This window comes from Aethalodelphis obliquidens, unplaced genomic scaffold (genome assembly GCF_003676395.1).
Source record: "Aethalodelphis obliquidens isolate GAN/ISIS:26980383/991018 unplaced genomic scaffold, ASM367639v1 scaffold18, whole genome shotgun sequence".
Taxonomy (NCBI): Eukaryota; Metazoa; Chordata; class Mammalia; order Artiodactyla; family Delphinidae; genus Aethalodelphis; species Aethalodelphis obliquidens.
This window is the reverse complement of record NW_020837962.1, coordinates 29717175-29788815: the sequence shown is the minus strand read 5'-3', so window position 1 is coordinate 29788815 and position 71641 is coordinate 29717175. Positions and strand designations below refer to the sequence as shown.

Sequence of the window (71641 nt, the reverse complement as noted above, 5' to 3'; positions counted from 1 at the left end):
TCAGCCACTTCCAATGTGATCTGGGGCATGTTAATTTCTCCTTCATTTTTATCTTCTTAAAGTAGAAATAATAATACCTGCCTCAGAATGTTGTTCTGAAGATTAAATGAGATTTCATTATGTACTTAACATAGTTAACACAATGTGCTGTTATTTTGAAGTATTTTGACAAATTTTTGGATAACTTTGAAGAAATAGGAGAAAATGTGAGAGACCGAATAGTAGCTGTACCAGAGGTAAAGAACTGAGGTTTTGAAGTGCATTGTATTAGAAAAATTGATCTTGTCACGCTTATCTCTTCACCTAGGCTTTGGGCTCTAGGAGAATTTAACAGTTTTTCTTTCTGCCTTTAATATGTTAATTAGAAAGCTGGGAAAAGTATAGAGTTCCTCAGGAGTTCTTTGTCCTTAAACCCTTAGAGATGTCCTTTGAATAGATGGCCATCCAAACCCACCCTGGGAGAGAGGGTGCTCTGAGCTAGGGTGGCGATGTGATCTGGTGATAAATGTTGGGGTGGTGAGTGGTCTGTAGCAGGTGGCCAAGGAACACCCTGGTTGAGGACCAAAACACCTCTTTGATTGGTACCTCTTACCAGTTATAAATAAAAATGAACATTTGCAGTGGTCCTTCTTCTGTCATACTTAAGGAAGATAAGTTAGTATGAAAAACCTGGGTTTCCTTCCTACAGTTTGCTTTTACCTTTTAGTTCTAAGTTTGTGATTCCAACATCAAAACTTGAATTTTTCATGGTCCTCCATTTGTGAATCTTGCAGGGGTTGGCAAACTAGGCAGGCTGCTTGTTTTGGTAAATAAAGTTTTTATTAGAGCACAGCCCCACCCATTTATTTACAAATTGTTGGCTTTGACAAAAGTTGGGTAGTTGTGACCCAGACAGTAAAACTGAAACTATTTACTTTCTGGCCCTTTAGGAAAAATGTTGTCAACCCTTGCTAGATTAATTGAGGCCTATGAAAAGAGAACGGAGAAGACAATAGAAGGCTGTTTTAGTTTAGGTTCCTTCAGAAGCAATGATTTGCATAAATGTAGTTTCTTTGGGAGGTGATCCCCAGAAATACTGGGAGGAGAATGGGGAAGTGAGACAGAGAAGGGAGGGCAGTTAGTGTATGGTACCTTAATGGAGGCTTAATAAAGGCTTAATCCTTCTGAGGCCTCTGGGACACTTGACTATAGAGCTAGCCTCAGTATTTTTCCATCTAAGGGCCTAGATTTGGGGCTGCTCCTGAGAATATTAGACATCCGAGCACTTCTGGCCTGCCCAGCCTGCCTGCTGATGATGCTTCTGCAGCCACAGAAAGCCCTTTGGCAGACAGGTGCAGGTGCTTGGTAAGAGGCCAGCAGTGATCATGCAGGAGCACGCTGAACAATGATTGCCAAGGGGAAGTGGCAGGACACCAACTTCTGTGTTGACATGTATTAACAGGGATAATGATTCACAGTTAACTGATTATATCTCTTCCTCCCTGTCCTTTTTGTTCCTGTTTATATAATTGATAAATGGGAACTACTTCTTTATATTCAACATAATACTTTATATATTCATATATGGCCTTATTTATTCTGATTCTTTGAACTGAAAAAATGAAATTTTATCCCTTTATTATGTACTCATTTCACCCTTTAGTCTCCTTCATTCAGTGACTTGGCTGCACAGGTCTAAAGATGTCTATTCATGTAAAATAGAATGTAATTTGATATCCTAAAGCCTAAAGTAGAAGACCATAATTATGATCTTTTTTTTTTTTTTTTTTTTTTTTTGTGGCGCTTCATGTGGCATGAGGGATCTTAGTTACCTGACCAGGGATAGAACCCTCGCCCCCTGCATTGGAAGCGTGGAGTCTTAACCACTGGATCACTAGGGAGGTCCCTATGATGCATTTTAAAGGCTAGTAATATAAATGCTTTACAAGTGTCCTGCCTCCCTTACACAGGCACACTTTTTAAAACATTCTTCCCTTTATAGATTCACCAAGAATTTTGATAAATTTACTGTTAGAATAAAATTTCTTGAGTTGTTTGAGGAGATGTAAATTTTTATTTTTTACTATTTTCTTTTGATGCTAAATAAAGCAAGTTAAGCAAATTGTAAAGTAGATCTTCTAGTGTATCACTGAAATGTAAGTTAGAATTTATAAGTCATATTCTGTTTTTCAGCTCGCTTTGCCCTGTCATTTTTGGTCATGAAGTAAGTATTTTACTTCCTCTTTGCTCAAAAATACATAAATTTGGCAAAAATAGTATATAGAGATATCACAAATAATAGTCATTTCTGTTGGACAGTTATTCATATTTTATTTATTTATTTAAAGCAATTAAGTTTAGTATTTTTTTTTAACATCTTTATTGGGGTATAATTGCTTTACAGTGGTGTGTTAGTTTCTGCTTTATAACAAAGTGAATCAGTCATACATAAACATATGTTCCCATATGTCTTCCCTCTTGCGTCTCCCTCCCTCCCACCCTCCCTATCCCACCCCTCCAGGCTGTCACAAAGCACCGAGCCAATATCCCTGTGCCATGCGGCTGCTTCCCACTAGCTATCTACCTTACTGTGTTTATTAGTGTGTATATGTCCATGACTCTCTCTCGCCCTGTCACAGCTCACCCTTCCCCCTCCCCATAACCTCAAGTCCGTTCTCTAGGAGGTCTGCGTCTTTATTCCTGCCTTACCCCTAGGTTCTTCATGACATTTTTTTTCTTAAATTCCATATATATGTGTTAGCATATGGTATTTGTCTTTTTCTTTCTGACTTACTTCACTCTGTATGACAGACTCTAGGTCTATCCACCTCATTACAAATAGCTCAATTTCGTTTCTTTTTATGGCTGAGTAATATTCCATTGTATATATGTGCCACATCTTCTTTATCCATTCATCCGATGATGGGCACTTAGGTTGTTTCCATCTCCGGGCTATTGTAAATAGAGCTGCAATGAACATTTTGGTACATGACTCTTTGAATTTTGGTTTTCTCAGGGTATATGCCCAGTAGTGGGATTGCTGGGTCATATGGTAGTTCTATTTGTAGTTTTTTAAGGAACCTCCATACTGTTCTCCATAGTGGCTGAACCAATTCACATTCCCACCAGCAGTGCAAGAGTGTTCCCTTTTCTCCACACCCTCTCCAGCATGTATTGTTTCTAGATTTTTTGATGATGGCCATTCTGACTGGTGTGAGATGATATCTCATTGTAGTTTTGATTTGCATTTCTCTAATGACTAATGATGTTGAGGATTCTTTCATGTGTTTGTTGGCAGTCTGTATATCTTCTTTGGAGAAATGTCTGTTTAGGTCTTCTGCCCATTTTTGGATTGGGTTGTTTGTTTTTTTGTTATTGAGCTGCATGAGCTGCTTGTAAATTTTGGAGATTAATCCTTTGTCGGTTGCTTCATTTGCAAATATTTTCTCCCTTTCTGAGGGCTGTCTTTTGGTCTTGTTTATAGTTTCCTTTGCTGTGCAAAAGCTTTTAAGTTTCATTAGGTCCCATTTGTTTATTTTTGTTTTTATTTCCATTTCTCTAGGAGGTGGGTCAGAAAGGATCTTGCTGTGATTTATGTCATAGAGTGTTCTGCCTATGTTTTCCTCTAAGAGTTTGATAGTTTCTTGCCTTACATTTAGGTCTTTAATCCATTTTGAGCTTATTTTTGTGTATGGTGTTAGGGAGTGATCTAATCTCATACTTTTACATGTACCTGTCCAGTTTTCCCAGCACCACTTATTGAAGAGGCTGTCCTTTCTCCACTGTACATTCCTGCCACCTTTATCAAAGATAAGGTGTCCATATATGCGTGGGTTTATCTCTGGGCTTTCTATCCTGTTCCATTGATCTATCTTTCTGTTTTTGTGCCAGTACCATACTGTCTTGATAACTGTAGCTTTGTAGTATAGTCTGAAGTCAGGGAGCCTGATCCCTCCAGTTCCTTTTTTCGTTCTCAAGATTGCTTTGGCTATTCGGGGTCTTTTGTGTTTCCATACAAATTGCAAAATTTTTTGTTCTAGTTCTGTGAAAAATGCCAGTGGTAGTTTGATAGGGATTGCATTGAATCTATAGATTGCTTTGGGTAGTAGAGTCATTTTCACAATGTTGATTCTTCCAATCCAGGAACATGGTATATCTCTCCATCTATTTGTATCATCTTTAATTTCTTTCATCAGTGTCTTATAATTTTCTGCATACAGGTCTTTTGTCTCCTTAGGTAGGTTTATTCCTAGATATTTTATTCTTTTTGTTGCAATGGTAAAGGGGAGTGTTTTCTTGATTTCACTTTCAGATTTTTCATCATTAGTATATAGGAATGCCAGAGATTTCTGTGCATTAATTTTGTATCCTGCCACTTTACCAAATTCATTGATTAGCTCTAAGTATTTTTTTTAAATTAATTAATTTTCTTTGTCTCTGTTGGGTCTTCATTGATGTGCATGGGCTTTTCTCTGGTTGCGGCAAGCAGAGGCTACTCTTTGTTGCCGTGCGCGGGCTTCTCATTGCGGTGGCTTCTCCTGTTGCAGAGTGTGGGCTCTAGGTGCGCGGACTTCAGTAGTTGTGGCGTGTGGGCTCTGTAGTTGTTGCTTGCGGGCTCTGGAATGCAGGCTTATTAGTTGTGGCACACACGCTTAGTTGCTCCGTAGCATGTGGGATCTTCCCGGACCAGGGCTCAAACCTGTGTCCCCTGCATTGGCAGGTGGATTCTTAACCACTGCGCCACCAAGGAGGTCTCTCATATTTTAATATGAATCATTATATGAAAGATAAACTACAGTCCCTTGTAAGACAGAGCTGCTTACCAGTTAGAGTCAATAGGAATGACCTTTTTTTAAAGTGACTCTGGACACTGTAAATGTTAAAGCAGAAGATAACAAAGATTTCTCAGTTTTGTGGAATGGATTCAATGCCTGGCAAGGTAGGTCTTCACTCAGTGACTTTTAAGATAACCTGATTTTATATGCTTTCTAATTTAAGCTTTTTATTGTTTTTGTTTTTGTTTTGCGGTATGCGGGCCTCTCACCGTTGTGGCCTCTCCCGTTGCGGAGCACAGGCTCTGGACGCGCAGGCTCAGCGGCCCTGGCTCACGGGCCCAGCCGCTCCGCGGCATGTGGGATCTTCCTGGACCGGGGCACAAACCCATGTCCCCTGCATCGGCAGGCGGACTCTCAACCACTGCGCCACCAGGGAAGCCCTAAGCTTTTTAATCATTTACATTAAAGAAGTTTATATTTTTAGACTTACTTTTCTTAGGAAAAGAAAAAAAAACAGAGTTCAATTATGCTTTAAAAAAAAAGAATCCACACACAAATGTTGTAAACATCGGAGGAGCACCCCTTTTGCTAGTCATCTTTATGTTTTTCTCACTTGTTTCTTCTCTCTCTTCTTTCACATCTGAGCTTGTTAAAGCAGGTTTGGCGTTAGCACTCTTTGGAGGAAGCCAGAAATATGTAGATGACAAAAACAGAATTCCAATTCGAGGAGACCCACATGTCCTTGTTGTTGGAGACCCAGGCTTGGGAAAGAGTCAGATGCTACAGGTAGGAAATCAGACATTTAGTATTTGACCTTTTGCTTATAAAATGCATGACTAATTCACAAGTGAATTTTCTTAAAACATACAGTGTTTGTGTTCCAGAGGGTATTATTTGTCAGGTAGTGTGAGTGAGTTGGGGTTTGTGTGAATAATATATAACTTGTATCTGGCCATCCTTTCAAATTGAGCCAGTCTCCTGTCACTCAGGCTGCACAAGCATGCTGCTCTGTTAAGATGTCAACTATTGTGAAATATTAACCATTTCCCTAACCCCCTTTTTTGTATCCAGCGTTGCTTTGCTAGTCTTTGTTGTTGTGACCTCACCTATGAAAAGAATAGTTCAAGAAAGTAAAGCAGGGTAACCTGTTATCTCTTCATACAGCTACATAAACACTGTATTGGGCTTTAAGAATAGTCTGATAAAGGTAAGAGGTCTGTCCTATCCATCTCCACTGCTTCTTTCTGAGTCTAAAACAAGGAAACTTCTATGACCAGTCTGTTGTTGGTCCCCAAGATGATTTTGGCTGTGCCAATCAGAGCCTAGTAGTTCTCCCCTCCAGGGCTTATGCTGGCCCTAGAAAATGCAGCTGGTTGGAGTGCTTCTGGTTTCCTTGGAGTGATACCTGGTAAGCCAGCAATGCATATCACTATCACCTTTGGAGATTTTCGAAAATACCGTGGCCGTCCCTGGTATTAAGAATTAAGAATCTCTGGGTTAGGATCCTAGCATCTGCACGTTTATAAACACAGGTGATTCTGAAGTGCAGCCAGGATTGAAAACTCTTGATCTCATTGTATTATAAACCTACTGTCCTTCATGTCAGAGTCATTATTTATTCCCTATGGCTGAGTGTTAAATCACTTATCATTTTAATTCCTAATCTGATATTTATTTAATCCTGTGTTTCCCAGTTTTGTTCATTTTGGCCAATTGGGTCAACTTTTTTTTTTTAATTCTCTTCTGAACACATGCTATAAGCCTGACAACTGAGGCATAGAGTACCCAGTTATAGCTGAAACAGAGTTGATAGTAAAAATGAAAACAGTATATACTTAGGCAGAATATGCATGTAAAAGTGCATGTGGGGATCTGAATTGCATTTAAGTCTGCTAGCCCCACTAAGCCAAGGTTTTTAAAAATTAGGCTAACACTAACAGTTATGAGTTGTTTATATTTTTAAATTATGTTTTCCTTTGACCATTTAGCAAGCCATCATACTCTGAAACTAACAACTAAGGAATTACAAGTAACAAAAATAATGATAGCTACCATTTATTTAGCTAGGCACCGAAGCATCACTTGGGTTGTATGCTACGCAAGTCCAGAGCGCACTATTGACATAGATAGCAGTGTAAGTGCTGTCTCCTAAGGTTGTGGGGTGCACAGCTGTGTACAGCAGCCTTGCACAGGGCATGTATTGTATGCCAGGTACCAGGTTAAGTGCCTTGCATATACGATCTCATTTATTCCTCAAGGCAGTATGTGATAAAATATAAGGAAGCTGAGGCTCCGAGAGGTTCAAGGCAGCACCACCAGTAGATGCGTGGTAGAGCCAGGATTTAAACAGGTCTGTCTGACTCCAGAGATCCATACTTTTAGCTGTTGTGTCATTTAACTACTTTTCTGTCGTGCCGTATCTTATTTACTCAGAAGGTGAGCACTGTTGAGCCATTTTATTACCTGATGTTTAAAGAAGCATTGGAGTCTCTGAAACTAAACTTAGTACTTACATTTTTGCTATTTCAACTTGAAAATGAAGCATAAAATGGAATTGTGTAGAGTATTCACATGACCACAGACTTCAGAATCAGGCTGCCTGGGTTTGATTGAATCCTAACGTCACACCTTCATAGCTGTGTAAGTTACTCTCTTCAGACCTTAGTTTCTACATCAGTAATAGGAGTGTTACCTTCGTCTTACTGTGGTGGTGAAGATTGTACAGTAAAGCTCTTAGAAGAATACCTGGCATATAGCTAATATTTGTGAGCAACTACTATAGCTATTATTTCCCTTTTACTTTGGTTGATTCTCTTAAACTCTTTGTTTCATTAGGCAGTGTGCAGTGTTGCTCCACGTGGCGTGTATGTTTGTGGTAATACCACAACCACCTCTGGTTTGACTGTAACTCTTTCAAAAGATAGTTCCTCTGGAGATTTTGCTTTGGAAGCTGGTGCCCTGGTACTTGGTGATCAAGGTAAGAGGCCAAAGCAAATAATAATTTTGGGGCTTTTTTTTTTTAAGCCCTTTCCTTTTCAGTTAATTTCTTTACAGTCTGTTCTAAGAGTCATTTGGACAACACCGTCCCAACCAGTGAGTTGAGAATGAGTGCCAGAAAAACTAGAAATGCACATCTCATCATTTTGTTTGTTTGTTTTTTTAGGATATGATGGATAGTTTATAAGAAATCTAGTTGGAAGGCTCAGCAGGAAGAGATCGCCAGTTGGGCTTTGCTACCTAAATTTCTCTTTGTGATGCTTTAACCCGATTGGGAAAACATATTCCTGTGCATGTATCAGGCAGTGCCCAGGTTCCAGTCCAGCTGAGGTCATTCATTCCTTCCAGTTTGCCAGTGACATCACATTTCTAAATCTAGTACCTGTCAGCCATGTTTGACACAGCTGATCACTGCTGCCTCAGTGAATACTGTATCTCCTTGGTTTCAAGGACACTGCACTCTTCTGGTTTTCCTCTTACTTTTATTCACTGTTCAGTCTCAGTCTTTACTTGTTCTTCGTCTCCCCAACGTTTTAACTGGTTGGCTCCTCAGGATAACTTAGTTTTTGTACTATTTTCTTCTCAGTCTGTACTTACCTTCTTGATGATCTTATCTAGCTTCATAGCTCTTTACCTACTTATATCCTGAAATTTTCCAAATTTATGTTTCCTCCCCCTTGAACTCCAGGCACATATTTCCCCTTGCCTATGCAGTATCTCTACAGCTTTCTCAAACTTAGCGTGTCCAAAACCAAAATCTTGATCTTCCCCTTCAACCTATTCTTCTTACAGTGTTTCCCATCTTAGTAAATGACACTTCCATCCTTTTATTTGCTCATATCAGAAAACGTGAAGACATTCTTGACTTTTTCTCATACCTCACATCCAGTCTGTCAGCAAATCTTATTGGCTCTACCTTCCAGATATAACCAGTATCCAACCACCTCTCCACTGCTGCTACCCCAATCCAAGACGCCATCATCTCTCACGTGGATTATTACTGTGATCTCCTAGTTGGCATACCTGTGACCACCTTTGCCCTTCTATTGTTTTTAATAAGGCAGAGCAATCCCATTAAAACTTAGATCACATTATTCTTCTATTCAAAACCCTCCAGTGCCTTCCCATCTCACACAGTGAAAGCCCAAGTTTGATAGTGGCCCAGGCACCCTTTAATCACCTCTTTTGCCTCATTACCTGCTACTTTCCTCTTAGTTCCTCTTCCCCAGCTACACTGGCCTCCCTGCTATACCTTGAATACCATCAGCACTCCAGGCACATCACATTCCTGCATCGCAGCCTTTGTACTTTGGAACCTTCTTACCCCAGATAGTCTGCAAGGCTTATTTCCTTTCCTCCTTCAAATTTTTGTTCAAAAGTCCTGACCCCAGCGAGGCCTTCCTTTAACACCACATTTTACACTGTAACCACCCCCACCACCACCACCAGCAGACCCTGTTCTCCTACCCTACTCTACCTTTCTTTCCAGAGCATTTCTTACCTTCTAATATACCATATGGTCTACTTTTTTAATTGTCTTCCTCCCAACACTGAATAGAATGTAACCTTCACAAGGACAGAGAATATTGTCTTCGCAGTGCTATATCCCGCATGCCTAGAACATAGTATTGATATATAAAAAGCATTCAGTAAATATTTGATGAATGCATAAATTCAACAAACATATATCTGGTTATTATATAGCTCATTAGAAGTGACAGTATTTTTGCTAGGTTACCAGGTGAAGAAAATAATAAATAGGAAGAGGTTACTCATTATTAAGCTGTCAGACTTTCCATTAAATAGAAGTTGAAGGTGATACAGGGTTTAGCTGTGCAGATAGCTAATGTGATTTAAGATGCACAGCGTTAAAAGTCCATGGCCAGGGCTTCCCTGGTGGCACAGTGGTTAAGAATCCGCCGGCCAATGCAGGGGACACGGCTTCGAGCCCTGGTCCAGGAAGATCCCACATGCCGCGGAGCAACTAAGCCCATGCACCACAACTACTGAGCCTGCGCTCTAGAGCCTGCGAGCCACAACTACTGAAGCCTGCGCTCCTAGAGCCCGTGCTCTGCAACAAGAGAAGCCACTGCAATGAGAAGCCTGTGAACTGCAACGAAGAGTAGCCCCCGCTTGCTGCAACCAGAGAAAAGCCCGCGTGCAGCAATGAAGACCCAACGCAGCCAAAAATAATAAAATAAAGTTAAAAAAAAAAAGCCAATGGCCTTCTCTTTCAAATCTATGTAGATGAGCCAAGCACAATGATGGTAAAAATATCACTGTTAAAATACAAAAGAATATTAGCCGAGACCAGATTCTAGAAACAAATAGAATCCTACTAAAAAATAGGATCCTACTAAAATCTTTACTGAAGACTTTCAGGGGAAAAAAAACGAGAAATAGAGCTGTTTTGTAATATTTCCCTTCTTCAATATCTAATGAAATGACCAAAAAGTTGTTTGAAAAAAAAGCAACAAGATATACCAATTGTAGCCAAACAAGAAAAAGAGTAAAATTTTCACAACTTAAACTATATGCTTTAAAACCAGGGGTTGGCAAAGTTTAGTCCACAAGTCAACCCACCCTTCAGCCTATTTTAGTGTAGTCCACAAGCTATTTTAAAGGATTGTAAAGGACAAACAAAAACCCAAGAATACGTGACAGACTATATGTGGCCCACAAAACATAAAAAATTTCATCTGCCCGTTTATAGGAAAAGTTTGCCAGCTCCTGCGTTAAACTTTGAAAAGTGGCAAAGAGGTAGCCTGACTTTGTTCCTACCCTGTCCACACCTCTGAGGAACTGTACTAGTAATCTTGAGAACTTCCAATAATACCATCAATTCCAGAGAGTCCTGGACCTACTGATCATAAAGTAGATATAGAGACATTTAACCATAGCAAAGTCCTCAGGACATGACCACCAAATTGCTCATGGTATGGGCAGAAGCGGAGGAAAAATATTACAAGGTAATGTTAGAGGGCTTCCAGAAACCTGTGGTTTAGACGTAATATACCTGGCGCATAAAATGTTTTATCGGGCTTCCCTGGTGGCGCAGTGGTTGAGAGTCCGCCTGCTGATGCGGGGGACACGGGTTCGTGCCCCGGTCCGGGAGGATTCCACATGCCGCGGAGCGGCTGGGCCCGTGAGCCATGGCCGCTGAGCCTGTGCTTCCGGAGCCTGTGCTCCGCAACGGGAGGGACCACAACAGTGAGAGGCCCGCGTACCGCAAAAAAAAAAAAAAAAAATAGTTTTATCTAGGATGGACCTAGGTACGATCATACTAAGTGACATAAGTCAGACAGAGAAGGAGACTTATCGTATGATCACTTATAGGTGGAATCTAAAAACTGATACTCCTTACCGCTGCTCCTCCCTGTTCAGTGGTGGGCCTTCATGTGGTGTTTAAAGAGGTTAAGTGTACAGTTAACTCTACAGTTGTACAGTCAACACCTGGCATTGCTGAGAACTGCACTCTAGACAGATTCTGACTTTAGAGGCTTTGTGTTCCTTCCCAAATCATGCTGTCCACTGTTCCCAAAGGACCCAGCTCAAATAGCACCTTTTTCTTGAAACCTTTCCAGATTCTCCTGCCTCTTTTAACTCCATCCCACCCCCAGAAAATTCATATGATTATGCATATATATTATAGTTGTTAAAATATACTATCTTAAATGTGTATATATATATTATCTGTTCAAATTTAAGCCTTTGAGCTTTTTGAGGGTCACTCTCATATCTTCATTTTTGTAACCCTCACCACATAGTGCCTTGCCCAAGGAAAATGCTAAATGACTAAATATTATATAACAGTTAAATAAGATAAATATTTTATTTGCTGTAAAACAAGCACAAAGTTTGTACTGTATGACATTTTATAATCTTAACTGTTGGAAACTAATGGAAATATGCTTTATTGTGGAATAATTTCTATCTTGTCAGGTTTGAAACTTGACGAAAGGAATATTTTTTGTCTGAATTATTTTACTGTGGTTGTAGGTATCTGTGGAATAGATGAATTTGATAAGATGGGGAATCAACATCAAGCCTTGTTAGAAGCCATGGAACAGCAATGTATTAGTCTCGCTAAGGCTGGCGTAGTTTGCAGCCTTCCTGCAAGAACTTCCATTATTGCTGCTGCCAATCCAGTAGGAGGACACTACAATAAAGCTAAAACAGTTTCTGAGAATTTAAAGTAAGCCTCTTCAAATATTTATACTTTAGTATATTGAATGCCTATAGATATGAAGAAGATAACTGAGGACATAAATGGAAAGTTCACAGAAGTTGCAAGTTTCCAATAAATGGACAAAAATGTATTAGAACACTGCACGTTAAAACAGTGAAGTGCTGGGACCTCCCTGGCAGTCCAATGGTTAAGACTCCACGCCCCCAATGCAGAGGGCACGGGTTCGATCCCTTATCAGGGAACTAAGATCCTGCATGCCACATGGCAAGCCCAAAATAAAATAAAAGAATAAAACAATGAAGTGCTCTTGACATCTACCAGATTGGCAGATATTTTAAATATTAATCATTATTGGCAATGGGGTGGCGAAATGGGTTCTCACATACATAGTTTAGCATTTTGAAGGACAGCTTGACATGTTTATCACTATTTTAAATATATTCTGTTTGTTCCAGCCAATTCTTTTGGGAATTATACTCACAGAAATAGGCACAAGAGTGCACAAAGATATGTTGGCAGGGTGGGTCTTACGGCATTATTTATCACGCCAAAGATTGTAAATAACGTGAAGTGCCCCCATCGGTAGGGAAGTGCTTGAACTAGATAATAAGACTGTACTGTGGAAAGTAGCAATTAGGAGAATGAAGGTAGCTTTGTATGTACTGTGATAGGGGAACATGTCTGTGCTTTATGGTTAAGTGAGAGGAGCACATTACACACTTATCTGTATATGTGGATCCCACTTTTTTCCAAAACCAATGTTTATATCTGGGTGTGTGTATGCTTTCTCTTCTAATTTGTTCTGTACAGGTTGGACAAAATGTATGGGGAGGGGAAAATAGCCTCAAGTGATGCATAAGTGAGAAAAAGACAAAAAGATGCCTCATGTAAAAAATTGGAACTTTAAATTCTAGTGGGAAACAAAAAGCTAATTTTCTAATATTTAATAATAAATACTTTTATTGTAGGAATGGTACATAGTAAAAAACACAATTGTACTTTTAGATCCTGGGTATTTCTGTACTACCACCAAAAAAGCCGTCTGTTAGTGTTTCTTAATAAAATGACCAAGTCCTGTAATTGGAAAGATCAGAAAGATCTTATTGAACAAGGATCCAGGGAACTTGGATTCTGGTTTTTAGTGGTACCACTAGGATGTTGGTCCAATTCTTTAACCTCTCTGGATTTCAGTTTGTTGGTCTCAAATAAAGGAGTTATCTGGTTGGTAAATTTAGAAATGACTAAGTAAAACACAGCACTTTTACTATAATGATTAATAGACATATAAATGCCCCTTTAAGAAAAAGTGGTATTTTTGCTTCTAAATGGGCTTAGGTACTTTGAGAGACTCAATGTTTTGGTGAGACAGGAAATATAAAAGATTAAGAACTACTCATCCAGATAACCTTCGATGTATCATGTAGCATTCTAGCTTACAAGTTCAATGATCCTAAATCATAGGGAGTGATATAGAACATAGAGAAGAATTTAGTGGTTTTGCTGGTGTGAGAAAAGACTGCGTCCTCAACATACCGATATAGGTACATATAAGGCTGTGCACATGTGACCTGGTGTGTCTCTGGAGTTGGTGGGTATATTGAATCCAGAAGCTATTGCTTGTTTCTTTAACCTAAAGCTTCATTTTCTTTTTTTTAAGTTCTACCTGGAACTTGATTAGTAAGCAAGTGAGTAAACAGTTTTCTAGGTTTTCTGTTTGTTTTAATTCCGATCACTGTTTCTTCTTTCTTTCACACCTTTAGAATGGGGAGTGCCCTACTATCCAGATTTGATTTAGTCTTTATCCTGTTAGACACCCCAAATGAGGATCATGATCATTTACTCTCTGAACATGTGATTGCAATAAGGGCTGGAAAGCAGAGAGCTGTTAGCAGTGCCACAGTAGCTCGTATGAATAGTCAAGATTCAAATACTTCTATACTTGAAGTGGTTTCTGATAAACCACTATCAGAAAGACTAAAGGTATGCTTCTTCTTAATCATTCAGTTCAGTTTTGTTTGAATGTCAGAGTTCAGTGTGTTGCTTGTTGTAGAGCAGTAGTATGTAAACTTTCATAGCAAATACCTTTTATATTATAATACTAGAGTTTATATAAAGTTCAGTTGAAATAATCTGAGTCAACTAGACTGAGAGCTAGAACTACAGTGTTTGGCTTATTTGGTCTATTTATCTAAACAAGTTATTTTAGCAGAAAGATTTTATTTGCTACTTATCCTTGTAATCTTGGGCCTTTTTATCATGCTTTAGGTGGTTCCTGGAGAAACAATAGATCCAATTCCCCACCAGCTATTGAGAAAGTACATTGGTTATGCTCGGCAGTATGTCTCTCCAAGGCTATCCACAGAAGCTACTCAAATTCTTCAGGATTTTTACCTTGAGCTCCGGAAACAGAGCCAGCGGTTAAATAGCTCACCAATCACTACTAGGCAGCTGGAATCTTTGATTCGTTTAACAGAGGTTCGTTGATTTTAAGTTCACATTCTTTTGGCTTAAAAAGGAAGTAGAGGGTAATAAGATTTCTCTCAATTTTCTGTGTAATGATTTGCTTTTCTTCCTACTGAGAGACATTAGAAATGGGTAGATACATTTTTTTTAAAAGGGTTGTCATATACTTAACAATCAAAGTTTAACCACTTTTTTCGAAGCAGGACCAGTTACTTATGCAATGGGTTTTTTTCCTTTAATGACACTTAGGAGACTCTTGAAGTTTGAAGATTGCTTAGGTTAACTAAGGATTTGGGAATTCAAAAGTGAGCATGTGGGAACATGGAATGTGTCAAATATCTTAGGAGTATTTGATTTTATATACAACAGGTCTGTAAGTGCCTGTTTTTCTAACGGCAGTAACATCTATTCACAATTATGGAATGCTAAGAGAACTCCGGCAGTTAAAATTAACTGGATCAGAGTTTGAGCTTTTTTGCTCCTAGAATCTGAGTAACTCATCTTTGTTGTTTTAACAAATTAGTTAGGCATGATTTCCTGAAAGTACAAGGCAAGTCTATTTCATAATCAAATCTTCTAGAATGAGCATTCAGAAAGATGTTCAAAAAATTTTTATCTACTAAAATCTATTTTAGTAGATAACAATAGATTTTAAAATGAGTGATAATTTTCATACTCAAGTTTTCAGATAATTTTTTAAAATTGTGACTTTTCATACTACAGCCCCTCTTCCCAAAAAAGTTTTGTGTAAAATGAATAAATGAAATAAACTTAGACATACTATACCTGCTCAATCAGTGTTAAATATATTTATCTTTTGTTATCTGAAGATGGTTGTTTTCTTTAAAAGGCACGAGCAAGGTTGGAATTGAGAGAGGAAGCAACCAAAGAAGATGCTGAGGACATAGTTGAAATTATGAAATATAGGTAAGATTACATTTTAAATGCTGTTTTAAGTGAAATACCAGTCATCTTTCCATCTCAAATTATATATTTAACTGGGACAAGCAATATTATTTTTATTTAGCCCATTTGATCACTTATTTTCCTTGGAACAAATTGTACTTTACTGGTTTAAAATATTCCTGTGTAAATAATCTTTACATTAAAAAAAAAGGTTTTTTTGAATGGGTAATACATTCACATAGTTCTAAAATCAATTCAAAAACATACTTTGAGAAGGCTTGCCTCCATCCTGTTTACCATCCACCCTTCCTCTTTACCAGGACACCCATTACTTTCTTGTAAATAGCATATAACTTACTCTGTTCTGTACCTTTTTTTTTTCAATTGAGATATAATTAACATATACCATTATTAGTTTCAGGTGTACAACATAATGATATTATATATATATGTGATATACGTATATCAAAATGATCACCACAGTAAGTCTAGGTAACATTCATCACTGCACAGTTACAATTTATTTTCTTGTGATGACAACTTTAAAGATCTCCTCTCTGGAGACTTCCCTGGTAGTCCAGTGGTTAAGACAGCTGCTAGTGCAGGGGGCGCAGGTTCCATCCCTGGTCAGGGAACTAAGATCCCACACGTTGCGTGGTGTGGCTAAAAAAAAAAAAAAAAAGAATTGACAGCTTATAATTTTTTATTGCTGGCCCCAGAGTAACTAACTGCCTCATAATGAATAAAATTATTAACAATTAATGACTACCAATGCTTTCGACCAATTCCTAACATATTACCCTCTATATCTTAATATCTTACTGGTTTAGCATCACACAGCACTTGAACCATCAATTTTCTCTTTTACGTGACTCACTACTAGGGTTCGAGGGGTCTTGTAGGTGAAAATTTTACCAGGCTGGCTTCATTGTGCTGGAGACCCTCCAGTTGATCATTTATAAGCAAACAGATAGGAATTACTAGACTTTCTCATACAACATGCTGCCAGGGCTCAGTGTACCAGCATATGAAGTAAAGGAATGGCCACAAAAACCAGCTGCCTGCCTGACTTCTCGTAGGTCTAACTTCCTGGGAGACGAGACCAATAAGAAACTGAGAGTCCTAATAGAGATCCTTTTTTTCACTAGGAAAGTAAGTCACTGAACCCAACCAAAATTCTAGAAATCTTGGATTCTAAAATTTTTTCCTAATTGAAAACAAGCACCAACAACAGGGACTTCTCATTTAATGACAAGAAGCTGCCTCTTTGCTCACAATCTTGAGTATGTGTATCTTTCTCTTTCTGTGCATTGTACCCTTAAGTGCTTCACCTTTGGAAGTGGAGCCAAGATTGCCGCTCCTGGTTTTCTTTTCTTTTTAATGCTCTCTCGCCCTTTCTTTGGGTTTTCTGGTGCCTGGCTCTACTGAAGAGTGTCATGTGCTTCTACTTCATAGACTGTTGGCAGTCAAGCAAATCAAGGGTCAGACTACCCCAGCCACTCTCCTTCACCTGTAGCATTTGGTTTTTGAGGCTTTACCCTTTGTCACTCTCCCAAGGCCTCAGACCCCAAACTTTGCCTCAAGCAGCCAATCTGGTGTTTCTCTACAGTAAATCCACAGGTCTGTGGACAACATGGATTAGTTCTCATATCTGAGCATTATACTTAAGCAAGGTATATTATGTTCTAATTGCCTTTTCAATAAAAATACTACAGTGCTCATTTATGAATAGTTATGCATGTCTGAATACTCATGTCAGACAGTATTTACATGGGCTTTTCCTTGTGGAACTTGTATTTGTTTCTACTTCTCAAAGTTGCCTTGCTGGTAAAACTGAATTAGCATCAGGCTGTCAGTTTTCTTCAGGGCTCCTGAAAAAAGAGTTCTCATTATTAAGTGTAAATAGCACCCACATGAGATTTCCAGTTTGTTTCCCTGAATTGCTTGAGTGTTTATTAACTTTTATAAAAATTTTCAGGGAAAAAAGAGGCTAGTTTGATTCCAAATGATTGGAGTTACCTGGCATTATTTCCATGGTAGAGATCAAGACCCAGTTAAACATGTTGAGACTAGATCGTGAATTACCTGCTTTGTGATACTTAACATGCTTTCTGTTCTCAGTCTAAACTCTGAGAGAAGGGACCTTATCTGTCGCATTTACCATGTACTCCCAGGGCCCAGACTGATGCCTAGCACACAGTAGGCCCTCAGTAAATGTACTGCATTAATGGTAAGGTTGATCTTAGTAATCATTTTTCATTCATTAAATCTTCCATTTGAGAGTTTCTTTTGTTTTTGTTTTGTTTTTTGGCTGCACTGTGTGGCATGTGGGATCTTAGTTCCCTGACCAGGGATGGAACATGTGCCACCTGCAGTGGAAGCATAGAGTCTTAACCCCTAGACCACCAGGGAAGTCCCCATTTCAGAGTTTCTGTCTCCTCAACTTTTGAATGTTTGCCCTTAACGTGGTCTGGAACCTGTAAAATTACATTTTAACTGGGAAGCAGAAGCCTAAATAATAAAAATCTAAACTGTGACAATACATCACAATTATCAGAGCACATAGCTATAAAAACCACATATTTATGGGCAACAGTTCACATAAGCTTTCTCTTAGAATTGGAAATAAACTAGGAAGCAGAAGAGAACAGAGCCACCTTCAAAGGTTAAGAGATCATTGTGAGAGTTTTTTCTATTTAAGGAAAGTAACTCATATTTTACATACTTTTCTTCAAATCACAGATATGCCACTCAGTAGCTGTGTAACTTTGGCAAGTCACTTAACCTTCCAAGGCTTTGTTTCTTCATCTATAAAATGGGAATAAGAATAGTCCCTAAGTCTTAGGGTTGCTGGAAGGACTAAGTAGGATAGCACATGGTAAATAAATATAATTAAGGTAAATATTAGCTATTATAATTAACATAGTAGCCTAAAGCATTTGTGATAACTGTTTTATGAGAAATAAGTATATGGTAAATTATATGGTAAAGTAGTTAATCATAAATAAGATTATACTATATATCTAGGGGAAACACACATTCATCAAATTGTTTTATCAATTATTACAATCTTGGATGACTCATATTCCTATTTGTACAGTTCATTCTCTTTCATGTGAGCTCCTGTCTATTCAGGGAACAAAATGAAGCTGTGTTTTTAGTAACCCTTTAAACTCATTCCTGTGAGCTCCTTAAAGGCAGGGATTGCACCTATTTTGTTCACCACGATAAGCCTACTGCCTCGGAAGTGACCAATGTATATTTGATTAATTAATTCCTGATTAAATAACATCTTTGCCTATGAGCCTGGCTGTGAGACTATATATGTCTCATTTATAGGCAGAGAATTCAGGCAGGGAATCAGCAACAGGGCTGGCTAATTGTATGTCTAACCAGTACTATCAGACTTCTGACTAAAATTTACTGTCAAGTACATATTTCTTTCCTTAATGATACTGTGAAAATAGGAGGAAAGCAGCAGAGAGCTGGAGTAATAGGCATATCCTTTAATATCTATCATTACTGCAACTCAGCAGAACCTTTCTAGTTCATTATCCAGAGTATTTTTCAACACCTTTTATTTGCCAGGTGCTCCACTAGGAGCTGGAACACATCTTTACCAAGTGAAGCCTAAATTTAGTATATTTAGAATTTCTTTTTTCATGAATCAAAAAGCATGTTCCAGGACTTCCCTGGTGGCGCAGTGGTCGAGAGTCCTCCTGCCGATGCAGGGGACATGGGTTCGTGCCCCAGTCCGGGAGTATCCCACATGCCGCAGAGCGGCTGGGCCTGTGAGCCATGGCCGCTGAGCCTGCGCGTCCGGAGTGCTCTGCAACTGGAAAAGCCACAGCAGTGAAAGGCCCGCGTACCGCAAAAAAAAAAAAAAAAAAAAAAAAGAATGTTCCAGGTATTTATATTGTAGCCTATCAACTTTGTATTTTTATGCATTTCTCTTTGCAAATACAGGGAGTTTCTTAAAAGTGGTAACTGTCCAAAATATTTTTATCCCCAAACTGTTAATACATAGTGAATTACACAGTGGCCACTCAATAAATAAACATGTTTAAATCTTTGTTATGTGAGCCTCAGGGCTACTTCCACAATTTTTTTTTGTTTGTTTTTTTTTGTTTTTGCGGTACGCGGGCCTCTCACTGTTGTGGCCTCTCCCGTTGCGGGGCACAGGCTCTGGACGCGCAGGCTCAGCGGCCATGGCTCACGGGACCAGCCGCTCTGCGGCATGTGGGATCTTCCCGGACCAGGGCACGAACCCGTATCCCTCGCATCGGCAGGCGAACTCTCAATCACTGCGCCTCCAGGGAAGCCCCATATTTTTCTTCTTATAACCTGGAGGCCTGGGACAAAAATTTCTTTAGCTGTGCCACACTGGGTAACTTTGTTTTTTCTTCCTTCCCATAAGCATGTTAGGAACTTACTCTGATGAATTTGGGAACCTAGATTTTGAACGATCCCAGCATGGTTCTGGAATGAGCAACAGGTCAACAGCAAAAAGATTTATTTCCGCTCTCAACAACATTGCTGAAAGAACTTACAATAATTTATTTCAATTTCATCAACTTCGGCAGATTGCCAAAGAGCTAAACATTCAGGTATGATAAACCAAATAATTAGTAAATCTTTTTATAATAATTTCAGGAGGCCTTTATTAATATTGTAGAATATTTAAATATTAAAAGATTTGGATTAAAAGAACAGAATAGGTGTCTTTGGAGTACTTAAAAATACAGGCTTGTTTTCTTTAAGATATAAAATTAGCTGCTCAGAGCTTCAGAAAAACAGTTTTTATCTAAAATTCATACCTACTAAAGAGTTTTCAACATCTTGATAGGGGAAAACATCATAGCAAGACTCAGTTTCCATGTTTTCCTGACAATCCCTGTGGGCAAGTCATCCTTATAAATCGTTGAACCTCAGTTTTCTCATTTGTTAAATAGACATGATTCCACCTGCTCTACCTACTTAAAAGTTTTAGTGAAAATAGGTGTAATAGCACTTTAAACACATAAAACAGTTTATACAGAAAATTGCTCACTCAATTGCAAAAGTTAGTCTGATTTTTGTTTGGAAGCTAAGCTAAAACAAATATAAAAGATTCTCTGCAAACTGGAGTTATTTATTTTTAAATGTACAGCCTGTAATCCTTTTTTTTTTTTTTAAGAAGATGTTGGGGGGCTTCCCTGGTGGCGCAGTGGTTGAGGGTCCGCCTGCTGATGCAGGGGACACGGATTCCTGCCCCGGTCCGGGAAGATCCCACATGCCGCGGAGCGGCTGGGCCCGTGAGCCATGGCCGCTGAGCCTGCACGTCTGGAGCCTGTGCTCCGCAACAGGAGAGGCCACAACAGTGAGAGGCCCGCGTACCGCAAAAAAAAAAAAAAGAAGATGTTGGGGGTAGGAGTTTATTAATTAATTAATTTATTTTTGCTGTGTTGGGTCTTCATTTCTGTGCGAGGGCTTTCTCTAGTTGTGGCAAGCCAGGGCCACTCTTCATCGCGGTGCGCGGGCCTCTTACTATCGCGGCCTCTATTGTTGCGGAGCACAGGCTCCAGACGCGCAGGCTCAGTAGTTGTGGCTCACGGGCCTAGTTGCTCCGCAACATGTGGGATCCTCCCAGATCAGGGCTCAAACCCGTGTCCCCTGCATTAGCAGGCAGATTCTTAACCACTGCGCCACCAGGGAAGCCCCACTGGAGTTATTTTTGACTAGCTAGGCATTATAGAATCCAAGATTTATATGTAGGCAGTTTTTTCTGTAAGAAGTACAAATAATTTTATTTGCATAAGAAACTTAACAATTGTATATTACTGTTTGAGAGATTCATTTTAAAAATCATATTTTTGTATATTACTTAATGAGCTAATAACTCTTTTGATATTTTCTTCCAGGTAGCTGATTTTGAAAGTTTTATTGGATCACTAAATGACCAAGGTTACCTCTTGAAAAAAGGCCCAAAGGTTTACCAGCTTCAAACTATGTAAAAGAGCTACCAAGCCAGGCCCTCCTGGGTTTATTATGAAGAATATGCACCCAAAAAAAAAAAAAAAAAAAGTTATCTGAAAAATAACATCCCAAAAGTAATGCAATAGGAAAAGAGTGTTGAACTAATTTAAGAAGTGATAAAGTCATGTGTTAATTTTTTACTTCTCCAAAAGGCTAAAAATAAATTGTTTATATTTTATCTAAATGATGTAATTAGAAATTATTTATAGTTTTATTTTTGACCTGTCTTTCATTCTTATAAATATTTCATAGTCTTGCATATCACATGTGCATCTGGGTAAGCATTTACAAAGTTACATTTAAATGTTTAAATAGTTCTGACACACAAAATTGAATATCTTTTAGAAATAAATTGAAACCAACTTTCAATTCCCAAAAAATTTGGAAATTTTTTTTTTCCTGCAGTACGCGGGCCTCTCACTGTTGTGGCCTCTCCCGTTGCGGAGCACAGGCTCCGGACGCACAGGTTCAGCAGCCATGGTTTACGGGCCAGCCGCTCCGCGGCATATGGGATCTTCCCGGACCGGGGCACAAACTCGTGTCCTCTGCATCGACAGGTGGACTCTCAACCACTGCGCCACCAGGGAAGCCCATAATTTGGAAATTTTTATATTGACTTTTTTTTGACTTTGGTTTATAACATTATATACGTCTCATGTATATAATATTACAATTAGACTTCTGTATATACTACTGCAAGCTTACCAAAAGTCTAGTTTCCATCCTTATATTGACATACTAAGCTTAACATCTTAGCTACTGAAAAAAATTTTAAATAAATAGCTGTGCGAGACTAATAGTTTTTTCAAAGTATATTTTATTTATTTATTTATATATTTTTTTAGTTGGTTTTTTTTGGCCATGCTGTGCATCTTGCGGGATCTTAGTTACCCTACCAGGGATCAAATTCATGCCCCCTGCAGTGGAAGCGTGGAGTCTTAACCACTGACCACTGGACTGCCAGGGATGTCTGTTGTGCAAGACTAATATTAAAACCTAGCAGCATCTGTTCCACTCTTCCACATTCCCTATTTTTCTGTTCAGTCTCAACTGTTCTCGCATTTACCTCCATTTTTCTAAAGGACACGCTAGTAATGCTAATTCTTTTTTTTTTTAATTGAAGTATAGCTGTTTTACAATGTTGTGTTAATTTCAGGTGTACAGCAAAGTGATTCGGTTATACATATATATGTATATATTCTTTTTTATTATTCTTTTTTTTCTATTCTTTTACATTATAGTATATTATAAGATACGAATATAGTTCCCTGTGCTATACAGTAAATTCTTGTTATCTATTTATAGTAATGCTCATTCTTGAGTTTTCAGTTTCAAAAATTATATTGACTTTTTACCTTAGAAGATAAGAACGTGGTTCTCTTAAATCCTTCTACATACATACATAAATACATACATACAGACTTCCCCATTTCTCTCCAATTTAGTTATATATCATAATTTTTAGTTAAATCTGTATTTGGCGTTAATCTTATTATGACTGTTGAATATATTCATCTCCTTTCTTGTACAAATTTTGTTTTCCTTAGAATTAATAATTTGTTTCTCAACCACTTAGCTTTGACCCCAAGGCTCCACTGTAAATCTGAATCTCCTCACAGAATACACAGACAAATCAAATAGTCTATTTTAACTTCTTGGAGACATCTCTTTTGGAGTTCTCCAGCCTTTTCCATTCTGAACTACACATCTGTCATCATGAGATGTCTCATTTTCTCTCCCATTTCCTGGCTCCTATGTCTTTCTCTTTCTTGTTTTACTCCTTTATTTTGGTGGAATCCATTTTCTAGTAGCTTCCTGAGGAAGATTTTATAAGGCACATTCTATCCTATCCTTAGTCATGGATCGATAGTTTGGGCATAGAATTTTAGTTTGGAAATCATTTTCACTCAGAATTTTAGATATTACTCTGTTGCTTTTAGTTTTCAGTTTTTCTGTTTGGAAATCCAAAGCCATTCTGATTTTGATTCTTGGTATGTGACCTTTACTTTCTCTGACAGGCTATTTGTACCTTCCCTTTTCCATGGTGTTCTGAAATTTTATAGTGTTTAAAAACTCTATGCTGCTGGTTTCTTATGCCAAAAATATTGGAGTTATCTTAACTCTCTCTCTTATCCCCTAATCAATCCATCAACAAATCCTCTCAGCACTATCTTCAAAATGCCTGAAATCTGATTACTTTTCTTTACTTCCAGTTCCACTATTCTGGCCCAAGCCATCATCTGTTGTTCAGCTTCATAAGGACAAGGACTTTGCTTTATTCACCACTACTGCCCTAGCATGTAAAACAGATTTTGACCACATACCCCTATGAGGTAAACACACATGAAGTGGGTGATTATACCACTTATAAATAAGGACACAGAGTGATACAGAACTTAATCAGAGTGGTTAAGCAACTTGATTTAAGAATATAGAAAAAGAATAAGAGAATAAATGAGAAAGGAGTTTCTAGTTACAAGGAGGCATTCTCCCCTGTTTCTCTCTGGGAAGTTGCTCAAAAGCAATGAGGAAACTGAAGAACAAAAATATATAGTCCAGGGCTTCCCTGGTGGTGCAGTGGTTGAGAGTCCGCCTGCCGATGCAGGGGACACGGGTTCGTGCCCCGGTCCGGGAAGATCCCACATGGCCGCGGAGCAGCTGGGCCACTGAGCCTGCGCGTCCAGAGCCTGTGCTCTGCAACGGGAGAGGCCACAGCAGTGAGAGGCCTGCGTACATATAAATATATATATATATTTATATATATATATTTATATTTATATAGTTCATCTTCTGTGAACTAGGAAACAACTTGAGACCCAAACCCCAACACTAGGAAGGACTCTCAAGAGCTGTCAGGATGACCCAAGCAGCCTTGCATGAGGGAGGAGGCAGAGATGATGCTATGGCTGAAGATTTCCAAAGGAAGCAACGAGGTGTTTCTCAGAGTGTACTTTGCAAACCTCTTGGAGAAGAATGTAAAACCCCACCGTTGCAATAGTGTGAATATGGCATACAGATTGGCGGCAGCACCTTCTAAGGAGAGGTTAAATGAGAAGTTATACAGATGCCACTTTGAAGGAGAAAAAAAAATCTGGCTGTCCTCAGATTTCTCCAAAACAACACTCATCATTGAAACATGTAGAGCAATGCCCACAAAAAAAATTTTTTTTCTTTTTTTTTAAAATTCTGTCTGCATTGGGTCTTTGTTGCTGCACGCAGGCTTTCTCTGGTTGCGGTGAGAGGTGGCTACTCTTCATTGCAGTGCACGGGCTTCATTGCAGTGGCTTCTCTTGTGGAGCACAGGCTCTAGGCACACGGGCTTCAGTAGTTGCAGCACGTGGGCTCAGTAGTTGTGGCTTGCGGGCTCTAGAGCGCAGGCTCAGTAGTTGTGGTGCACGGGCTTAGTTGCTCCGTGGCATGTGGGATCTTCCCGGACCAGGGCTCGAACCCATGTACCCTGCATTGGCAGGCGGATTCTTAACCACTGCGCCACCAGGGAAGCCCACAAAAACTTCTAAAAAATAATTTTATACCCAGATGTTTAGATCAGGTTTCTTAGTTGCAAACCAGGAGTCAACAAACTTTTTCTGTAAGGGGCCAGATAGGAAAAACTTTAGGCTTTCTGGGTCATATGACCTCTGTCACAGCTATTCAGCTCTGCCATTGTTACACTACATAAACAAATGAGTGTGGCTGTGTGCCAATAAAACTTTATTAATAGACACTGACATTTTAATTTCATAAAATTTTCATGTGTCTAGAATGATAATCTTTAATTTTTTTAATCCATTGAATAATGACAGATAGCGGGTCCAATTTGGCCCATGAACTGTGGTTTGCAGACTCTTGGTTGCAAACAGTAGAAACTGACTCACTTGATTAAGCAGAAAAAGGAGATTTTTGAAAGAATTTTCGTTAGCTCACAGGATTGTTGGAAGGCTGGTGAGTTAAGAGGATAAGCTTCAAGGAGCAATTTCTGAAATTGGCCTTAAGAGGAAGCTGCTACCACCCTACTGCCTCACAAGGCACATGTTGCCTTCATGTCCCATGGATGTCACTTCTGTACCAGGGACATGGGGAAACCAAAACACAACTTACAGCAAACTAGATGACTGGAAAATTAAAACCAAAAAAAAAAAAAAGGCAATGTACACTGAACGTTTAACTGTAGGACCAATAAATGTGATTATTGCCATAGAACAGAATGTAAATATTAAGTCCTGATTTTAAAAAAGGAAGGAAGGAAAAGGTAGATAGTAGTGTAAATATGATGTCTTTGTGGGATAGAGGGTTAAAAGGTATTTAAAGATGATAAATCTATTAATAGTATAAAAAGTACATTTCACAAAAGTCAGCACAGATAACATCAAACAAAGTAAGGTGATAGACGAGAGAGAGAAGGAAGAGGAAATATACTACATAAATAGTATACACATCTACTATATGTTTATATAATATATACTTATGTAGTATAAATATACTATGTTAACATACATTGTTCAAAGAGGAAAATAACAGATACTGTTTAAAAGGTCAGATGTTAAAACTATTAGATGAAATTATAAACCTAAATTATCAGAAGAAACTCTTCTGTGTTTCTTAGATCCTCTGTTGTCTACTTGGCATCCATTAATCGCAAGGCCAAACTAATGTCCAAAGTTGTTTACATCTCTGCTGGGATCCAGCTTTCTCTGATTACAAACCTTCCAACAACAAATGCCAGTATCTATGTTTCACTTCTTGCCCAATAGGGGACATCCTCACCTCACCAGTTCCCACAACCACAGCAATAAACACTTAGGCTTCCCCCTTGCTCCCGCCTTCTGACCAGCCTTGATGCTAACCCCTGTGGCCCTTTGTGGTGTGGTATTGCCCACTTCTCTTGGGAAGTGTAAGTAATAAATTCTTTCAAAGGCAGTTGCCTCATGTCTGTTAGCTTACCATTCCTGATTAAAATAAATCCCAGGTACAAATTTTAGAACAGAAACATACAAAGCAAAACAAGAAAACATATCGTGGAAAGTTTTAGAAGTAAGAAAAGAGCCTAACATATTCATGACAGAAGTAAACCTAAACCTAAATATGTCAAATCAATAAACGCAAATGGGCTAAACTCGCCTATTGAAACAAAAGTCTTTCAGATGGGATCACAAACTCTTGTATGCAAGATGCACTTAAAGTCAACTAGAAAGTTGAAAATAAAAGTATGGAAAAAGGTGTACCAGGAAAATACAAACAGAAAGCAAGGGTGTCATCTTAATATAAAAGGAGACTGAAGTCAAGGCAAAGCTTTATTAAACAAAGAATATTTTCTATAATTCTAGGCAGAGCAGTTCATAAAATTATATAATAATTATGGATATGTTGCAAATAGCGTTAGGAAGCAGAAACTATAAGAGAGACCAGGAAATGCAGAAGTCAAGTAGTAAGAGACTGGTTTACTTCTCTCAGTTCATGGTAGTCAAGTGGATAAAAATTAAGAATAAAGAAGACATTCTCTAATAACACCATATACAAAAATAAACTCAAAATGGATTAAAGACCTAAATATAAGACTGGAAACCATAAAACTCCTAGAAGAAAACACAGGCAGTACACTCTGACATAAATCGTAGTGGTATTTTTTTTTGGATCTGTTTCCTAAAGCAAAGGAAATAAAAGAACAAATAAATAAATGGGACCTAGGGACTTCCCTGGTGGTCCAGTAGTTAAGACTCCACACTCCCAATGCAGGTATCACAGGTTCGATCCCTGGTCAGGAAACTAAGATCCCGCATGTGGTGCAGTGTGGCCAAAAATATATATATATATATAAATAACTAAATAAAAATAGGGACTTCCCTGGCAGCCCAGTTGTTGGGACTCCATGTTCCCAGTGCAGGGAGCGGGAATGCGGGTTCAATCCCTGATCAGGGAAATGGGATCCTGCATGCCCCATGGGGAGGCCAAAAATATATATGTATATATAATGGAATACTACCTAGCCATAAAAAAGAATGAAAATTTGCCATTTGCAACAAAATGGATGAACTTCGAGGATATTGAGCAGAATATCACTGTAGATTACAGTTGAGTGGAGGGTGGGGTATAGCTATTGGAGTCAGGTAGTAAATAGATTTTGGGCCCAAGTCCATCTTACAGTGGACCAATGGGTCCCTGAACCTACCCTATAGTTACTTCAGTTCCTGAATGCCTAATTGGAGCAGACATACTTAACTTAAAAAATCTCCACTTGGCTCCCTAATTTGTGGATCAAGGCTATTCTGATAGGAAGGCCATATATTATTATCATAGTATCGTAAGGCCAAAATGGTAAACCAAAGGCAATGCTGCATTGCTGGAGGAATCACAGAGATTACTGCCACCATTTCCTTTGGAAGATAAAGTGCACTATTTAATTCATTTTATTATAGAAGATGTCTTAGAAAGACAGCAGTAGAATGTTTTAAATTACTCTAATTGCAGCTGCAATTCCAATTGTATCCTCTTTACTAGAGCAAATCAGCGTAGCCCCTAGAACTTGGCAGGAAGCTATACATTTGGCAAATGCTATTTTCTCTCTCTCATTAATAAGAGAACACTGGCAGCAGTTTGCTTTCACCTGTCAAGAACAATATTTCTTCATTGTCTTATCTCAGGTCCGTGACAGCTATGACTCTCTGTCATAATTTAGTGTACAGAGACTTGGACCATCTCCCCATCCCATGGGATGCCAATTCTTGTCCATACACTGATGACATCATGCTGATAGAATGATAAATGAGCAGACTATACTGGCTACCCTAGATACCTTGGCAGGTCATCCATACCATAACCTTGGAGGTAAATCCCACAAAAATTTAGGGGTCTGTCTCCTCAGTGAAGCTTCTGGATTCCAGTACTTAGGAGCATATCAGAATATACCCTGCAAAGTGAAAGACAAGTTGCTGTACTTTGCACCCCGTTACACTCTGAAAGAGTCACAATACTTGTCCTGCTTCTTTGGATTTTGGAAGCCAGATACAACACACTAGGTGTGCTACTTATACAATAAGTATAATCCATAATACTTTTAGTTTTGAGTGTGGCTCAGGGATACTGTGATTTATGAATTATATATTCATCCCTGTTTCTGGCACAGAGTTTCCCAAACCTTTGGAATTTCCTGAGCAATAAGCAAAAAAATGGAAGCATTTTTTTTGTCATAATACTTGGTCTCTTGTCCTCAGTTCCCGAAATCACTTCAGAGCCATAAAAGTGAAATGGGTGTCTTATCACCTTTCCATCACTACGGGGTTTATGTTACTGAAGGGACTTTTGGAAAGCACCTAAGGGTTACTAGGGAAGCAACTACACAATCGGGGGTTGGAACTTTCAGTCCTACCCCCTGATTTCCAAAGAGGGGAGGGAGACTGGCGGTTGAATCAATGGCCAATGGCTAATGATTTAATCAATCACGACTATGTAATGAAGCCTATAAAAGTCCAAAAGGAGAGGGTTAGGGGCGCTTCTGGATTGGCGAACATGTGGAGATTTGGGGTGAGGACATGGAAGCTCCACATCCTTTCACCGTACCTTGCCCTATGCATCTCGTCCATCTGGCTGTCCCTGAGTTATATCCTTTTACAATAAACTAGTTATCTAGTGAGTAAATGGGTTTCTGGAGTTCTGTGAGCAGCTTTAGCTAATTATTCACACCCAAGGAAGGGATTTGTGGGAACCTCTGATTTATAGCCAACTAGAGGCACAGGTAACAACCTGGGCTTGGGATTTGTATCTGAGGTAGAGGGCAGTCTTGTGGGACTTCACCTGTGGAATCTGATACTATCTCCAGGTTGATAGTGTCAGAATTGAGCCAAATTGTAGGATACCCAGCTGGTGTCCAGAGACTTGCTTGGTTGTGTGGGAAAATTCCACCCCCCACACTGGAATTTGATCCAGGACCCAAATAGGCTCAGAGCAAGAGTAGGCTCGCCAGTTGGTTCAGGCTGCAGTGCAAACATCTTAGTGATGTTGGTGCTGTAAGTTTCTGTGTCAGATTACTCGATGGAACCTGGTCCCGGCAGGTCCTCATAGGCCAATCACGACATAGGCCTCCAGAATTGGCAGAAGTCCTGGTTCTCTTCAGCCAATAACTACTCCTCCTCTTCAGAAACAGCTCCAAGCCCTCTACTGAGCCCTCATCTACTGGCCACAGGACACTAAGAGGTATTCTCCGATCCACCAAGCCGTAATGTTGAGTGGGTGTAGTGGCATTCATCATAAAGTGAAAGGGGTGTATGGAAGAACAGGCTTGAGTTGGTCCCAAAGGCCCAGTATGTTTTCAGGAATGTGACTCACACTCCCAGTGAGTCTGGTCCTGTCATACTGCTCTTTCCCTTCCATATCTGAGGCCTCACAGGGTAGTTCAGCTGAGAAAGAAACATTTTGAACCTGGCTTATAGGTGGTTCTGCATGACATCTGGCAGTAGCCAAAAGTGGTGTGCTGCTATATTACAGAATCTCTAAGGAGAACACAGTGTTCTGAAGAACACTGGGAAAAGGATTTTTTCCCCAGTGGGCATAACTTCAAGCATACATCATGTGGCTTAGCCAGTCAGGATGTATAAGAAACAAGATGGTCAAGCCTGTGCTTAACTTAGAATAAAAGCAAAAATACATGAAATGGCTTACAATGCCTTTCATACCTTGCCCCATGTTCACACTCTAACCTCAACTCCTACTGCGCTCATTCCTCTCACTCACTCTGTTGCAGCCGCACTGGTCTCCTTGCTGGCCCTTGTACAAACCAGGCACATTCTACCAGAGAGTCTTTGCACATGCTGTTTCTCCTCTCTGATCTGCTTTTCAGTCAAAGGGCCACATGGGTCATCCCCTCAACTCATTTGGGTCATTACTCAAGTATCACCTTCTTAGTGACATCTTCCCTGGACATTGTTTAAAATTGCACTTCCCCAACCCTATCTTCCATCTCTGTTTCTCTGTTGACAATCTAATATACTATATAGTTTATTCATCTTGTTTATGTCTGTTTCCTCATCCCACTAGAATGTAAGTTCCATGGGGATAGGAATTTTTAACTATTATCTTCACTGTTAAGTCCCCTTTTCCTATAATAGTACCTGGCACTGACAGGCACTCAATAAGTATTTGCTGAATGAATGAACATCAGTCTGGGGAAGAGGCTTGTGAATAAGTTTCTAAGAATGTACTGAGTCTGGGTGTACTCTGTACACCTGGGTCCACATGAATGCGCACCAAAGGAGCTTTGCAACTAAACAGATATCACCTATTCCGTGGATGTCAGCTAGTCTCTTTCTACAGCCACCTCAGCCCTTGGCCAATGAGTTCATGAACAAAGTGACCACGGGGCCTGGGGTTGCAGTAGGCATGTGCTCAACAACATGAACTTCACCAAGACTGACCTAGACTATCACCATTGCTGAGGGTCTAAGTTGACAGCAGAGCAACTTATCTGAGACAACACAGTGCCAAACTTCAGGGGGATGAGCTTGCCACTTGGTGGCAGATCAATTACTTTGGGCCGCAAGAGGGCAGCAATTTGTTTTCTCTGGAAGAAGTGAGCTTATTTTGGATAGGTCTGCTCTTGCTGCCTTACTTCTTTCAGCAATGCCATATGTGAATTTATTAAACTTATTTACTGTCACGATATCCCACGTATTACTTCTCACTAAGGAAGTCATTTTACAACTGAAGAAGTAAGGCAATGGGTTGAAGTTCATGGGTACTGTCTTTACCATGTACCCCATCACCTAAGAGCATCTGGCCTGAGGGAACACTGGAATGGACAATGAAAAATCAGTTATGATGCCAGCTAGTTGATAATATCTAGCAAGTCTGGGGTACTGTCCTACAGGATGAATTATTTTCTCCAAGCCAGTGACCACTTTATGGTGCTGTTTCTTACACAGCCAGAACACATTGGTCTAGGAACCAAGGTCTAGGAACACCATGTCACTGTTACTTCTAATGATCCCTTCATAAAGTTTTTGCTTTGCATGCCCATAAAATTGGGCTTTACTAGCTAGAGGTCTTACTATCCAAGGGAGGAATACTTCTACCAGAAGACAGGACAATGAATCCATTGAACTGGATGTTGAAACTACCACCTAAACATTTTGGCTCTTGTGCCTATGATGTAGAAAACATAAAGAGGATTAGTGGGCTTCCACTTGATAATTAGGAGAAAACTGGGTCACTGGTATAAATTGGGGCATGGAAGACATTTCCAGAACTTAGAGGGTCTTCTAGGGCAGTTCCTAATATGTTCACATCCACTAATAGAAGGTGGTAGAAACTATAGGCAGGATCATTATGGGCTCAGACACCTCAGGATGAAGCTTTGAGTCATCCTACCAGGTAGAGAATCCAGACCAGCTGAGATGCTGACCGAGTAAAAAGGGAATACAGAGTGGGAATGGAGAAAGATAGTTCTAAATATTAACTGGAACCTCAAGACCAGTTGCAGAAAGAAGGCCTGTATTTGTACATTAAGCAACTTGCCTCCCCCCTTACTTCCCCTATTATTTGAAATAAAATGTATTGGTAGTAGTCAACTTGATAATTTAGTCCTTTGGATAGAGGTTATCAAGCAGAGTGTAGGAATAAACACCACACAGTGAGTGATAGATCTTTATAGCTTCCTTTTATAAAGAAGGGAAATATGTTTTTTACGTTGTCATGTTAAGTTGCCGTTGTTATACAGATGTTTATGAATGGGTAGAATGAACATGTATGCATAGTGACTAGCCAAAGAGGTGAATGGTAGTAAATAAAGTGATTTTGATACCCGACACCCAATCCATCCTCCTAGTGTGCCTTCTTATAATGCAGAAGTTGGAAAGCAAAGAAACGTTTCCCAAAGTTTTTTTTTTTTTTTTGGCTGTGCCGCGTGGCTTTTGGGATCTTAGTTTTCCCACCAGGGATGGAACCCCAGGCCCATGGCAGTGAAAGTACGGAGTCCTAACCACTGGACCGCCAGGGAATTCCCTCCCAAAGTCCTTTTGCCACTTGAATTCTGAGTGTGAATTGGAGTCCACTCATTAGATTTGGAAGGTAGAATTGGAGAGCCGTCTTCCTCCTTCTTGCTGTTTTCTGCTGGCACATGTAGTTGAGGAGACATTTAATTTAACTTCTCTGCAGCAACATTCTAGCAGTTGTTAAGAGGCAGTTGTGTGATGTTGGCAGGCCCCAATTCTCCACCTTTCTTGTTGTGGGGGTAGAAGCTCCCCTGGCAAGCCAGGCCTGTAGAGTTTTTCTGGGAGTCAGCCCTGGAGACCCAGCATGCAGCCCATTCCTCCAGCCCTTCCAACAATATTACAATCATCTCTGTTTTACAATCCTTCTTTTTAATGTGCCGAGAATGGTCTGCATTTCCCGTAACTAAATCCTCACTGATATACCTTTATCCAAAGCACTCTACCCAGCTCACCTACTACATACTTAAAAAGTTATGAGGCAATATTAATTCATAAAAACTACATACTAGTTTTATTTGAAGTTATAGAGGTCAGTATCAGAAGAATTAAAAAAAGCTATACCAGGTTTGCTCTGGAGCATGGGCCTAGGGGTGGAAAGGTAGAGTGTACGTATTTGTTTTCATCATCAGCTTTTCTACACAATGGAATTAGTTACCGTATATATATATATATAACTATATATATATATAACTTGATAAGATAGACATAAAAATAAATGAAAAGGTTAAAAAAATTGAGTGAGATTTTGACATTTAACTTGAAACTATTTTTAATACACAGACTTGCAAAGTCACTGAATAATTCATTAAGACGAGAACCTTAGCCTTACTTCCATATACAAATAATAATTTCAACAGACTTCTTCTAGATATATTGAAAACACTGGATAGCCTGAAAACTTCTCTTTCTCAAAGAAGGTCTATTATCTAAAGTATTGAAAATGGCTCTCCTTCTCAGTCCTGAGAAGCACTGTATTCACAGGTTTGGCAGGCAAAATGTCATCCCCCCTCCGATGACATCCACATCCTAGTCCCCAAAATCTGTGAATATGTTAGGTTATACAGCAAAGGAAAATTAAGATTGTTAATCAGCTGGTCTTAAAATTGGGAGATTGATTATTCTGAATTATTTAGGTAGGCTCAACATAATCAGAAGGAATTTAAAAGTAGAAGAAGGAGGCAGATGGAGTCAGTCAGAGGAAGATGTGACTATGGAGAAAAGGCACAAAGAGAAGCAATCCTGATGGCTTTTTAGATGGAGGAAGAGGGGCATCAGGCAAGGAATGTGGGTGGCCTCTAGAATCTGGGAAAGGCAAGGAAACAGATGCTACCCAGAGCCTCTAGAAAGGACCATAGCCCTGTCAATGCCTTGATTTTAGCCCAGTGAGATCCGTGTTAGACTTCTGATCTTCAGACCTGTAAGATAATAGATTTGTGTTAAGGCACTAAGTTTGTGGTAAGGTGTTGCAATAGCAATAGGACAGCGATACAACATCGTATAAACAGTATTCTAGCAAAAGGAGCTGATATCTAGTCATGACACTGAAAACCAGCTGTAAAAAAAAAAAAGAGGCAAGTCATCCATTTGACTCTGAATGTTCGGAGAACCTCTCAGTGAAAAAGACTCTTAGCTAACATTTTGGTTGTGGAAGTTTTTCACATTTTGTCATTGACACCTTCACTGTGAGACAGTAAGAAAGATGCCTTTTTTGCTATAGTTTCTGTATCATCAGAGGTTACCCAAACAGCAGCTGGACTATGAGAGGTTCTCAGTGGTCTGGGATGAAGGACACACCCCTTCACCAAGGTGATGAATAAAGAAGAGTGAGGCACTGAAATTTCTTGGTTGCTAGGTTGACACCTTTAAAAGCTGAGGTGTTATCCCCATTTCTTCTCTGCTTAATATGTTAAATTAGGGGCCATAGAGAACAAGCACAAGATGTGAACGTGGCAAAGAGTTCACATCTGAACTCACAACCTGAGCTCTGAACACAGAAGTGTGAGTGAGCATTGCCCACAATGGTTATGACCATGGGGTTGGTGAGTGGGTCTCCTGGGCTATAGAAATCCCTTGAAATTTTACCAAAATTTGTATTGCTTATTTTTTATAGCTTTCATTGGATTATATAGGAAGTCTGCAAAACATTCCATGGAAGATGCTTTTGATCTTTTAGGGGCTGGAGTCCAGACAGCTTGCAATGTAAGCTCTCTGAGAACAGAGACATGTAGATTCCCTACAATCTAAACATGAGTGGTATAGAAGAATTTTCTAATTGTGGAAGAAAGGAAATAATATGTTTAGTTTAATTTGCTTCCTGGGAAATGGGCTTGGAATTGACAAAACATAGAAGAGGTGGCGGTAGCCAAATATCAGAGGGTGGTTTTAGTATCAGAAAACCTATTCCAAACTGTGGCTGATTTGTATACAAGTTGATATACTTTGGTAACAGCCAGTTTTACTGGGTAAAAATCTCAGTTTTGGTGAGTGGGTAAAGACTGAAGAATATTTCAAAAGGGATCTAGCCCTGTATTTTGTTCAAAATATAAGAAGAGTCATAGTTTAACTCAAATTTCGTCAAGAAACACAACTGTTTTCTCTACTAGTACTGAGCCTCTCAGCCCTACACCACCTTTTCCTAGATATGAACACGTGCTCCAGAATTAAAGTTATTAAACAACCTGATTTAACTGAAAAAAAAAATTAATGCTGGGAATTCCCTGGTGATCCAGGGATTAGGACTTGGTGCTTTCACTGCCAGAGCCCAGGGTTCCATCCCTGGTCAGGGAATTAAGCTTCTGCAAGCTGCGCAGTACAGCCAAAAGAAAAAAAATAAATAATAATGCTGAGTTGTGTGGAGACGTGGCTTCTAAAAATATGAGGACTAACAAACTATTAAGTTTTCGAGGAATATGAGGTACGTATAGGAAATCAGTAGCTGAAGAATATTTATTACATTCAAAAACACTTTATAAAACAAAATTCTCAAATTTGTATTCACTTTGCAGGTATTATATAACCCCTTTAAAATTAACTAAAGTGCTGAGTATTCTATGGAGGAAAAAAATTATCTTGTGCTCACATTTGAAGGTTTCTCTCAGAAGTAAACCACTGAAAGAATCCACAGTATTGCTTTAAATTTTTTCCATTGGGGAGGGGGGTGTGAAGGTGTTTATCATCTTTCAAATTCAGTCACTTGTCCTGAAATGGATTGGATAGTTAGATGATAACATTAAAATAGGTCTCTCTAAGCTATAGAAAACAAGATTCTTAAATTTTTGACAAGGAGAAATGGAACATAAAATAAAGCAAGTCATACACTAAATAATGTTAAAAATCCTGCTGTTACTTTAAAAATATTTTACTACTGGGAATTCCCTGGTGGTCCAGTGGTTAGGACTCGGTGCTTTCACTTCTGTGGGACCAGGTTCAATCCCTGGTCAGGGAACTAAGGTCCCACAGGATTTGTGGCACGGCCAAAAAAAATTTTTTTTTTATTAGTAAGGGAAAATAGGACAAAAGTATTAAACCCATCTCTTTCACTTCCTTGTTTGTAGATAATGCCTGCCTATGTGACTGTTTTTACTTCCTTTGAAGCTTCCTACAAGAAATGAACCATTTATATGGGTTTTTATAAACTCTTAGCTAAAGACTTGTTCACATATTCTCAGAAAGGAATAATCAAAGGCTGGCACTAGAAATTGACAAAAAAAAGAATTTAGTTTAGATCTCTTAATAATTTAAAGAGCAATCTAAATTATAGAATTTATATAGAGTTCATCTCTGCAGGCCCTGAAGAGCTTGACCCTACCACTAATGCCCTCTCTTGGGTACACGTGTTTCAAATCTAAACCCGATCACTTTATTCCTTCCTGTTTAGACTGTTAGTTCATGTAGTTATTACAATGGTTTAAACCTGTACCTTATTTGTGTTACTAAGTATTCAAAATACCTTTGGGGTTAGGATGAGTAATTAAAGCTCACTCCTACAAAACTTAACTCTCCTTGATTCCTGAGGAGAGAAATAATTTCATTTTCCTGATTTGGCTTTAACTTCCAATTATTATTTATATAAGACCCATCCACTTGCAGAGCTATTTTCTTTGCACTATAATTATTTTCTTCTGGTCCCAGGAAACAGAAAGTGACTCAAGTTTATTGTATCCCAGATCGAACAACTTAATATAAGTAACAAACACTATACCTTATTGTATGTCTAATATAAGAAGAGGGTAAACATATCTCTATGTTTATCAATAGACTATTAACAGAAAATATTAACGAATAGATTTGGGATAGTTTTCTTTTCAAAAAGCTTATGCTTCAAATAGAAGTGACAAGTGGGAAAGAATGAGTGGGTTGCAGAATTTTCAAAAGCCTAAAACCAGGATCCAGGAATCTTTAGCAGAGGTAGGATGTGCCTATTTTCAGCACAGCCCGACCTGCACCGCTTTGCAACTAACCAAGGAAAGCCTGAGTGGCGAGACAATACTACCCTCTAGGGGCAACATTTTTACTTTCACAACTTCCACAGCAAAGGATCAATCAAAAGATAAGAAGCCATACACAGGGGCTTCCCTGGTGGCCCAGTGGTTGGGAATCCGCCTGCCAGTGCGGGGGACACGGATTCGAGCCCTGGTCCGGGAATATCCCACATGTCGTGGAGCAACTGTGTGCCACAGCTGCCACGGGCTGTGTTCCACAACTGCTGAGCCTGTGAGCCACAACTGAGCCCACATGCCACAGCTGGTGAGGCCCGTGTGCCTGGAGCCCGTGCTCCGCAACAGAAGAGGCCACCGCAATGAGAGGCCTGTGCACCGCAATGAAGAGTGGACCCCGCTCACCGCAACTAGAGAAAGCCCGCGTGCAGCAACAGAGACCAACACAGCCAAAAATAAATAAATAAATTTATTAAAAAAAAAAAAAAAGCCATACACGGTATAGCTCCATAGCTCCGCTGTGACTGCACAGTAGATATTAGTAGCTATTGTTGTTAGCATTGATGCTTTCAAAGAAGTAACTTAAGCACACTGTCAACTGGCTAATTATTCAAGGTTATTTACAATCCTTTCTTTTCCTGTTTTGTTCTGTTAGAATTTACATGATTGACTACAGAAGTTGGGATAAGACACCTGACTAGTTTTTAAAAAAAATAATTCTAATAAAAAGGGTGAAGAGATAAAAATTGGAATTAATCTCAAGCAAGAGACTTAGGGCTCATAGACGGATACTTACTTGGATTCTTGTTACAGGCTTACTTTTCTAATTATTTTTTCCTAATTTTGGTAAAAAGTCCAGTGACAGAGATTCCCAATCCCTCAGACATATGAGCTGCCCACCTATTTAGTTAATCTTATTAGATAGAAATTAACTTATACAATTTATAAAACAGGGAATTAACTTATTATAAATCAAATACTAACCGTAGAACTTTTAGGTTTCCTCTGCCCCCTGCCCTCCCCTAGCTGAATATGTTAGCAAATATGCTTCACTACTATTTTCTATGTGTATCCTAACAGCTTATATCTGGGATTGTTGTTTTACTGGGTTTCTGCATTTTCTCCACCCTTCATCCCAGATTAATCTGTTCATTTGTTGACACCTGTCATGTTCTAGAAAATGAGATCAAAGACTGATAGCTGCATGTTCTCCTGTCTTAAAATGTTAAGGAAATGGTCTGTTGGAAGCACTGTTACTTTTTAGTTCTATGTATTGAGCTGTCATTGACCTTTAGGCCAAAATGCCAGACACTTAACTGCCCTACTTTATAAAGACTTAGTAGTAATATCAGTAGTCCGTAGTAAAGCTGACTTTCTGTATTACATATATATACATATATATAATAGTTTCCTATATTTTATTTTATTAAACATTTTCCAGCTTTATTGAGATATAATTGACATATAACATTGTGTAAATTTAATATGATGATTTGATACATGTATATATTGGGAATTGTTTACCACAGTAAGGTTAGTTAACACCTCCATCACCACACATAATTATTTGTGTATGTGGTGAGAATATTTAAGCTCTACTCTCTGAGTAACTTTGAAGTATATAATACAGTACTGTTAACTATAGTCACCATGCTGTATATTAGTGCCCCAGAACTTATAACTGGAAATTTGTACCATTTAACCAACACCTCCCCATTTCCTAGTTTACTATATTTAAAGTGTGAGTTTTGTTTTAGTTGGGGGTTAATTTTTTCTCTAATTTTATATTGAAGTGAGAAACAGAAGAACATAATGAAATCACTACACAGACAAGAGACAAAAGTTTTATTTTAAAAATTTACAGTTTAGTATAATGTAATTCCATACACAGAAATATACAAAAAATACATACGACTAAAATTGTATTTTAAACAGAAAACCATAAATTATATTTCATGGTTTAATTTCTGTTACTATTTTTTGCCTATGAGCCAAAAGGCTATCTCCAAACAATAAAGCAACTAAGTGAAGAGCTCAGGTGTTATTCTCGATGGTATCATTCTTGATGGCCCTGGATAAAACTAGATTACCATAAATTGATAGTACATAAATTGAATAAATAATTAAACATTAAATTAGAATTTAGAAAAAACAAGATTAAATACCAAAAGGAATAGAAATAAAAACTATCAGAGCAAGAAATGAAAAAAACATGAAGAGAAAAGCAAGTAAGATCATGCCCTCATAGCAGGAGGCAGATGCAGCAGGACTGACAGCTTATGGAGCACAGAGAAGAAAAAATCCCAAGAGACAATGAGAAAGTGTCCTAAATTAGGAGAAGGTGGAAAGAGTGAGTAAACGGAAAGAGTAAACGCAGGTCCTTGAGTGGAAGGGATAAGAGACTGAAATACTGCCCACTCCCCCCTGACAGGATTATCCAGAAAGTCTATGTATCAGTTGTAGGTATTTGATTCCAATATCATTGTTTTTTAAAATTATCCTTTTTACATTGCTAGTACAAACACTTAATTTTTCTCTCAATATCAGCATTTCAATATGTGTGCAAGAAGTTGAAGATTTCTTTTGATAAATACTCAGCTCTACAATGACGTTCAAATTCAATTGGTCTTTCCTAAGCTACCTGAACTAAGTTTAAGATCAACTTCAATGTGGGTCTGTCAGCACAGACACGGCTGAGGGGGATGGTGCAGAGGCCACAAGAACCATTCAAATTCACTGACATAGACTCTACAAGAAAACAGGTCAGCAACATTAATAAATATTAATAACAATATAGCAATAATCAATATAATTTATAACTTCTATATTAATCATTAATGTATAAAATTTGTCAGTTAATTAACGATTCTTATTTTGGATATTCCTCTAATAAACACGTTTCTTAACCTCTCTAAGCCTAAATTTCCTTATCTGTAAAAGTAAGATACTAATGGAACCCATCCGAGAGTTGCTGGGAAGATTAAACGGGATGATGCACTCTAGCCTGGCTACAGTAAACACTTTTTTCAGGTAAACGATCAGTAATTGCTAGTACTGACATTTTCTAACACCCATATTTTTGGGCATATGCAACGCTCAAAAGAGGGAAAAGAACAGAGAGCTAGTATTAAATACTTCTTCTGTATCAGACATTTTAGTAATATGTAAAACTCTCGCGATTGTGCCCAGAGCCGCGCACACCTCGGGTTTCCGGCCGGGGCGCGAGATGTCTTCCGCCCTCTCCCGGCCACAGCCGCCGCGCCGTAGTCCTGCCCTGCGCGTTCCTCTCCTCGCCTCCCCACGGAGCCCGGAGCCCGCCTGTGGGCGGACTGCGGCGCCGTGCCGGACCGCTACCCGGCAGCCCACTGGGCCTAACGGCACATGATTCCCGCCACCTGCGCCGTCGCCGCCGGCGCTGGGAAGGCCAGCGGCGACGGTGTCGCAAAAGCGTCGCGACGGCGTCCGTTCTTGGCGGCCCAGGCCACTGGTATAACCGAACGTGCTGAGGCTTGAGAACCAGTATGGAGGCTGTCGAGGTTCTCCGGTATTGCTGGGCTTCGATGGGGCAGCTACTCGCCGGTGCCCCGGGCTGCTGAGCTCTCGCCGCCTGCGTCCCCGCGGCTCGCCCGCAGGGCCATGCTGGCCTCGCGGGTGGCGCGCACCTCGTGGGGTGCCTTGCGCGTAGCCGTGTGGGCCCCGGGAGCGCGGCCGGGCAAGGGGCGCGCCCGCGGGGCCTTGCTGCCGCCAGTGCCATGCTGCCTGGGGTGCCTGGCGGAGCGCTGGTGGCTGCGCCCGGCTGCGCTCGGCCTGCGGCTGCCTGGGGCCAGCCCGCGGGCCCACTGCTCGGGCGCGGGGAAGGCAGCCCCCGGGCCCGCAGTGCAAGAGGACGCCGCCACCGAGGCCCGGGGCGGCCGGTGGGGCCCGGCGAGCGCCGCCAGCCTGGTACGTACCGAGGAGAAGGCGGAGGGGCGACTCTGGGTCGGGGTCGACTGCTGCGGCGGCGCTCGGTCCCGAACGCAAATAACGTGCCGTGGCCGGTGAGGTCCGATGCTTCCGTTTCAGAACTTTTAAAGCGTTCCCCGAAGAGAAGTTATGGGCAGATCATTCGGTCGGGGTGAGTGTCAGGGGTACCAGCCGCGTCCTCCTGTCTCGGTGGTCAAGTTAGAGCCCTCTCCTTCCCGTCTATCCGCACCGGTAGCTGGACGCGCCTCTGGATATTGCATTGGTAAAAATACCCTTCACCTGTCTTATTAAAAGCCCATTTTAAATTTTTTGAAGCGAATCCCCAATGTTTAGGCCAAGTCTCTGGGCGTCTTCAGAATGATATACAGGCCTTTCTGTTTGCTTGTGCAGGTTTGGTTAACTATCATTTGACCTTTGGTGACTTTACATATTGTAGGATGAAGGATAGCTAAGTAATTTAAATCGTAATTAAAAGATCCTTTAACCTTTAATTATAGGAAAAGATTAAACCTCTCTTCCTGAGGTAACGGAGGAAAATATTTGTCTGCTTACCTGTTGAAATACTGACCAAACAGAAGACATGAGAGCATGAGTGTGGGAGAGCTTTTGATGTCATGTAGCAAGACTCATGCAATTATTACATCTTCAATTGTTATGTCTTCAGTGGGCCCCTGTGCTGCTTTCATCAGTTATACAGCATGGGTTGGGGTGGCCACATCCTGGCAGGAGTCTCGGCCACATTAATAGCTAGAGCATGTTGGGGTTTGAATGAATGCTGGATGCTTTGAGGTTGCCATATCCTGGCTGAAGTCCTTCCAAGAACGGCAGTAGTTGGTCGAGTATGCCACAGGTTATCTGGTTGGGTAATCTGAGATTAGCTCTCTTAATTTTAACTTAGAAACGTTTACAAATTTAATGATTATAAATTGAGGTATTTTATTTTAACTGAAATATGTGGAGCTAAAAGGAATCCCTTTCATTGTTCTAAGAACATTCAGTCTGGTTTATTAATTCACCAAATGAAATGCTCTGGCTGTTTACAACTGTGTCTTTAATTTTTCCCCATGGGCCTCTCTGAGTTTAATTTTGGGCCTCTGTATTCTGACCTTTTGCTTTGTTTTTCCTTTCTCTCAATCATGAACTGTACCTCCTCACCCCCCTCAATGAGGCACTGTAATGCTGGATCAGTATTTGACTTACTCTGTATCGCAGTATGGTCAACAGACTTTTTTTTTCCTCTGGACTCTGAAACACTTGGACCTTTGAACTTGAATTTGGAATATGTTCCAAGAATGATTCCATTTAATTAATATAATGTGGATTAGTTCAACAGAAGGTCCTTGAGTAGAGGTTTGGAGTGCTGCTTGTTTGGTGATTGTTTCCTGCAGAATTTGAATTTTTCTGTATCTTTAATGACAGTATTCTGCCACTGGGCCCCAATAACTTCATTATTCCTTCAAACTGAGGTGAACATTTCTTGCTGGGTTCTGTTTATAAACACAAACTTAGTATCTTTAGAGAACTGGCTTTTCTTACAGAATGGCTGAAGGTATTTTAAAAGAGGTATTTAGAAGTGGAAATGTCAAAATTAAGGTTCAGGCAAATAGGTTACTGATTGATAAAGAGGTTAAGTAGGGTTATCTTGTGAGGAGATAGTCCCATGGGGTAGAGCTGGCAGTCTTGACTCAGTGGAGAAAAAAAATCCGGCCTTTAGGGAATGACATTTTTCTCTGTATTATTTCTGTACCCTGTTCTGTGCAGTGTATCTTAGTTCCACTAGGCTGAGGCTTTTTAAAGTTGAAACACCCTCTCATGAAACAGACTTTGGCCAGGAAGGAATGGTTTTCAGAGCAGCTGCTGAGGTGCCCTTTTGTTGGTGCCAACTTCAAACACCTTGGCTCCAAATGAAGTTTCAAGGAATCATAAAGCCCCCACAGGGGAGCTGTGAAAACCCTCAGCTTCTGGTTGGGGATCTTAACATTTCTGTGGCTATTTTGAACAAATTTACAAAATCTCTTTATTTCCTAAGTATCTCAATACCTTTTCCTTGTTCTATTTTCTTCTAGCAGTTCTCCAGTTTAGTGATGAGCTTATGGAATTAAATGTTTTATTCCTCTTCATTCGTATCTCCAACACTGTGTATGGCATTTAGCATTCTTTTGATGGGTATGTGTAGAGGAGTGAGGAGAGGTTATTTTGCAATAAATGTTTTTTAGCCAAAATGCCCATGGTTGATAATTCGGCTTTTTTCTGACACTTTCTAGACCGTTTGTCTACTTGAGGTATAAGATCTTCCTGAAGATCTTTTTTTTAATTTTGTATAATGGGAAAGTAATTCTTTTTTTAAAAAAAAATTTTATTGGATATAGTTGATTTACAGTGTTGTTGAATTTTCACTTTTAAAAGCAGTATGTTTTTAGTTTTGAATTCTGATGGTGAAGTAATACATTAAAGGCTTGACTTATATGATAGATAATACATGTTTATTCCTTCTCTCTTTAGTGAGAAAACCTACTCTATATACAACCAACATTTTAGTCTGTGTTTTGGTATATGACATATCTTCATCTGCATTCTTAACAGTTTTAGATGTGTGTAAAAATAACGGAATGGATTTTAAAACTGAAAGTACTAATTTTAAGGTTTATGTAGCTTCTAACCTTTAAGTTGATGGAGTGTATTTTTCCAATGTATATAGTTATTTAAAGTATGAATTTATAGTATTTAAATTTTGTTGTCTTTATGTTTCAGTATGAAAACCCATGGACAATACCAAATATGTTGTCAATGACGAGAATTGGCTTGGCCCCAGTTTTGGGCTATTTGATTATTGAAGAAGATTTTAATATTGCACTAGGAGTTTTTGCTTTAGCTGGGCTAACTGATTTGGTAAGTTGTACCGGCACTCCCCCTGTTTTGCTCCCCTTCTAAATCCCAGGGTCTCTACTACACTGAAATAGCACAGATTCAGTCTGCTTTTCTTTGGAAGGAAATCCTCAAGATGAATTTCACCTAGTGCTTTGTGTAAAGGCTTGTCTTTAACATCTATATGGGACTCTGTTATTCTTTATATGATCTAAGGAAGGAAGTGGAGGTTGTAGGGAGGCATGGGAGAGGGAGCTCTTTACTCTTGGTTTTTAACTTCTTCATAGAAGAAAAAACCTTAGAAATTCTCAAAGGGCCAAGTACTTGCTTTAGGGATAGAAATAAAGGAGAGAAGCTGTGAGACTTTTTTTTTACTTATATAGTAGAGAGAAATATCTGATCTGCAACAACAGTTGGTTTTACTGGTGGAGAGGGAAACAGTGGGCCAGTTGTTGTGACCAGGGAGCTTGCAGAGGCCGGATCTCTCCTCAGGTTTATGCTGGCAGGAGGCCATAGGCACCCCACAGATTTGGTCCTTGATTCCTTCTCTACACCCTTCTGACCACCTTCCAGAAGACCCTGCCCTAGGTGGGCATTAGATATCCTTCCTTCTTCCACTCTCCCAGCAGATGGACCAAGGAGAAAAGAGCACCTTGACACCACTGTGTCAGTTTATAGGGAGGGAAAGATTTATTCAGGTTATCTCCAATTAGAACTTGGAAAATAATTTTCTAACAGAAAGCCACACTATGTGTTATATAGGCTTTTGTGGACTGGCCAGTCATCATCATGTGTGACATTATTTGTATTTATCACCCACCCTGTTGCATAAAGGATTTGAAATGGCTTGTAAAACTATATGTCCTGCAAAAACACAATTGAAGGAAGTGGGGGAAAGGTAGAGGAAAGATTTTAAATCAGGACAAAAGCATGTAGAAATAGACATTATGTATATAAATTGTATATTCTTGTACAAGGTTGGTCTGAGATCCAAGTGAGTACCCAGACAGGCAATAATAATTTGGTGCCTCTTTAAACTGATGTATGTTTGAAAAGCTTTGCTCAGTATTCAGTGAGAATAAAGAGAAACTAATTTTCTGTTAATAAAAGTCACATAGCATCTTTCTTTGTAACATCAGCTGTTCCCTTTGAGGTTCATAGAAACAAAATTACACCTGCCCAGTAGCATTGTTGAGCAATACAGAGTTAGCTGAAAATTCTGCAGGATAAATAATGAGGACATTTGCACTGTTATATGGCATTTCTAAATATGCATCAAATACAGTTTCTTGAAGTGGTTACCACCTCTTTTTCCCGAGTTTAGCTCCTGTTTGTCACAACTTCTCATTCTCACAATCTCTTCTTTTGTCCCCGCTTTTATCTGTGAAGCCTGAAGCCCTCCATTTATTAATATAGTCTCCAAGTCTGTCAAAGGCCATTATATTGATAATGGAATTTTTTTTTCATAATAGGCAAGATGTTTTTCAGTTACTGGATTTGCTCTTTTTTGGTTTGTAGGTTTTTTTAGTTGCCACATGAGATTGCAATATTCATCGAATGGGAGAGGTCTCATTTACACTTTTCTAAATATGTAAGACAATGTGTACAGAAACCTGAGTTAACTGGCATCATATTACGTTTACTTCATGTAGGTTTTGATGCCTCTAGAATGGCTGCTGGGCAGATGGCTGGACTCATGGAGGGTTTAAGTACGGGAATGTTGTATGTGGGAAATGGATTACAGGAATGCAAGAATAGAAGCAGAGAGGCTGGTTATGAGGCTTATAGTAATCTAGGGAAGAGGGTTGGGAAATATGTTTTGAAGATAGAGTTGATATGTTAATGGATTGGATATGTGGGGTGAGAGAAAGGAATTAAATAGGAGTGCTAGGCTGTTACTTTTTTCCTTTTCAACAAGCAGATGCATGGAGGTTTACATTTTCTGTGATGGTCAACACTCAGGGTAGGACAGGGTTTGTGGGAAAGAGTTGTTATGCCTGTTCAGATAGAGGTAACATTGGGTAGTTGAATACAGTAGTTTGGAGTTGGAGGAAATCATGGTTAGAGATAGATTTAAGAGTTATCATCATATAGATGGTCAAGTCTGGATGAAATCATCTAGGCTGTGGTAAAAGAAGAGAAGAGGTCAGAGAAAAGAACAATAATGGAGCAATGGAGAAGGAGCCAAAAAAGGACACTGAGAAGGAATAGCTGGTGAGAAAGAAAGAAAATTGGGCAATAAGGTGTCCCAGATGTTAAGTGAAGAAAGTGCTTTAATTGTGTTGGGGTCAAGTAAGCTAAGAATGTAGAATTCATTGGTGACTTTTATGGGTACAATCTCTAGAGGGTGGGGCAGTCAAAATGGGTTGGCGAGCATAAATGAGGTGGTGATGACAATAGATGTCACATTGGGGAAGTTTTGCTTCATAGGGGGATAGAGAGATAGTCAAGGAAGGGTAGTTTATAAAGAGATACATACTGGGGAAATTTTTGTTGTTAATTAACTAATTAATTAAATGACTGGGTAGGAAGAGAGAGATTGATGATGCAGGGGAGGTGGGGAAAACTCAGAAGGTAAGAGGACTTGGGATCAGGAACCGCAGAGAGAATGTGCATGGACACTAGTAGGTGGTGGACTTGGAGGTGGGAATACAAGGGAGGGCTGACACTCTGTTTCTGTTTTTTGAGCAAATATAGACATGGTCATGAGCTAGAGAGAGAGGCTTTGGGAAGGATGAGCAGACTATGAATAGGGAAGGTAAACACAGTAAGCAGGTGTGGGTTTGCCAGGCAGTATTGAGTGCCCACAGGAGATTTGTGGTCATGAAAAAGTGAGCTCAATCAGCCCATTTATGTGTTTTTCTTGATCAGTGTTCAGCTGCTTGGGTGCAGGCCTATAGTACATGGTAGTTGTATTTAAGCAGGGTTGAGGGAGAGTGGAGTAGGGAGTTATAGAGGTTTACAAAGAAGAGATGATGTTGATGACCTTGGAATCCAGTGTGAGTAGAGGAAAAATGAGGACAAGAGGGTGATGATGGTGATAAAATGGGAGGTTAAGTTCCCCGAGATCAGAAACTGAACTGACACCTGAATCTTCCAAGGCCCCAACTCCCAGTTCTAGGCACTTTCTGTTAGTGTTACCTATAGTATACTTAAGAAAATAGATTTTTTCAGTTGAGGTAGTAATAGCTAGTAACTGCTTTTTTTGAGGATTTACTAAGCGCTGAGTGCTAAACAAGTATTAATCACATTATGTACTGAGACAACCCACCCTGCGAGGTAGGTAGCACTATCTCTGGTTTACAGATGAGGAAACTGAGGCTTAGGCCAAATAACTTGCCCAGAGTCACACAGTTAAGTGAGTGGGAGAGCCAGTGCTTGAACCACTTATGCTCTGCTATGAAGAGTAAGTTCTTAACCATTGTCCTGTACGACTGCTCTAAGTCATTGGAATACTTGAGATATGGAGGACTTATTTATCCTTTAAAATGTACCATGTTAAATTACGTCTAGATTAATTTGATCTTTTTCCTTGGAACTAGGACTGGAAAATTCAAATATTTGTTGAAGTTTGAAGTTAAATAAAATGAGTAAAAGCCGGGGTAGGGACTTGGAAAACCAGGAAATATCTGCCTCGTTTAATGAAAATAGGCAGTACTTGGTTTCAGTCAATTTTGTGGCCCCAGGGTGGCCAGATCTTCCCATTTCTCAAGTGAGCCTGGAGATCTGGATTTTTTTGAGTTAAGACTTTGAATATTTAAATATTGGCAACTAATTTATATTTAAAAAATCACTGGGCAGGTCAAACAAAACCAGCCTGCAGGCCTCTTTAGCCCCCTGGTAACCCAAGTATGACCTCTGCTTTAAAATATAATTTGTTTCCAAGAGTAGTGAATAAGTAATTTTCATATCAAAAATTTTAAGTAGGCCAGGTACAGAGGACTGAGTTTTGTATTCAAATACAGGTCATGCAATACAGTCAGACATGGAATTAACAGTGGCACTAGATAAAAAATATTGATAATAACAGTTAAAATAGAATAAAATAAAAATAATAACAGCTAAAACATAGGGAGTTGGGTCATATTATAGAAAAGTAGGTAGGAATGGAAGTTAGAAAATCTCGCAGTTAAACGGTAGTCCTTGCAAGTAAAAGCAGCTATTTTGGCTGTAGTGAAATAGCTCAGGGCTCAAGGGGTGGGGGATGGGAGGGGTGGGTTGGGGTGGGGTGCCTAGTCCAAGCTCTGTCAGTCCTGCTTTCTTTGAGTTTTATTTGGGTTCTTTACATCTCTAAATTTGTGTCTGGGTTCATCCCACAAAGGGGCATTGTGAAAACATTGCAAAATAGCTGAAGGCCTTGAGAAAGAAAAGTGAAAACTTTTTTCTGTAGAAAAGTGAAATCATTTTCTGACCAGTTGGTAATTTAAAAGCTAAGTGTATACCAGTAAAACAGAAGGTTTGGGGGTAAGAGACAGAAGAGGTTTTATCTACATTTTATGCAAGTATAGCGGTTATTCTGGTATCTCTTAACCTTCAAGATATCTACTCTGTACCTATTATGACATTTATTAAAAAAAAAAAACTTCTATTTTCAGTTGGATGGATTTATTGCTCGAAACTGGGCCAATCAAAAATCAGCTTTGGGAAGTGCTCTTGATCCACTTGCTGATAAAATACTTATCAGCATCTTATATGTTAGCTTGACCTATGCAGATCTTATTCCAGGTAAGAACGCGTCATGTGTACTTTTAAATAGTACAGGGAAGAATCACATTTATCAGCTTAGGATTTCTCTTGATTGAGAGACAAATAATTTTTGTTCCAAAAATATGTTTTCAACTTTAAAGTGTTTCCCTAAATTTAAACTATTGAACTGTTTTGCTTTCCAAGCTATTTGTTTTACTTTAGAATTTATGACCTTGTATATACTATAGAATGCATTGTTTTCTTAGTAAAATTGTTTAAAATTAAACAAATATTTCAAAAAAATTGAGCTAATTCATATTATCCTAGAATCTTTTGAAACTATTATTTTCTTTGTGCCTAGCTTTTGAAAGCAATTTAAAATTTTCCTAAGTCTTATTATTTATTAAGTACAATTTAATAAGTGAGAGCTCTGAAATCCTAAAGATGTCTATAAAATTTCACATTGTTATTATTATTACTTAGATGGTATTACGCAATTTTAAATTATACACATAGTTTGTACATTGTCTGAATACTCTTTTTTTTAATTAATTATTTTTGGCTGCGTTGGGTCTTTGTTGCTGTGCGTGGGCTTTCTCTAGTTGTGGTGAGCTGGGGCTACTCTTTGTTGCGGTGTGCAGGCTTCTCATTTCAGTGGCTTCTCTTGTTGGGGAGCACGGGCTCTAGGTGCACGGCCTTCAGTAGTTGTGGCTCGTGGGCTATAGAGTGCAGGCTCAGTAGTTGTGGTGCATGGGCTTAGTTGCTCCGTGGCACGTGGGATCTTCCCGACCAGGGCTCGAACCCGTGTCCCCTGCATTGGCAGGCGGATTCTCAACCACTGCACCACCAGGGAAGCCCCTGAATACTCTTTGTAACAAAATTTTATGATCTTTTGTATTTTGTATGTGCTTTTTGGTTGTTCATTTTCTACTTCCGCTGTGTTTCTCAGTTTTTAATCCTTTGGTTCAGATTAAACTGTTTATTTCCAAGAGTTAGAATCTGAGAACAAAGAAGCTGGTACTTGGTCCTTCAATACCATGTTATTACTGACATTTGATAGGAAGAAGTTTACTGGTGTTTCAGTCTAGTATAGTCTCCCAATCTAGAGATTCTTTTTCTCCTCTACCTTTAGGCTTTGCTTTTTTTTTTAATAAATTTATTTATTTATTTTTATTTTTGGCTGCGTTGGGTCTTTGTTGCTGTGCGCGGGCTTTCTCTAGTTGCGGCGAGCGGGGGCTACTACTCTTCGTTGCGGTGTGGGGGCTTCTCATTGCGGTGGCTTCTCTAGAGCGCAGGCTCAGTAGTTGTGGCACATGGGCTTAGTTGCTCCACGGCATGTGGGATCTTCCCGGACCGGGGCACGAACCCGTGTCCCCTGCATCGGCAGGCGGACTCTCAACCACTGCGCCACCAGGGAAGCCCCGGCAAGCGGATTCTTAACCACTGCGCCACCAGGGAGGTCCCTACCTTTAGGCTTTTAAATCCACATACCAAATTTAAAAATGAATTAGACTACTGTTCATGTGCTTCTTTGAAAGTCAGAATTATGGTGTGTGAATGGTTGGGGGTATTGAAGGGGCAGGGGTATGCTATAAGTAATATAGATAATTTGTAGGAGAAAAGATCCTAAGGAGCATTCTGTTAACATTCACAATTAAAATTTGTGTGTGTGTGTGTGTGTGTGTGTGTGTGTGTGTATTTTCATGCTTCTCATTTTTCAGAGTTATTTTGTATTTTGTTGTATTGTTTTACAAAGGTTGGCCAGCCCAGGTATTTCCGTGGTGAACACAGAAATTGTTTCCAGTTTTTGGTATTATGGATATTGTTGATACAATTGATGTAGGTCGCTTTTGGAACTGCAACTTCCCTTAATTATCATTCTGGGAACTTCCATTGTCTCTCTTCTGTGTTGGGTTTGTTTTTCCAGGCTCCCATGGCTTCCTTGTTAGGGTCCTCCTTTTTGTGGAGTAGAATCTCCAGTTGTTTCCTAGCTAGGATGCAGCCTGGCAGCAAGGTTTTTAGAGGTGTACAATGTCTTTATTCTACAGACATCTAAAATGTATTTGTTCTACCCTCCATACTTGATTGGGGCATAATTTTCAATTGCAGGTTATTTTCACTCAGAATTTTCAAGACCCTGATTATAGATTTCCAGATTCCATCTTGCTGTTGAGAAGTCTCATGCCATTCTGATATCTTTTCCTTTACGTGTGATTATGTTTTGTATTAGAAAGCTTTTAAGATTTCTTTGCATAATTCCTAGTTGATGGTTCAAAAAATTCTCTCTCTTAAAAGTTAATTTTCTAACTGCTTCTTGGGACACCCAATTATCCCAGCACTTTTTATTGAAAATTCTATACTTTCCAGACTCACTGCCATGTTCATATATACATGGGTTATTTCTGGGTTGTCTAGTTTATTCCCCATTGATTTGTCTATCTTTGCACCAGTACCATCCCTAATTATTATTACTTTGCCAAAAGTCTTTTTTTTTTTAATTTATTTTATTATTTATTTATTTATTTTTGGCTGCGTTGGGTCTTTGTTGCTGTGCATGGGCTTTCTCTAGTTGCGGTAAGCGGAGGCTACTCTTCGTTGTGCGCAGGCTTCTCGTTGCAGAGCACGGGCTCTAGATGCACGGGCTTCAGTAGTTGTGGCACGTGGGCTCATTAGTTTTGGCTCATGGGTTCTGGAGCGCAGGCTCAGTAGTTGTGGCGCACGGGCTTAGTTGCTCAGCTGCATGTGGGATCTTCCCAGATGAGGGCTCGAACCCGTGTCCCTGCATTGGCAGGCGGATTCTTAACCACTGCGCCACCAGGCAAGTCCCCCAAAAGTCTTGATACATGATAGAGCACATTCTTCCACTTTGATATTCTTACCTGTTTTCATTTGTGTGTGAATTTTAGAATCAGCTTTCAAGTTCCCCAGAAAAACCTGTTGGGATTTTATTGGAGTTGCACTGAATTTACAGATTTATTTGGAAGAATTGGTATTTTTACAATATTGTCTTCCAATCCACATACATCTTGTATTTACTCTATTTAGGTCTGTTAAAATGTCAAAATGTTACAGTTTTCTCTAGAGAGGTAATAAAACTTTTTTATTAGATTTATTCCTAGGTGACTGATAGTTCTTGATGCTTTTGTAAATGGTAGCTTTTTTAATATTTCATTTTGTAGTAGCTGATGTTGATTGGATGAAATCAGTTCCATCTCTGACAGTGGTTTTTGTGTCTAGCAAAACTTGCTGAACTCTTATGCTAATAATATAAATGTATATTCTCTTGGATTTTCTGTATCCTTGATTATGTATTATCTATAATTAATGACAGTGTGTTTCTTCTTCTCCAGTCCTTTTACCTTTTTAAAAATTTGCCTCACAATAGTGCACAGTGCAGTGTTGAATAGGAGTGGTATCTGTGTCTTATTTCCAGTCTAAGAAGGAAAGCTTTCAGTCTTTCAGTATTAAATATGACATTTCCTGTAGGGTTTTATAGATACCCCTTTTTCAGGTTAAAGAAGTTCACTTCCACTGGCAGTTTGCGCAGAAATTTTTTTACATCGGATATGGAATTTTATGAAAATTTTTTTCTTCATGTATTATGATAGTCATATTTTTTCCCTTTAAGCTTAATGTGTGGTGAATTACGTTATTGATTTTCTAAGTTAAATGAACCTGATGACATTCCTGTTACAAATCTAACTTGGTCATGATATATTATGAAGATATTGCTATTTGGTTTACTGATATTTTGTTGAAGATTTCATATCTAGATTCAGAAGATTGGCCTGGAATTCTTTTCTACAAATACCCCTGTTAGGTTTTTTTTTTTTTTAATATTTATTTATTTGGCTGCGCTGGGTCTTAGTTGCAGCATGTGGCATCTTTAGTTGTGTCATGTGAATTCTTAGTTGCAGCATGTGGGATCTAGTTCCCTGACTAGGGATCGAACCCAGGCCCCCTGCATTGGGAGCGTGGAGTCTTAGCCACTGGACCACCAAGGAAGTCCCCTACCTTTGTTAGGTTTTAATATCAAGTTTATAATAATCTCATAAAATGAATTTAGGGAGTGCACACACACCCCACCCCATTCTTGGGAGATGTTTGTGTGAGATTGCAATTATTCCTTCTTGGAATGTTGGTAGAACTTGTTGAAGCCATTGAAGCCTGGAGTTTTCTTTGGGAAAAAGTTTTAAAATAGTTGATTCATTTTTTAAAAAAATGGTTACAGGGTGATTCAGTTTTTCTGGTTCATCTTTTGTCTGTTTTGTGAGTTGTGATGTTTTTCTAGGGACTTGTCCATTTCAGCTACATTTTAAAAAAATTTACCATAAGCTATTTATAGTATCCACATTAACGTTTTGATGTCTGTAGACTATGTAGCGATGTCCCCCTTTTCATCCTAATTATTAGTTATTTGTCTTTTTTTCTTTGACTTGTCTTGCCAGAGGTTTGTCTGTTTTATGAATCTTTTCAAAGAACCAACTTTGAACTTTGCCAAACTTCTCTGATATGTTTACTACTTCATTAAATCTTGCTCTTTTGTTTCTGTCTCCTCCTTTGGTTTTTTTCTGCTGTTCTTTTTCTAAATTCTATAGATCAGTCCTGTCTAGTAGAAATATAATGGGAACCATAGATCTAATTTAAATTTTTCTAGTAGTTATGTTCAAAGTGAGAAGAAACAGGTGAAGTGTGTGTGTGTGCTTGCACTTCTGCTACAGTGGAGACTGAGTGCTCTGTGCATGCACTGCTGCCTGTGCCAGGCCACCCCCCATTTTAATAACATTTTATTTAACCCACTAGATGGAAAATATTGTCATTTCATTATATAATCAATAAAAAATCATTAATGAGATTGTTTTTTCATACTCTGTCTTCAAAAGCCAGTGTGCTGTCTGCACTTACAGCACCTCACTTCAGACTAGCCACATTTCAAGTGCTTTATCTTTACATGTTGCTAATGGCTATTGTATTGAACAACACAGCTGTAGATGAATGTTTAACTCGTTCCTTTTTTTGTTTGTTTTTTTGGCTGTGCCGTTGTGGGATCTTAGTTCTTCAACCAGGGATTGAACCTGTGCCCCCTGCAGTGGAAGCACGAAGTTGTAACCACTGGACCACCAGGGAATTCCCTCAGCTTTTCTTCTTTAAAGTTTGCATTTAAGGCTATATATTTCCTCTAAGTATCCCTTTCACTGTATCTCATATGTTGGTATTAGTGTTCTTGTCATTATCGAGTTCAAAGTAATCTGTTTCCATTATGATATTTCTTTGGCCTATGGTGTTAATAAAAATTTATTTCTTAATTTGTGGGATTTTGTAGGTATCTTTTTGTTATTGATTTCAAGCATAATTACCTTGTGTTCAGAGAACATGCTCTGTGATTTTAGCCCTTCAGCCCAGTATACAGTCAAATTTTATAAACATTTATGCGTTTTTCAAATGAATATGTATTCTGCAGTCATTGGGTATAATGTTCTACATATGTCCATTTGGTCAATTTTTTTTTTTTTAAGTAAATTATTTCTTTATCTTGGGCTGTGTTGGGTCTTCATTGTTGCACGCAGCCTTTCTCTAGTTGTGGTGAGCAGGGGTTACTCTTCGTTGTGGTGCATGGGTTCCTCATTGCGGTAGCTTCTCTTTTTGCAGAGCATGGGTTCTAGGCACGTGGGCTTCAGTAGTTGTGGCATGAAGGCTCAGTAGTTGTGGCTTGTTCGTGGGCTCTAGAGCGCAGGCTCAGTAGTTGTGGTGCACAGGCTTAGTTGCTCCGCGGCATGTGGGACCTTCCTGGACCAGGGATTGAACCTGTGTCCCCTGCATTGGCAGGCAGATTCTTAATTACTGTGCCACCAGGGAAGTCCCTGGTCAAGTTTTTAATCCTGGTGGCTAAATCTCCTTCTTTACGGACTTATTTTTTACATTTGGTCTGCTTTTCTGTCAGTTACTGAGAGAGTAAAGTTTCCTGCTGTGTCCAATTTTCCATTATTTTTTCTTTTTAGCTCTGATTTTTGCTTCATGTCTTTTGAAGTCATGCTATTAATAAGTGCATATAAAGTAGAATTGTTATGTCTTTTTGGTGAATTGAATGATTTATTTTGAAGTGACCCTCTATATCTTTAGAAATGATTTTTGCCTTGAAGTCTCTCTCTCTCTCTCTTTTTTTTTTGACCACACCACCTGGCATGTGAGATCTTAGTTCCCTGACCAGGGATTGAACCTGTGGCCCCTGCAGTGGAAAGGCGGAGTCTTAAACCACTGGACTGCCAGGGAAGTTCCTGCCTTGAAGTCTCTTTTGTTGACTATTACTATAGCTACACTAGCTTACTTTTGGTCAGTGCTTACATGATAAACCAATCTTTTACTTTCAACTTGTCCACATCTTTATATTTTAGATATTCCTTAAAAATAACATATAGATAGATGGTTTTTCTTTACTTTATCTAGTCTAAAAATATTTTATCTTTCAGCTGGAACATTTAATCCATTTACTATGATTACTAGTATTTGTGTAGCAGTCTTCCATTTTATTTTGTGTTTTATTTGGCCTGTATGTTCTATTCTACTTTTGTCTATATTCTATATTCTATAATTATCACTGTTTTCCTGTACCAATTGGAAAGTTTTACACTCTGTTAACATTTAGCTAGTCTCAAAATTATAATTCATCTTTACCTTATCAAAGTTTAATGTTAACAAATCTATACATTTGGCCTTCTGTATCTGGGAGTTCTCCATCCACGGATTCAACCAACCTCAGATTGGGGGGAAGAAAATCTAGAAAGTTCCAACCAAACTTTGCTGCAAACTGGAAACTGAGGGTATTTACATTGTATTAGGTATTAAGTAATATAGAGATGACTTAAAGCATATGGGAAGGTGTGCATTGGTTATATGCAAATACTCCACCATTTTATATAAGGGACTTGAGAATTTGTGGATTTTGGTGTATGTTGGGGGAAGCAGGGTGGATCCTCAGACCAACCCCCCATGGATACCGAGGGATGCCTATATGCCTTCTGGGCACTGGAAGGGCCTTAGAATACTTTAACTCCATTTATTCCTTTCTCAATTTAGGTTATTCTCATACTTTAATTTTATTTATGTGTTCAACCCACATGATATTGTTTATTAAGTCAGTGTTCATTTAGATGTATCTTCATACTTTTTTCTGGTTTATGTTTGGTGTATTTCAGACCTTCCACCTGGAATCATTTTCCTTTTCTCTAAAGTATATCTTTAGAAATTCTATTAATACAGGTCTACTGGTGGTACATTCTTTTCTTTGTTTCTCTGAAAATATTTTTATGTTGCCTTTATTCTTTGTGTGAGGACATTTAAATTCTACTCTCTTAGCAGATTTTAATTATACAATACAGTGTTACCAACTAGTCAGTGTGTTATACATGAGATCCTCAGACCTTATTCATCTTTTGTTTCATCTTAAAATTGAAAGTTTGTGTCTTTTTACCAGCCTCTTTCTATCTCTCTTTTTTTTTTTTTAGATTCTACATATAAGTGATATCACGCAGTATTTGTCTTTCTCTGTCTGATTTTGCTTTTATTCTTGAAGGATATTTTTGTTGGGTATAGAATTCTGGGCTGGTAGTTAATTTTCTTTCAGTACATTTAAAGTACCATGCAATTGTCTACTCACTTCCATTTTTGGTAATAAGAAATTGTTAACCCATTTCTTTTTCAAAGGTACTTTTACTCTGTCTGCTTTTAAGATTTACTCTTTCTCTTTGGTTTTCTGTAGTTTCACAATATTTGGTGTGATTTTCTTTTTTATTTATCCTGCTTGTGATTTGTTGGGCTTTTTAATCTGTGGATTGATATCTTTAATCAGTTCTAGAAAATTCTGAGCCACAATCTTCAAGTATTGTTGTCTGTGTTTCTCCTTCTTTTGGGACTGCAGTATACCTGTGTTAGATTTCACTGTATCCTTTAAGTGTCTGAGCCTCTTTTCTGCATGATACCTCATTTTATCTTTCTGCACTCCATTCTAGATGATTACTAATGAAGCTTGCTCTTTCATTTCACTAGTTCTCTCTTCAGCTGTGCCAAATTCATTTAAGTCTTCTATTATATTTTCTAGTTATAAAATTTCTATTTCATTCTTCTGCAAACTTAGTAAATCAACTTTTATAGTTTGCAGTTCCCTGCTGAAATTTTCAATCTTGATTTTTGTATCCCTTTGAACATACTAAGCTTTAGTTGTTTTATAAACACTGGTAATTCTGAAATATCTTTTGAGGGTCTCTTTCATGTGTCTGTTTCTATTGAGTCTCACTCATGGTATCTTATGTCTTTGGTTATTTTTGACTGTTTAGACACTGTACTAATATTTAAAAAATAATTTGGAGGAATATCTTGATGTGTAGGATGATGGCATCACTCTCCAGAGGAGATTTTTTGTTCAGTTCTGCCAGGTATCTAGGCATGCTAACAGTCTGGGACCACCTAGATGGCCAGATGATAAGACATTCTTTTTTAAGGCTTAGTTTGCATAGTGCCATCTCCTCTCCCAACCCTGTGGAAATAGTTGTTCAGATCCCAGCTTAAAGCTAGGAGGTGGTTTGTCACTGCCCAACCTGAGGGCTCTGGGCTTTGACTACTGTTTCCCCACCCTTTAAGGCGGCCAAAACCCCTATTCAGCTTTGTGGCTTACTTCCCTAGGGTTAGGGACAGTGGCTTTGAGTGGCTTTGAGTACCTAGGCTTATTTTCCTGAGTTCTCATTCTGATACTTTCTTAGCATCTTACAAGCTTTTCACTTTCAAGATTTTTTTGTTTAATGTTCTTCTTTAACTGTCTTAGCAGGAGAATTATTACCTACTCAGATATTAATGGAGCTGAACCTGAGGATCTTTTCATTTACCTATAGGTCTGAAATTTTGCAGTGTTATATGTTCTAGATCCTACTAGAGTTTGTAGTAAATCTTTCTTCCATTGTGCTGGGTACTAAGAAGGCCCCTTCAGTCTGAAAACTTATCCATCAGTTCTAAACATTTTTCCCTAGGTTCTTTTCTTACTGGAAACACTTTTTGTTCTCTTTCTGGGAAATTTCCCCAACTTTGTCATTTACCCCTTCTACTGACATTTTAGTTAATTTATTTATTTAATTTAAAAAATTGGTTTTTGGCTGTGCCACGTGGTATGTGGGATCTTAGTTCCCTGACCAGGGATTGAACCCTCAATCCCTGTAGTGGAAGCGTGCAATCTTAACCACTGGACTGCCAAGGAAGTCCCTCGATTGACATTTTTATTGCTATCATTTTTAATTTCCAAGAGGAAATAAAGAGCTCTTGTTCTGTATGTTCTTTCAAAACAAAACAAGGGGCTTCCCTGGTGGTGCAGTGGTTAAGAATCTGCCCGCCAATGCAAGGGACATGGGTTCGAGCCCTGGCCGGGGAAGATCCCACATGCCGCGGAGCAACTAAGCCCGTGTGCCACAACTACTGAACGTGCGCTCAAGAGCCTGCAAGCCACAACTACTGAGCCCATGTGCCACAACTACTGAAGCCTGTGTGCCTAGAGCCCATGCTACACAACAAGAGAATGCACTGCAATGAGAAGCCTGTGCACTGCAACGAAGAGTAGCCCCCGCTCACTGCAACTAGAGAAAGCCCGTGCACAGCAGTGACAACCCAACACAACCAAAAAATAAATAAATAAAATAAATAAATAAATAAATTTTTAAAAATGTCTTTTTCTTACTTCATAGGTGAGTATCATCATTTCAGGACATCTTCTATCTGTTTTTGTATGTGTGTTTGTGGGGGGGTGGTTTTAAACCCCTGTATTGTATCTATTTCTTTTCTTCTTCTTTTTTTTTTTTTCTGTTTGTTTTGGTCTCTCTTTCATTATGGAGACTTTGCTAAAATGTCTGGTGATTCTTGGCTGCTTACTTCATAAATGTTTAACTGGGTGCTCCCTGGGCATTGGTGGAATTTGTTGGGTGGTATACTACCCTCTAGGGTGAACAGGCAGTGAGAGACAAGGCGTGGCCCTGAATTCTCAGTACCTTTAGCTCTATTTTGTAGGTAAGAGCTCTCCATTTGCTCCTTAGAGATTGCAGAGGTCCTGGTTTAGAGATTAACATGTAGAACAAGGGTTGGCAGACTTCTTCTGTAAAGGCCAGAATGGTAAATGTTTCTGACTTTATGGGCCATGTGGTCTTTGTTGTAACTACTCAAGTCTGCTATTGTAGTGTGAAAACAGCCATAGAAAATATATAACAAATGACTATGACTGTGTGTTAACTTTATTATTTTCAATGCAAACTTCTACTATGTAAAAGTGACTTGATTTTATTATTTCCCTTTAACACTAATAAATTTGCCCATGATGTACTTCTTTGTTGCAGAAACTGTATTTCAGACAGAGTTAGCAAATAGGAAAACCTTGGAGCACTCCCTGACACATTTTACACCTCCCTAACACACTATCATACTCTAATAGACAAAGGAAAGCTGCTTTAGCCCTGGAAGAAAAGGGAAAGGAAGGCCAGGAGAGAAAGCAGGAACAGTTAGAAGATTCAAAAGCCAGGGAACTGGACAAAATTGCCCCCCAAATCACAGTAAGAACATGTATGTATACAGGCTCTCAGTTGGCAGAGGCTTTAGAGATCACCCAGTGCAGCCTGGTCCCAGTCTGGCTGTGCTTGTGAACCCCCAGGGAGCATTCACCTTTGCTTTTATGAAGCTTTCACGAGGTGATTCTGTGATGAGTAGTCAGTTTGGGGAACACTGGATTTTGTAAACAGTCCTGTCTTCCACCAGACTGTTAACAGATGGTAAACTGAGCCCAGAGATGCATTCTGCAGTAGTACTGACTAACTGGTGACCTTGGCCAGGTTTTATAATCTGCCTGAGGCTTGTTTTCAATATTTGTAAAATGGGGTAATGATGGTTCCCATATCATGGAGTTGATATGTAGATTAAATGACATAATATGTATAAAATACTTAAATGGTGCCAGATGCCCAATAAATGGTAATTTTAGTAGTTAATAGAACTAGAGCCCAAGGCTTTGCAGTGTATTGAATTGCTTCATCTGTTCTTCTGCAGAAACCTTATTTAGAATTAAATTATATTCTTTTTCCCCTGTGGTGATGAACTACAATAACAGGTGTTTATTTTCCTCTACTGTTGTGTTTACTGTATATAATTCACATGAGTTTGCTGCATTTTAAAATCTGATTTAAAAATAAATAAAATCTGATAGTTATTTGATTTTGCCAGCTGATTATTACTATAGAAAAGTTTGGTTTACAGGCACAAAAATCCTCCTAAAAATCATGACTGCCTTGTTTTGTTACTTGGTTCATACGGTCGAGTCTTCTTTGTGCTCCAAATGCCATGACTTGAGTGGATAAGCATTTTCTCTTTGGAATCGTCTTGTCATTGAGTACTAGGCCAAGGATCAACACTTACATCACAGCCACAACCAGCAGAGATTTAAATTTTAAATCTGTAATTAATTACTGAGATTTTTCATAAGTTTCTGAACCAATAGAGGACCCTAAGTATGGCCTTAAAAGTAATTCACAAAGAACTGTTTGAAAGTATTATGGAAGGGATGTGCATGATTCTTTTATTTTAGTAATTGAAACAATTTGAAATGAGTGTTAGCCTCAAGATTTTTTCCTTTTTAAATAAATATTTTTTTCTAATAACATGACATATATTCATGGTTAAAACTTCCTTCAACGTGGAAGGATGTAAAATGAAACAGGACCTCTGCCCTCCCATTCTCATTCGACAAGGGAGCAGGAGTTCCTTGGGTATCCATTTAAAATGTCCTTCTGCTGGCACTGGGACCGTCCTGTAGGATCTTAGGAATAATGAGAAAACTATCAACAAGTTGAATTCATGTTTAACTAGAATTCATTGAATGAATGAGCAGAAGAAAAAATAGCAATTGCCTGGATAGGAACTGGCCAGGCAAAAATGAAGATATTTTGGTTCTCCACAAGTGGTACACATAGCAAATTTTACTGTTCATAAAATAATCTAGAATGCAGAAGCAAGCAGTCAGAGTTCTTAAAAGTCAGAAGGGCTTGAGTTAGGACTTCCCTGGTGGCACAGTGGTTAAGAATCCACCTGCCAATGCAGGGGACACGGGTTTGAGCCCTGGTCCCAGGAGATCCCACGTGCCACGGAGCAAGTAAGCTCATGCGCCACAACTACTGAGCCTGTGCTCTAGAGCCAGCGAGCCACAAATACTGAGCCCACGTGCCTAGAGCCCGTGCTCCACAACAAGAGAATCCACTGCAATGAGAAGCCTGTGCACCACAACAAAGAGTAGCCCCCGCTCGCCGCAACTAGAGAAAGCCCGCGTGAGCAATGAAGACCCGACACAGCCAAAAATAAATAAATAAATTTATTAAAAAAAAAAAAAGAATGCCTTGAGTCCCGGCATCCTTTCCAACCTTTTTACCATCTCATTCCGTGTAATTATAGTGAGCTTGGTGATCTTTTTTCTAAATTTACAAAGCTGGGAAGTAACAAAGGAAATAGGATTGAGTAGAGCTGACACTGATTAACTGCAATTTAAAAACGTATGCAAGGAAAAAAAAATACAGAAAGGGGTGAGAGGATCAACATTCTGAAATGTGACTTTAAAAGCCATAGTCTGTCTTTCACCTTGTTTTGAAGGCAGGTTAAAAAAACATAAAAATCAGTGGTTCACTGTAGGGACCCTAAACAGGCATCAATAAGTGTTTATTTTAAAATTTTGGCTTAGGTGAAACACCAGTTTATGGTAAGGCTTCATTGTATGTATAATGTCTTAATAATTTTCAAAATCCCAATCAAAATTATTTTATATTTGATTTTCAGTTCCACTTACTTATATGATAATTTCAAGAGATGTAATGTTGATTGCTGCTGTTTTTTATATCAGATATCGAACTCTTCCAACACCGGTGAGTTTGTTTCAAAAAAATGTTCTTTTAGTATTACTGTAACTTAAGGCAAAAGAAAAAAATCATTATTGCGTACTGAGTTTCACTTTATGGGAATAATTTATGACTATTATGTATTCAATCCATTTATTAGGAATTTAAAGAAAACAGACATAACTGTCATCTTGCTATTTGAATCACCCATTATGGTAGCTGTTCAGTGAAAATATGAATGATCAGTTTTTAAAAGGATGTTTTTGTTATAAGTCAACATTGTTTTAGTTGATAGTCCATAAAACTCAGGCCAGCTAGCCCCATCCCTAGCAGCAAACTCTGTTTAGGAGTGTTTTGTATAACTAAGCACCCTTCCCTGTCTAATTTAGCTTCTACTATGGATTATCTAGAACTGGTTTTTAAAATCACAGTTTTATGAGCATGGAGTGGTTTGTTCACACATTTGTTCATTGGTTCTACAAATATTTGAGCACATAAGCATAGCATAGCTTATAGCCACCTCATGAACATAACAACCTCATCTTTTGATTCCCAGCCTGGTGAAAATGGCAGTATTTTATTCATTTTGGTTCTTTTTAGCCTATAAAGAAAACAGTGATGAGGGAGATTTGTTGAATCTATTTAGTAGAAAGACATAGTTAAGCAGACTTTATGATAGTTATTGTGTTAGAAATTTATAGAAATTGAGAAATCTATAAATTAAAAAATCTATTTTCAATAAACTGTAGGTGATTTATGAAGAATGTAGATGTTGCTTATATAGTATAATAAAAGAAGATGCAGATAAAGGGTTTATCTAGCATATAGCCAGGCGTGTGTTATACACTCAGTAACTGTTGCATATAATAACAAAATATTTATTTTAAACTTGAATGATGAATAAACTTTGTTTTTTTTGTCCTCTGCCAGAGAACACTTTCTAAGTATTTCAATCCTTGTTATGCCACTGCTAGGTTAAAACCAACCTTCATCAGCAAGGTAAGAGACACACAACATCCTTTTAAGTTAAAAACCGTTGAGGATTTTATTTTGATGACTATAAACCTCAGTCTGGAGCAGCTGAAAATGAGACACATTTTAATGTATTGACCATAGAGAATAGAGAGTGGGGTCATTAGCCCAGTTCTTTTGTCCTCCAGGCTTTCTGGATCTTTAGTATATATGTTGTGTTTTGTGTTGGTGGTGTAAGAATTTAAGTCTCCAAATGAGGTATTAGGGCCACCACTTAGGGGAGGTGGCAATGTAATTGCATATTGACACAAAGAGAGTATGAAAATTTCTTTCTGGTTTCACTACCCACCCCTCCCTGTAGTGAAAACACCATATAACAAGGTCCTTTCATTTGCAAGATCGATTGTTAACATGGAAAGGGACATGAGAAAGTTTTATTCACTAATAAACAACTCCTACTCTTAGTTGTCCATCTGTTTTCCTGAGCCCTCTTCAGGATAATAACTGTATGCCAGTCTTTGCACACAGAGAGGACACTATTAATGTCTCTGAAGGCAGATTTGTTTTACTAGTAGCCTTGATAAGTTTGCTGTAATTATTCTTTTGCTCCATGCCTTGTGACAGAGGTTTAACAGGTTAGGGATGCTGATCATCTTTGGGACAGAGGGATGATTACTCTTAAACCAGAGACTCCCTGGGGTGAATTTTTACCTACAAATATGCGTTATTTATTTATCTGTCTATTTATTTTATCTATTTATTTTTGTGACTTACATATGTATCAAGTACAGTAATTGGAGTATAGTACTGTACAGAAGGTGGCTTAAAGAGGTACCAGGGACAAATGCCTTAATTCCTTGGGCTTGCAGGGAGTTCTCCAGACAATTTTTATTACTTATTTTTAAAACGGAGTCGAATCCTTGTAATTTGGCTGCACAATGGATGAGAGAACATAGGTGCTTCTCTAGACACATCACCCACGGATTCATACATCACCCGCTTCCCCAGAATGCTTCTCTCAATGAGTACAGGAAGTCTCCAGTGGTTTTGTTGTCTTCCTTTTCTCCACCACGCTGTCTTTTAGGGTAGGGAAACCTACTCATTTCCGAACTTAGAGCCTCTCTCATGGAGATTAGTGCATTTCAGTTTTCTAACTTCATAGGTTTGACAGGTGGTAGGCAAGTGAAAGGAGCATTGAATGGAGTACTGGGAAATGTGGGTTCTGGGTTTGGATCTGTAACCTGCTATGACTGCAGGCAAGTCACTTAACTCATTACCTTTTTACCTGTGAAGAGTATCTTCATTATTTCCATATTCACAGGGCTGTTTTAATAGGCAACTGAGAAAAAGGCAGAGAACTTTGCAACATTATTGCTATGGAAATTCAAGATAGTGGTGTTTTCTGATAGTTGCCCTTCCCCTCACTAGATAGGGCAGCTGTGGAGACAGATGGGCGTGTTAGTGAAATTCAGCCTTTTGTGTGAATGCCAGCTTCTTTGGCAGGGATATTACAGCATCCCTGAGGGTCTGTTGTGTTACACTGTGATGGGTTATGCCTTTCTCTTGTGAGCTTGAAACATAATTGGGTTGGCACTGTTCATTTATGACTTCTTATTTTTAGGTTAACACAGCAGTCCAGTTAATCTTGGTGGCAGCTTCTTTGGCAGCTCCGGTTTTCAATTATGCTGACAGCATTTATCTTCAGATCCTGTGGTAAGCTAAACTTAGAATTACTCTCTGAGAATGTCAACAAAATGGCTTATTTTGACAATCCTAGAATTACTTTGTTCTTAATCATGTTTATTAAGCACTGGGTAAAGCTGTGGGCTATATTTTTTGATTGATACCATTTTTAAGAAGCTTACTATCAAGTGTAGAATATAGAAGTTATAGGGGGTTTCATGCAAATTAGAAGGGATGAGAGGTACAGATAATGTGTTGGGGTTTTGGAGTAGAGAAAAGTACTTCCAGGTAGGAAGAAGAGGGAAAGCTTCAGGGAAGAAGTAGCATTTGAGCCATGAGGTCTAGGTGGAGAGAGACTGAGGGGAGGCCATTCTGGTGAAGGGCAGACCCTGAGCAAAGTCAGACGTGCAGGAGAGTGGATAAGGGGAAAGTGCACCCAGCCTAGTGAAGGGGGCAGAGTGGGAGAGAAACTTGGAGAAAGGAGTTTGAGTTTTATTTTATTAAGGTTATGTATAGCCTTGAAAATGTGTCACATTCATACTTTATGCCACACTGATACTAAAGCACTGTATTTTTACTCTACTTTTAACTCGATAATTAAAACATTGCTTGATGCAGTCTGAGCCAGAAAATAGTTGGTTAACTAAAGTCAGTTAAGCTAAAAAGCTTTAAAAATGATACACACGCTAGACATTTTATTTTCTAAACTATATAATCGTACATTCATTCTGATTTGTCCTATGTCTTCTGATAAAGGCTCAATGCCTTTTCTTTGATTATAGGCTCATCAGTGGGATTTTTTTCTTTCTTGCAAAAAACTGCATCCATAATACAACCTCTCTGATTTTCATGTTCTGCTTTTAAAGTGATATAAGAATGTAAGACATTTATGAAGCAATCAGAGTATAGAAACTTTCTAGATTTTTATCATTTTCTCTAGTATTTTAACAATTACATTGTCTACTTACTTTGACAGTAATTTTTAGCAACTCGCTGTGATATCAAGCCTTTCCAAAGCCTCCAGCTTAGTTCTCAGAAATAGCGACTCTTCCTACCTGTATGTTTCATTATGTGTGAATTTAGGATATCAAACTGGCATAAACAGGTTTGAGATCAAACAGATTCTTGATGAGCCTACACCTCACCTGGTGGAAACAGAAGTACATGTGTGCACCAAAAAGGAACGTGTTAGCTGCTAGCGCTCAGCAAGCCCTGAGTGTCACTCGTGTCATTTCAAAGAGAATCTGATTAATTCTCCTTAATTTTAAGGAAATATCAGTAAAGAAGGCTGAATTTTATTTAAAATGACTCAGATATTAGAATTCCCAAGATCTGTAAGAAATAGCTTCTAAAACTAACACTCTAAGCAGCGTGGAACAGTGGGAGGAGCACAAGGGCTCTAGAGTTGGAACCAAGCCAGACTCATAGTTCTGTGGCCCTGAGCAAACTCTGGGGCACTGTTTCCTCTGTAAGATGAGGTTGCTGTGAAAATAAAACTACCTAGAATAATGTCTGGGTAAAAAATGACAATTGCTATTATTATTTTTTTCAGACTGATTAGATTAATTCTGTTTGACATTACTGATTCAAATGAAGTCTTAAAGAAAAGCAGTATATTTAAATTCTTGTTAAAAAAAAATTACACCAACACAGGCTTTTTTACTTTGAAACAACTCCTTTAAATGTATTCTTTATGGTTCTTATAGTTAGCATTTTTTAGAGTTTAGACTAAATTTTCTTTCTTTCCTTCCATAAAAGGTGTCTTACAGCTTTTACCACAGCTGCATCAGCTTACAGTTATTATCATTATGGTCGGAAAACTGTTCAGGTGATAAAAGGCAGATGAAAGTCATCCATCATCATTAGCAAGGAAGCAATATACATCATCGGCGGCAGGGCCAGTGGAAATCTAAGGGAGTTTCCTTTTTTGGTGTTCAGCTTGAAAAAGGACTTGTCAGAACAAACCATGTCATCAAAATTTAAGTAATGTGCATTGAAAATAAGCTTGATCATGGGCATATGCAGAATTTCCAATGTAATTTTAAATACAAATAAAACTATAATTTAGAATTTTTTTATCTTAGGTTTCTTGATTAATTTATAAGTAGCAATTATTGTCAGTCATTTTTTGATATGTAAAACAAAAAACAGTCTAGAGCATGGAAACTGAAGAGTTGTCACTTTAATAGAATTTAGATTGCTCACAAAGCACTAGGGAATTTCCTGGGTTTAAATATACATCCTGTACAACTTGGCTGCACAGTTGTTTGTTTGACTTTTAGATCTGTGCACACATTAACAGTACATGTGGTTAATATTTGATTGTTCAGGATAATGACTATAAAGGTAGCTTAGTTGTGGATGAATTAAACTTGTAAAGAGATTTAAAATGCAGTAAATTTTGAAAATAATAAATAAGATCAAAATAGAAGGTACTGAAGTTCATGTTCAGAAGTCTTCCAACCTCTCAGGTGCCTAATAGTTTATGCATCAGGATAATAAGTGACAAAGGTAGTTGGAAAATGAAAATATGTCTGTTACCCTAGCCATCCAAGAGGCAGTGAGTTACATCATGCCTTCCCACTGTATCTCTAACATAACAATGTTTGTATGATATTGGGACCTGTACTCATATGTTATGTAAATAATATGAAATTATATTTTTCAAAGGTTTTTTTAAGCTTTGGGGAATCTTCTTTTGTTAAGATGTTAAAGGAATAAAAGAGCCGGAAAAAAGTGACCTTCAATTTGGGTTGTCTGTGTTCCACGGTCGTCTGCTGTTGTGGAAGTTTTCTGATTCATAAAGTCCATTCAGATATATCACTTGCACTTAACATTGTAAAAATAATTGGTTTGTGATCATCTGACTTAAAAGCCCTATTCTTGCTACACTGTCATGTTTAAGAGAATGCAAGATGCAGGGAGAGGGGAGAGGAAGACAAGTGGCTGGTGCTGGTTGCCTCCTCTTAACAGTGGAGGCCTGTTGCTGCTCATTGTCCCGAGGTCTAACCTAAGTGTAACATGGACTCATACAGTGAGATTATCTAAACATAGCCTATTGAGCTGTGTTAAAATGAGAAGTTATAAGCAAAATTCATGCCTCTTGGTTGTGACATCCTTGGATCAGTGTGCCCCTTGTTGCCTGCTGGTCCTGGCTTCCTTGTTCCCAGATTAGCTGCTGAGCCATCCTTGGCTTGGAAAACACTGAAGCCTGCGGCCAGGGACACTGCTAAGGAATCCAGTGGAAGGGGGTGAGAGGAGGGTGGTGTGAGGCTGGCCATTCTCCCCTTTGGGAACCTCCTGTAATGTCTCATAACGGCCTGGGGTGCAGTGAGGCTTGAGGTGGAAGTCCCATTGCTGGACCACCCAAGAGGCACGTTGACCATGTCTCAGCACTAGCAAAGTATGAGCACACAAAAATGATGTTTAAAAAAGGGAGAACTTGAAATAAAGTAGGGGAAAAATTAGAATTTTGTGTCTTGTTATGCTTATTTATGGTCTAGTGTTGATACTATTTGGAGTGACTTACGGGTTGGGTCCCTAGTCTCTTTAGTATCAAAGTCTTAATCTGGTTCTGGTTAATAGACTTTTTCCACGTCAACCTGTATGTTTTTGGATACTGAATTGCTATAAGACATAAATTCTGCTGGTCTATAAAACTTTGAAATTGTATTAGGTATGTTTGAGTGTATATTCATGCATACAGACTCCAAGCAAGACAAATTCATTTTGATGCCTCCACATAACAGACTCAATCATTTTTTTTTAAGGAATATTGTTTAAATTAATTAATTAATTAATTCTGTTTTCGGTCTTCCTTGCGCTGCACAGGCTCTCTGGATGCGGCTCGCAGGCTTCTCTAGTTGCAGTACTCAGGCAACTAGAGCGCATGGGCTCAGAAGTTGCGGCATGCGGGCTTAGTTGCGGTATGTGGGATCATAGTTCGCCGACCAGGGATCGAACCTGGGCCCCCTGCATTGGGAGTGTGGAGTCTTAACCACTGGACCACAAGGGAAGGTCCCTCAATCTTGATATTAAACTAAAAAAGGCATTGGGATAATATAACTACATTCCTGAGGGCTTTTATGTTTAGGACTTCTGCCTTGCAATTTTAAATTTGGAGCTGGTAGGTATCTTTTAAATCAGTCTTATTTCTCTTGGTTACATATTTGATGAAACTAGGGATCCACCTCAGAATTTTGGGAAGCCTTTTCAAAACTTCACCTAGAAATACAGTTCAGTTATTCAGGTCAAACTTGGATATGCTTAGTTTCTGCAGCATGGTTTTTGTGCTGCAGCATGTCATGGAAACAAAAGATACATGGAAATCAAACTTGATTTTTTTTCTTGGAATAGAAGTAAAATGCTGTTGTGGGTTGAATTGTGCTTCAAAGATATTGTTCAAGTTCTAACCCCAATACCTGTGAATGTGACCTTATTTGGATATAGGGTCTTTGCAGACGTAATCAAGTTAGGATGGTCATACTGGATTTGGGTGAGCCTTAAGCCACTGCCTAGTGTCCTTATATGAAGAGGGAAATTTGACTTCTGGGTACATATCCAAAGGAAATAAGATCATTATCTTGAAGAGATATTTTCACCTCCATGTTCATTGTAGCATTATTTACAGTAATCAAGACATGGAAACAACCTAAGTGTCACTGGATGAATGGATAAAGAAAAAATAAATATACAATGGAATATTATTCAACCATAAAAAAGAAAGAGATCTTGCAATTTGGAACAACATGGATGGACCCTGAGGGCATTATACTAACGGAAAAAAGAGAAAGACAAATTCAGTAGGATCTCATGTGTGAAATCTAAAAAAAGCAACTCAGAGTTGATTGGTGGTCCCTAAGGGTAGGGGGTTGGGTGGGGAATGGGTGAAGGTGGTCAAATGGTACAAACTTCCAGTTACAAGTTCATGATAACTACAGTTAACAATACCGTACTATTAGAAAGTAGCTAAGATCTTAAAAGTTCTCACCACACATACACTCATATACACACACCAAGATAACTATATGAGGTGACAGACGTGTTCACTAACCTTATTTTAATTATTTCTCGATATATAGGAGTATCAAATCATTGCATTGTATACCTTAAACAATGTTATATGTCAATTATATATCAGTAAGCCTGGAGAAAAGAATGGAAAGAGGGGGGAGGTGTTTAGACACGTGAGACAGAGACTGTCACAAGACAAGGAGGCATGGATGAGTGATGCACCTGTAAGCTCAGGAACCCAAGGATTGCTGGCTTCCACCAGACACGGGTGGAGGGGTAGGGGCAGTGGGGGGAGGGGGGCCGGCGTGGAATAGTTCTCCCTCAGTCTCCAGAAGGAACCAACCCTGCTAATACCTTGACTGCGGATTTCTGGCCTGACCAGTAGGAGAATTAACTTATGTTGTTTTAAGCCACCCAGTTTGTGGTAACCTGTTACGGTGGCCACAGGAAACTTACATAAATGCTAACGTAGAAAATTAAAATCTAGGTATATGACCCCCATTTTAATTTAATAAAGTCACTTTCCCCCCTAAGTTTGTATAGAAGTAAAAAAAAGGTATAGTGAGACATAGCCCACAGTCAGATACGAATCATACAAAAAAGGTTTGTTTGATGCAATTTGAGCAGAGAAATGCTTTGGCCTCTTGCCAGAGCCTTGAGGTTTTCCTTCTATTTCTTCTCTCTCTTAAAAAAAAAAGTTTCCTGGGGCCTCCCTGGTGGCGCAGTGGTTGAGAGTCCGCCTGCCGATGCAGGGGACGCGGGTTCGTGCCCCGGTCCGGGAAGATCCCACATGCCGCGGAGCGGCTGGGCCCGTGAGCCATGGCCGCTGAGCCTGCGCGTCCAGAGCCGGTGCTCCGCAACTGGAGAGGCCACAACAGTGAGAGGCCTGCGTACCGGAAAAAAAAAAAAGTTTCCTGAAAGTGAGATTATTAATTATTATGCTTCCTTAAAAAAGGAGTTCACATAGGTGAAATGCAGCAAAAACCGAGTTTGAAAGGACAGCCTTCCCCGTGTTTCACAGATGTTCCCTAAAGACTGCAGTTTAAAGCTAGAAGCACACCTGCTACTGTACCCTGAAATGAACTAATGAACCCGCAAAGCCTCAGGGAACATAACCGGTTCTCAGGTTGAGAATCCACTGGAGTCGTTCCCTTTAATAACAGGACCCTTACCAGAGCTTGACCATGAGGGAACTTCTCTGAAATGACCTGAGGATGTCGCTTCCAATATGAGAAAAGCGGCCGCATTGCGCCATTTGTTTTCTCTCTTCCTACTTCCACACACAATTCTAATTATTCTACCGGACGTTGAGGGGCACTGACTGCTGAAAAACCCCAATAAAACCACACACAGGGATGCCCGGCAGCATGAACCATCACGTTTCTCGGAACAGAGAGAAGCAGCAGGAAGGGAAGGCAGAGAGGTTCCCGGGAATGAGGAACTCAGCGCGGGGAGTGCCACGTGTGCCTGAGGAGCGCGGGCCTCGCCCGAGGGAGAGACGCTCGGGGCCGACCGGCCGTTCGGGACCGGGTACCGCCTTCTCCTCGCGCACGCGGCGGGTGCTCAGCGATCGCGCGCCCGCGGGAGCGAGGCCGGGGTCGGCGGCGCGGGTTCGGCGGCGAAGGCGGGGTTGCGGTAGGCCAGCAGCTGCGTACGGCGGTTCGGGGAGCGTGGCGTCCGGCCCCGGCGGCAGAGGCCGGCGGCCAGCAGCGCGGTGCTGACTAGCAGCAGGCCGCCCGCGGCACCCAGCCCGGCCACGAGGAGCGCTGGGCTGCGCCCGGTGCTGAAGGCGGCGCACGCCCCGCGCCGGCTCAGGCCCGCGCCGTTGGCCGCCAGGACGCACACGCGATAGGCGGTGGCCGGCGACAGCCCGTGCAGGGCGTGCTGGCGCGCGGTGGCGCAGACGTCCCCCACCACCGACTGGTTCCCTGGCCGGCCCTCGGGCGCGTAGCGAATCTGGTAGGCGCGCACCACCGAGTTGGGAGCGCACCAGCGCACTAGCGCCGACGTGTCAGTGGTCTCGGCCACCGCCTGCAGCTTGGGGGGGTCCGGGAGGGTGTCTTCCCCGCTGAGGCCGGGGCACCGGCACCGCCAGCGCCGCTGCAGCTCTGCGCACGGCGTCTGGAGGTGCCTGCAGGGGTGGTAATCGCAGGGCTCATCCCGGGCCGGCGCCCCCACCTCCTCCTTCCCGCTCTCTTCCTCCTCCTCACTGGAGTCGTCCAGCAGCAGGACCGGAATCCCGCCCTCGGAAGGAGGCGGGTGGGGAGCCCGCGGGGTGGCCCGTGTCCCCCGGGCGGGCTGAGGCGTGCTCCCTGGGTTCCGGGAGATAGGGGAGAGACCAGGGTGTTTGCTGGCCCATGGGGTGGAGGCAGCTGAGATAGTAGGTTCCAGGACAAGCTGAGCAGCATGTTCTTCTTGGTGCTCTGTCCCGGCTGTGCTCGCAGCCCTAGGTGGGTTGCCAGAGTTGCTGGAACTTGCTGGAGAGACAGTAGTGGAGGGAACGGCCCCGTCCTCGGCAAGGCTGTGCCGTGGCCCCGCCGCTTGTGTGGGGGAATCCACAGGGAGGGAGGGCACCTTGGTGACACTCTGTCGGCCTCCTGCACATTGGGTAGAGGGGACTGTTCTCCGCAGGGTGGAGGGACCCTGTGTAGATGGTGTGTGGGTGGAGAAGACTGAGGAGGGTGGGTTGGAATCAAGGAAGGTGGTGTTTTGGTCCGAATGGCACACACTTGGCAGCTGGGACAGCAAAAGAGGGGCTGAGAAGGTGCCACTGGATCCTGCAGCTGGTGTGCACACAGTGTCTGCTGCCCTAGAGGGGAGG

At 39.7% G+C, this 71641-nt stretch overlaps 3 protein-coding genes across 10 annotated transcripts in view; 2 read left to right on the top strand and 1 right to left on the bottom strand.

Moving 5' to 3' along the window:
• MCM8 (minichromosome maintenance 8 homologous recombination repair factor) overlaps positions 1-21511 on the top strand; it is a 41245-nt gene extending 19734 nt beyond the window's left edge. For 4 of the 6 annotated variants that reach the window (XM_027118202.1, XM_027118203.1, XM_027118201.1 and 1 more), the window contains 9 exons: positions 2173-2203; positions 5400-5540; positions 7590-7731; positions 11751-11946; positions 13701-13920; positions 14206-14415; positions 15254-15330; positions 19727-19916; positions 21210-21511. In XM_027118202.1, the coding sequence (XP_026974003.1) occupies positions 2173-2203; positions 5400-5540; positions 7590-7731; positions 11751-11946; positions 13701-13920; positions 14206-14415; positions 15254-15330; positions 19727-19916; positions 21210-21302 (1300 nt within the window). In that variant the 3' untranslated portion in view covers positions 21303-21511. Of the gene's footprint in view, positions 1-2172; positions 2204-5399; positions 5541-7589; positions 7732-11750; positions 11947-13700; positions 13921-14205; positions 14416-15233; positions 15331-18984; positions 19002-19726; positions 19917-21209 lie in introns of those variants that run through there. The other 2 variants (XR_003435179.1, XR_003435180.1) reach the window with 2 other exon arrangements.
• An 18563-nt stretch (positions 21512-40074) lies between these two features.
• CRLS1 (cardiolipin synthase 1) lies at positions 40075-66554 on the top strand. 3 transcript variants are annotated; one of them, XM_027118197.1, is made up of 7 exons: positions 40075-40681; positions 43454-43591; positions 48163-48292; positions 61094-61179; positions 62083-62151; positions 63746-63837; positions 65566-66554. In XM_027118197.1, the coding sequence occupies exons 1-7, from the start codon at positions 40376-40378 to the stop codon at positions 65651-65653; spliced, it is 909 nt and encodes a 302-aa protein (XP_026973998.1). In that variant the 5' UTR covers positions 40075-40375; the 3' UTR covers positions 65654-66554. The 3 variants fall into 3 exon arrangements, with proteins under 3 accessions (XP_026973998.1, XP_026973999.1, XP_026974000.1); XM_027118198.1 differs by lacking the exon at positions 40075-40681 and adding an exon at positions 40729-40853; XM_027118199.1 differs by lacking the exon at positions 40075-40681 and adding an exon at positions 40878-40964.
• Positions 66555-69714: 3160 nt separating this feature from the next.
• Positions 69715-71641, bottom strand: part of LRRN4 (leucine rich repeat neuronal 4) — a 12346-nt gene continuing 10419 nt past the window's right edge. The window contains exon 4 of the mRNA XM_027118200.1: positions 69715-71629. Coding sequence (XP_026974001.1) covers positions 70384-71629 — 1246 coding nt within the window. The 3' untranslated portion in view covers positions 69715-70383. The remainder of the gene's footprint in view (positions 71630-71641) is intronic.

Bases quoted from the DNA above. Each gene is read 5' to 3' on its own strand.
- CRLS1 (XM_027118197.1), top strand. From the start codon at position 40,376: ATGCTGGCCTCGCGGGTGGCGCGCACCTCGTGGGGTGCCTTGCGCGTA. The intron at 61,180-62,082 runs GTGAGTTTGTTT...GTCCTCTGCCAG, and splicing joins ATCGAACTCTTCCAACACCG to AGAACACTTTCTAAGTATTT. The intron at 63,838-65,565 runs GTAAGCTAAACT...CTTCCATAAAAG, and splicing joins ATTTATCTTCAGATCCTGTG to GTGTCTTACAGCTTTTACCA.